This window comes from Aethalodelphis obliquidens, unplaced genomic scaffold (genome assembly GCF_003676395.1).
Source record: "Aethalodelphis obliquidens isolate GAN/ISIS:26980383/991018 unplaced genomic scaffold, ASM367639v1 scaffold8, whole genome shotgun sequence".
Taxonomy (NCBI): domain Eukaryota; kingdom Metazoa; phylum Chordata; class Mammalia; order Artiodactyla; family Delphinidae; genus Aethalodelphis; species Aethalodelphis obliquidens.
In genome coordinates, this window is record NW_020837952.1 from 34,903,959 (window position 1) to 34,976,047 (window position 72,089).

General features: G+C 38.7%; 1 long non-coding RNA gene across 1 annotated transcript; it reads left to right on the forward strand.

Moving 5' to 3' along the window:
* The first annotated feature begins 7,385 nt into the window (after positions 1–7,385).
* LOC113621321 (uncharacterized) lies at positions 7,386–48,034 on the forward strand. Its single transcript, XR_003433121.1, has 6 exons — positions 7,386–7,440; positions 16,243–16,418; positions 16,641–16,723; positions 20,289–20,463; positions 41,407–41,591; positions 47,914–48,034. It is a non-coding gene; the product is annotated as an uncharacterized LOC113621321 (long non-coding RNA).
* The last annotated feature ends 24,055 nt before the right edge of the window (positions 48,035–72,089 follow it).

Consider the following 72,089-nt stretch of genomic DNA (forward strand, 5'->3'; position numbering starts at 1 on the left):
TCTTATATAATGGATGAACTAGTTGTATCCTTATGTCAACACTTGCCCATCCAAGTACACAAGAGGCTTATTCCTGATATCACTGAGGTTAGAGGTCTGTAAGACACCTGACTTTCTTGTTTACATCAATCATTTCCTCTTCATAATGTATCACTTAAAACAACAACAATGATAATTCACGTGTTTGTATCATCTTTATGATATCTTACAGGTTTCAAAGCACTTTCACACTACTTATGATTTTGTCTCCACAAGCCTGTGAATTAGGCAGAGAAATAAGTAGATGAATTATAGATGGGCAAACAGAGGCTTACTGTGGTTAATGGAAATTAACCCAAGTTTCCTTAGAGATAGATTAATGAGGTCAGAGGAAAAAAATCAGCTCTGATTCCTAGTCTTCCTTCAGTCACAGTACCATTAGTGGATGATTATATAATCTTGGATTCTAGTATCTCCCTCTTTTTCACTTTTTCCCGTAAATCTTATTTCTTCAACTCTGCAGTATTCCTCAAAGAATGCATTCCAGATTTACATTTCTTCTGGCTGAATCTTCTAGTAAAGATGGCCCATGGGGCTGAATCTTCTAGTAGAGATGGCTCATGAGCAATGGTTTTTCCCATGTCAGTTACCTGGCATTTAGACCACATTCCCAGACTTACAGTGAAGATTAAGAAACAAGTGCTGCTTATTTAAGTGAGTGAACTCCCTTTTATAGCTGGATAAAATGGTGCCATGGTTCTATTTTCATAGCATTTAGATGAGGGATTAGAGCGTCATTTGGGTAATTGAACCACTATAGAAAGTCAGTCTGGTTATTTCAGACCTGTTGAATAGGTTTTCCTTTTGCTTGAGTTCTCCATACAGTTCTCTGTCCTGGTTAATTGTTGGGAAAGCTGCTGAGCTGGCTCTTTACTGCGTTTAGAGAAGGTGCTGCAGAGCGTGGACCTTTCATGCCCTACAAATCAAAAAATTCATACCCAAAGACAGACATGACTTTTTATTTTTCTGACTTTTTTTCTATAATCTAAGAGCAGTGTTGGAGTTAGTTTTCAAGTTTTGACATTTAGAGGCCTAGAGATACACAGAATTCATAACTTAGAAAAGTGTGCAGAAGTGTAACTTCTATGGATAGGAGTCTTCTAATGAACCTATCTCAACAGATGTACTTGTGGTTTACAAGTTGTTTCTGGTGGTTTTCCCTGTGGATCCTCTGCTGCTGCTCTGTCTATGCTTTTTCTCTTTAGAGGCACTGTTCAGAGGAAAAAGGAATACGTCTGTGACGCGTTTGTGATGTATCTATCTTATACCTAAAGACATTTGATCTCTCTCCCAAGGTCATGCCATCATGCTCTTATCCAATTGATCTACCTCACACACGCATGCGCACACACACACACACACACACACACACACACACAGACTGAATGAGATTCCCATGTAAACTATTAATAAAAAGAAAGGAATTGCTAAGACCTCTTCTAACTCCCATTGCTTCTACCTTGCCCTTTAATGGATACGCATGACAAAAGTCACAGCCTTTAGATAGGAACAAACTGCTTTCCTCCCATTCTATTTTCTCTTGGATTAACTCACTGTCCTTTCCTTGACTCCCCTCTTCCCTCTTCTTGTAAACTCAGCATCAACAAATGTGATCTGCATAAGATCCCATTCAAGTTAACCTCTTTTAATGCCTACCCAACAATTTGGTTTTTCTGAGTAGTTAATCTGAATGAGGAAATATCTACAAGGCCACTTGGCAAGACATGAGATTTTCCATTCTTTTTGAAAACTAATGAAAAGGCAATTATTGCCTCACACTATTCTGAGTATTCCACAAAGAACTGCTCTCCACTTCCTGAACAGAATCCCCAGCTACTGCCTTTTATCCTCAGCCACTCCCTCACTTCTTGGCTTGATGTTGTCTGACCAACACTGAGACAAACATATCTTTGGGTCTGGGGAAGTGAATGCATTTTTCAATTGGCAACAGTTATTGTAGAAGCAGAGAACACTTGTTGAGTGTGTACTATGTACCAGGAATGGAAGGATATGCAGGTAGATGAGACAATCATGCTCTTTGCAAAGAGCTCCCTGTCTAGTAGGCAAGACCACCACGTAAACAAATTTGCTAATTTCAATTTGTGAGATTCTCAAATCCAAAGAAGCTCATGCTATGTATAGAGATAGAGGAGAAGAATCTGTAACTAGCTTTGGCAGTGGTGGATAGGGAAGACTTTCTGGAAGAATTAAGCTCTGAGCTAGATTTTGAAAGATGAGTAGGAATTGTGAGATGGATAATAGGGAAAGTGGAGGTGGGGTGGTAGGGAAGGGCATGGAAAAAAATGAGATTAGTAAAGGTTAGTAAAGGTAAGGGTCAGTTCATTATAAGTATTTGGGGAACACGACCAGATTTGCAGTTAGAAACATCATTTTGACTCTACCTAGATGACGGATTTGAATGCAAGTGCTGGGAACAATTATGTATCTATTTAAACTTGGGGTTGCCAAACTACTGCCAGGCAATTCAGGCCTAGAAACTGTCTGTTTTTGTAAATAAAGTTTTACTGGAACACAGACACACCCATTTGTTTATGTATTGTCTATAGCTGCTTTCATACAAGGGCAGAGTTGAATAGTTGCTACACAGACTGTAGCACAGAGCCCAAACTGTCTACCATCTGGCTATTGACAGTAAAAGTTTGCTGATTTAAGTAGTGCCAGAGTTAAGGTAATAGAGGATAATGGGCTGAACTAAAGCTGGAGTAATGGGAATAGAAAGGAGTGGGTGGTACAAGAGTTCTTCAGGAGGAAGCGAGGATAGGATTCCATGAGTGACTGTACTGGAGGGAAGGGCAGAGACATGAGAGACAGAGGAGTCTGGGAAGATTCTGGGTCTCCATTTTGCACAGTTTTAGCAATGTGTCTTTCATAAAGATGCACAAGAAGCTGTCTTTTTCCTCAAGGAGCTGCAAATCCAGTAGAAGAGATAAGATGTGTACATAAAAATCTTTAATACAAAAGTGAAAGAAATGAGGCCATGGAATTTCAGAAGAGAGAGATGATGTTTAGATGAAAATTTAGTGAAGGCTTAAAAGAAGTGTAACAGTTTGAATTTTGAAAATGAGGGAGGATTTGGACATATGGATGAATAGGAGCAAGGGCCTCCTGGAGAAAGAGGATGCAGGAGCACAGGTAAGGATCTGGACACCAGGTTAGGAAAAGACAGCAAAGCCAATTTGAGGAGTGTGGACTTTATTGGATAGGCAATGAAAATCTGAGGGTTTTAAGCAGGAGAATAATATCAGAGCTGCACTTTGTTTTTTCTGGCAATGAGATTAGTTATTGAATAGGGAAAGACCCAAAAAAGGAAAGGAAACTAACATTTGTCTTTCAAAGCTGGAAGCTGGTCAGCTTTGCTGACCTCTCAGTAAATATTTGTCCTTCCTTCATGTTCCCATCACACCCCAGGACTCCTAGAATTAGAGCATTTAATATGCTATGTTGTAATTGTTTACTTGTCTATAGAACGTGAGAGGCCAGGCACTGCAACATTCTCAGAGAAAGTACATGTAGTGGTTAAGACTTGTCTGGGCTTGACTTTGACTTGACCTTACCCTCTCCATACCTTGATATCCTCATCTGAACATAATAATAACTGTAACTGCTTCTACAATTAATAATATTTGTAATGATTTCTTGTGATTATTAGATGAGTTAATATGTGAAAAGCACTAAGAACAGTGGCTGGCTAGTAGGGAGGGCTAATAAATGCTATTGATTATTAGTCCTAGTGCTCAGCTCAGTGTTTGGAAACTAATAAGGATTTTGTTCAATGAGCGAATGTAAGTGCCTACAATAAGCCAGATGCTTTGTACTGGTTGTTTGGGTTTATCCTCACCACACCCCTATGAGGAAGATATTATTTCTAATTTTAGGCCAGATGAAAGAGCTCTGATGGTAAATGACAGAGCCAGAATGCAGACAGACGTACCAAGCCCAATTTAATAGGGAGCTGGTAGGAAAGAGAGAATTTAAAGAGATGAGGGTAATGGATGGACTCAAGCCCTGGAGGAGGTGGGAGAGGAGCTGGGTCAAAAGCACAGGTAAAGGTCCTCGAGAGCTTTCCTGAGACAACACAGAGGAGATGCTCTGGATGGTAAGGGGAGGGAAGTAAAATCATTAGCTGAGAGTGGAGGTGGGCAGGGCTGGGAAGTCTGCTAAAGGGGGAATCAAAGAATATTCCACATTTTTTTTAACATCTTTATTGGGGTATAATTGCTTTACAATGGTGTGTTAGTTTCTGCTTTATAACAAAGTGAATCAGTTATACATATACATATGTTCCCATATCTCTTCCCTCTTGCATCTCCCTCCCTCCCACCCTCCCTATCCCACCCCTCCAGGTGGTCACAAAGCACCGAGCTGATCTCCCTGTGCTATGCGGCTGCTTCCCACTAGCTATCTGCCTTACGTTTGGTAGTGTATATATGTCCATGCCTCTCTCTCGCTTTGTCACAGCTCACCCTTCCCCCTCCCCATATCCTCAAGTCCGTTCTCCAGTAGGTCTGTGTCTTTATTCCTGTCTTACCCCTAGGTTCTTTATGACATTTTTTTTCTTAAATTCCATATATATGTGTTAGCATACGGTATTTGTCTTTCTCTTTCTGACTTACTTCACTCTGTATGACAGACTCTAGGTCTATCCACCTCATTACAAATAGCTCAATTTCATTTCTTTTTATGGTCGAGTAATATTCCATTGTATATATGTGCCACATCTTCTTTATTCCACATTCTTGAGCTTAGGTGACTAGAGGAATGATGTTGCCATTTGTAGAGATAGAAATACACAGATTTGTTTTTTGGGGTATGAATTTGAGGGTTTAGTTTAGATATAAAGAGCTTGATGCTCACACAACATTCAGCAATGAGTTGAAAACGTGGCCCCAGAGCTTGAGTGAGACGCAGGAACAGGAGAGAAACTTGCGGACGTCATCTGCCTGGAGGTGAGGGCTAAGTCATACGCATGGCATCTATGAGCATATTCACAGGGTAAGTCAGCTCCACAGGCTAGTTCTTGATTCAGCCTGGATTCCACACCCATCCCTGGTACATGTTCTGAAGCTGATTTGTGATACTGGGTGTCCTCATTGGCCGATAGAGACACAGCAAGTGACCAGTGTGCAAAGAGTCCTTTTTCAGGTTCTTCCTGCAGGAATGAGAAGCCATGGCTGGGAGACAGATAAACTCTCTAACCAGGAGAAGAGGAGATGGGAGGGGCGAAGGTGGGCCCTAAAGTGTCAGCTTCATCTTAGCCTTTGGTGCTGGCAACTGAGCCCAACCTCTCCTGATGTAATCAGGCACAAAGTTTCAGAAATGAATTGAATCTGCTTAAAACTATTTCCCCTCCCCAATCCAGTGCAAATGAACTTATGTGGCCAGAGAGGGTCATAAACACATCATAAAATCTGACCTTTCCAAGAGGGGATTATCTGTAAATAACTGTGGTTATCCCCCTGGGGTACTAGGCATAAGCCTCGTGGAGGGGCTGAGAGGAGAGCGATTTCCTCCTCTCCCTGGGCATCACACTGAGAGGCAAATGGCAGAAGGGCTTTGCAGAGGCTCAAGTATAAGCCCCTATAGTCCTACACCCAGTTCTCTCTGGCATGGCTGCTGCTGCTTTGACGGGGCTCCCTCTGCTTTGCTGAGCAATGGAATGTGGCTACCGGGAAAAGAATATTAAGATTTCTGTTTCTAAATATGTCACTGGTGAAGCTCCTTTTAAAATATTAATTGTGGCAACGTTGGAAATGCATAAAAGAACTGACAATGATGCTTGCTCAGACCACAGAAGGTTTAATTTCAAAATGCGGTTTTGAATTATTTTATTTCTGCCTGTAAGCAATGGATTCATCAAAATCCTTTCTTCTGAATAAAAGAAGAGTCCTTAATGGTACCCATTCAGTGTCATTAATGTGGAGGAGGTGAGTGATATGAGAGGGGTCTATATTATTTATGATAAGCCAATTTGTGAGCCAAATGATTTCAACAAGGCCTTCCAGCTGATAGTGAGGATATAAAAGATACAGGGAAGAGGCAGTGGAAACCCACTGGAGTGGTTGCTAACAGATCCAGTCCCTTTGATTTCCAAGATAAGAAAGCATGTATCCTGTTTGTTTAAAATTTGGGTGTAGTGATCACCACACAGTTATTCAGTTACCAATGCCAATGAAACCTTTTGTTGTTTGCTAAATTGGTAGTTCATTTCCTCTTAATAATTTCCATCTAGTAATCCTAAATATATTAAGAACCGGAATCCTGGGATCTTGTGGCTGGGAGTTTCGTAAACCTAATGGTGTGAGCAAGATTGTAATTTCATTGAGAGTAGGGACCATGTCCCATGGTTTTTTCCCTGTAATTGATTTCTAATCTCAGAGCTTTTTTTTTTTTTTTCCAACACCAATACTCATAGGGCCTGGAAAAGCTTTGGTGCCTATAACGATATAAAGAATGTGGTGTAGAACATTCATTCAACAGGAGGAATATCACACTCAACTGGGTGAAAATTAGTTTTTGTGGGTACCGGTGAAAATATCTTAGATATTAACAATCTAAACTCTCCAAGGCTCAGACCAATGTGACAAATTAGTATTTATTTCATGGGTGTGGGGGAAGCAATTAGGGGGAAAAATTGTCTAGAAAAGCTCTGTGGGGAAGGGAGATTTTCATCATAATTTTAAAAAGGTTGAGAAGCACTGGCGGCTGGAGAGGAAGGAGCCCTGTGTTTTGGAATCAGAAGCAGTTTTTTGGAGTCTCCACCCACTAACTACCAGCATAGCTCCTCATGTACCTAAGCCTCAAGTCTTCATCTGTGAAATTGTGATCAGGTACAAAGAAGGGACCAACCTGCTCACTTCGCTAACATATACCCTTCACCTAACAGTGACTAGCATGAAATAAGCTCTTAATAAGAATTTATTGAATGAATGCTAAAGGAATGAATGATTCTCCCCCAAAAGGTTGTTTGATGATTAACTGATTGAGATGATGACTGCAAAGCTCTTAACTTAGTACTGGGCACATTTTAGGTGCCTAGTCATTGCGAGTTGCCTCTCTTCATCCCCTCCTCCCCGACTGCCCTGCACACACAGATTTCACAGATACAGACATGAGACCTAGACAGGGCAAATAACTTTCCTGATGTCATAGAGCAAGTCTGTGATCCTGCTGAGAATTGAAGCTGCTTCTGTCAGCTCCAATTGAGTCTTATTTGATTAATTATTATTATAATTATTTTCCTAGGACATTCAATGAGTTCTCTATATTCTTGGAAAGACAGTTCTTGTACCACTGAAGTATAATCAAACCATATCTAAATTGATTTCAGTGGGGCACCATCTGGATGCACGAAGCACACATTTACAGGCCTGGAGCAATAATGTAAGTGCTTTGCCCTGCCAATAAGAGGGTCTTGAAAGGGCTTTGGGGAAGCATTGTGAGGGGCAGACTGACAATGGCACTCTCTCCAGTGTAACGTGCAGACAATTTGAGAGGAGGGCTGGTAGGTACAATGTAAGGGTTTGGAAAAGCTAGGCATTCAGGTGGCAAGGAGCTGGGTAAATGAAGATGCACCATCCATACTCCAAGTGCTGAGTTTATAAACCTTGCATCGTACAGCAACATATTCTTCGAACTACCATAAACTCACAACATTAGGGAAGGTGGAATCTCCTCTAAGAATTTTCGAGCCATCAACTTCAGCAACAATTCAAGTAGTAAGATGTGAGTGCTCCTTTACCCTCCTGAAGATCCTGCTTCCTTCTCATTCCATTTTAGTATTTAGTAGCGCTTTATGCTTTTACAATTTTTAGTAAAGCAATTTGAAGGGGAGAGGCTATAACTTAGGCCCTTCACATACTCACACTGTTTTCCTACATTGCATATAGAAGATCTTCAAAAATGCATGTTGAACCAATGAATGTATTTATGGTTAAAGGGAAAAGAGGGCAGGTCTAACACTGATCACCTGTTATGTTCTCGGCACTGTACGATGCACATTACAGGTGTTATTTCATTTAACCTTTACAACTAATAAGTAATTTGCCCAATGTCATAAAATTATTAAGTTGCTGATACTGGAGTCAACTAAGGTTATTTCAGACTCCAAGGACTATGCTCATTAAGAAAAAAGAAATCTTTCAGCAGCCATGAGAATGCCCCCTAAAAGACCTTCCACTACAGGGAGTGTAATAGACCAAAGAGCCCAGCAGCAGTGACCAAAGACCCAGCTGCTGTTGTCAGTTGTACTCTGACAACTATCTCCACTTTTACACAGAGGCCATGTTTCCCATCGGCTGCTCTCCAGCCAGTAGCTGTGGGCAGCAGGGATGATAATGCTGGCCGATTTGGCTTAAGGACAAAAATTCCTTAGACTGCATGGTTCCACCCAACCCACCACCCAGTCCATTTTTCTTCCACTGGGGTCACACTTGCATCGTGATCTGATGGTTCTTCCAGCCTCCTCCCACTACCTTCCGGTTTTCACCTCATAGGCATTTGCCTTAATAAAGTGCTTGCACATTTAATACATTCTTGATGACTGCTTTTTAGAGGACCTGATTAACACAGTTCTAAATACTTTCTCCATCCCAAGCTACAGAGTTTCATAGCTTTAGTTTTCTTTTTTCATTTCTTTTGCTTTTATTTTTTATTGATCTTTAGTATTGTTTTCTTTGTTTCTATTTCATTAATTTCTGCTCTGAGTTTTATGATTTCTTTCCTTCTACTAACTTTGGATTTTGTTTGTTCTTCTTTCTCTAGTTCCTTTAGGTGTAAGGTTAGATTGTTTGAGATTTTTCTTGTTTCTTGAGGTAGGATTGTATTGCTATAAACTTCCCTCTTAGAACTGCTTTTGCTGCATCCCATAGGTTTTGGATTGTCATGTTTTCCTTGTCATTTGTCTCTAGGTATTTTTTGATTTCCTGTTTGATTTCTTCAGTGATCTCTCGGTTATTTAGTAATGTATTGTTTAGCCTCCATGTGTTTGTGTTTTTTAAGTTTCTTTCCCTGTAATTGATTTCTAATCTCATAACATTGTGGTCAGAAAAGATGCTTGACATTATTTCAATTTTCTTAAATTTACTGAGGCTTGATTTGTGACCCAAGGTGTGATCTATCCTGGAGAATGTTCTATGTACACTTGAGAAGAAAGTGTAATCTGCTGTTTTTGGATGGAATGTTCTATAAATATCAATTAAATCTATCTGGTCTACTGTGTCATTTAAAGCTTTTGTTTCCTTATTAATTTTCTGTCTGGATGATCTGTCCATTGGTGTAATTGAGGTGTTAAAGTTCCCCACTATTACTGTGTTGCTGTCGATTTCCTCCTTTTTTTTTTAATTATTAATTTTTTATTTATTTGGCAATCAATGAATTTGGAGATTTTTCATGTGCTTCTTGATAATTTGTATTTCTTTTTTAAAATAACAGCTTTATTGAGATATAATTTGCATACAGTACAATTTAAAGTATATAATTCAATGATTTTAACTATCTTCATATGGTTGCACAATCATCACCACAATCAGTTTTAAAACATTTTCATCACTCCAAAAAGAAACCTCTGATTTCCTCTTTTATAGCTGTTAGTAGTTGCCTTATATATTGAGGTGCTCCTATGTTGGATGCATATATATTTATAATTGTTATATCTTCTTGGATTGATCCCTTGATCATTATGTAGTGTCCTTCCTTGTCTCTTGTAACATTCTTTATTTTAAAGTCTATTTTATCTGACATGAGTATTGCTACTCCAGCTTTCTTCTGATTTCCATTTGCGTGGAATATCTTTCTCCATCCCCTCAATTTCAGTCTGTATGTGTCCCTAGGTCTGAAGTGTGTCCCTTGTAGATAGCATATATATGGGCCTTGTTTTTGTATCCATTCAGTGAGCCTGTATTTTTTGGTTGGAGCATTTAATCCATTTACATTTTTTTGTAATTATTGATATGCATGTTCCTATTACCGTTTTCTTAACTGTTTTGGGTTTGTTATTGTAGGTCCTTTTCTTCTCGTGTGTTTCCCACTTAGAGAAGTTCCTTTAGCATTTGTTGTAAAGCTGGTTTGGTGGTGCTGAATTCTCTTAGCTTTTGCTTGTCTGTAAAGGTTTTAATTTCTCTGTCAAATATGAATGAGATCTTTGCTGGTTAGAGTAATCTTGGTTGTAGGTTCTTCCCTTTCATCACTGTAAATATGTCATGCCACTCCCTTCTGGCTTACAGAGTTTCTGCTGAGAAATTAGCTGTTAACCTTATGGGAGTTCCCTTGTATGTTATTTGTCGTTTTTCCCTTGCTGCTTTCAATAATTTTTCCTTGTCTTTAATTTTTGTCAATTTCATTACTATGTGTCTCAGCATGTTTCTCCTTGGGTTTATCCTGCCTGGGACTCTCTGTGCTTCCTGGACTTGGGTGGCTATTTTCTTTCCCATGTTAGGAAAGTTTTTGACTCCAATCTCTTCAAATATTTTCTCGGGTCCTTTCTCTCTCTCTTCTCCTTCTGGGACTCCTATAATGCGAATGTTGATGTGTTTAATGTTGTCCCAGAGGTCTCTTAGGCTGTCTTCATTTCTTTTCATTCTTTTTTCTTTATTCTGTTCCATGGCAGTGAATTCCACCACTCTGTCTTCCAGATCACTTATCCGTTCTTCTAACTCAGTTATTCTGAAGATTCCTAGTGATTCCTTCTAGTGTATTTTTCATTTCAGTTACTGTATTGATCATCTGTTTGTTTGTTCTTTAATTCTTCTAGGTCTTTGTTAAACATTTCTTGCATCTTCTTGATCTTTGCCTCCATTGTTTTTCCAAGGTCCTGGATCATCTTCACTATCATTATTCTGAGTTCTTTTTCTGGAAGGTTGCCTATCTTCACTCTATTTAGTTTGTTTTCCTGAGGTTTTATCTTGTTCCTCCTTCATCTGGTACAAAGTCCTCTGCCTTTTCATTTTGTCTATCTTTCTGTGAATGTGGTTTTTGTTCCACAGGCTGCAGGACTGTAGTTCTTCCTGCTTCTGCTCCATAGCTTAAGTTAGTTTTCATCAAACATTTCCCCAATACACTCCTAATTTAGAAGAGAATCAACATGTGATTTTCATCCCTGGTGGCTTGTGGGGCCTGCCACAAGTATGAGATTTATGGGAAGCTTATGCTTCATTCTGTAATTACTTGTCCAGTGTCTGTCTTCACTATAAGATAACAAGCCCTGTGAAGTCATGGTCTGCAGCGGTCCTGTTAACTGCTATACCTATTGCCTAGAATAGTGACTAATGCATAGCAGGTGCTCAATAAATAAAGCCTGAATAAATGGGAAAAACACGTGTTTATTTTTATACTCCATTATGTAATCATATTTGTTTGATTTTTTAAAAGGAAAACTTATCCTTAGCCAAACTAGGTTTAAATGACGTTTTAAATATAATATTTAGCCTTTACTCTTAGCACATTAGCACATATCCTGGGGGTAAAAAAATATCCCTGTTTGAAAGTTATGAGTGAACTAATTTGCCCAAAGGTCAACATTAGGAAGAGAACCCAGAGCCTTCTAACTACTAGTTCAAGGTGATTTCCTTTCTAGGCACAATGTTCTTTTGTATTTATACCTCGCTATTACATTCCAGTTTGAGAAGTTTTTCTCCCACTTTGCCATTGTAGGCATTCCTATTGTAATTAACTACCCAATTTGTTATTTTTCTTTGTATACATTCTGTTCCCTGCTAACTTTTTTTAAGCTATGCCTATTCTGATTCTTACTTTTTAGTTTGGAGTATCTGGAAATTTGGGCAGGGAGGATTAGTGCAATCCTTGACATCATTGGGCATTTTCTCTTGTTTGTCTCTGAATCACTGAGCATAGATCTTTCACTCTGTCTTTGCTGAGGATGGAGTTTTGTTCTCATTAAATTGTGGAGAAATGCCTCTTTGTGGTGCAAGTGGGTCACGCTGAACAGTGGTGTTTAATTACCCTCCCTCTTCCACACAGACCCTAACACGTAGAGATGCTCAAAATGTTCTTGTCCTGTTTTAGCTGAGGTGAGCTGGATAGTGCCAACTCTATCCTTCTAACTCTGGCTAAAATTCTCAGAGACATACCTGACTCCCTTCCTCTCATAACACTTATCCGATCTATCAATAACTCCTGTTGGTTCTATCTTGAAAATGTATCCAGAAACTGATCAGTTCTCACCACCTTCATGCTGCCTTCCTGGAACTAGACCCATCTCCAGCTCGCATTATTGCAGTAGCCTCCCAGCTGGTCCCCCTACTTTCATCCATGTCCCCTTATAGTCTGTTTTCAATACTTTCAGGATGGAAGGCAAGCATATCACTCTGTTGCAATCCTCCACTGGCTTCCTAAAGAATCCAGAGCAAAAGCCTGAGTCCTTAGAGTAACCTCCAAGGTGCTACTTGACTCTCAGATCTCACTTTACTCTTCTCCAGCCACACTGGCTTCCTTTATATTTCTAAAAAATGGCAGCCGTGTCCAGCCTCAGGGATTTTTTTCACATACAGTTCTCTGCTTGAAAGGCTCTTTCCCCAGATATGTGCATGGCTCATTCCTTTACTTCCTTCAGGGTTCTGTTCAGATGTCGTTATCTCAGGGAAGGTTTCTTTGGTCATGCTATTTAAACTAGTAACCTCTCCTACTCGTGACACTCTTGATACCTTCCCTTTGTTTTTCATAAGTGTAAGCCTTACAATCACCTGAAAAACCACATATTTTGCCTATTTATTATTATTTTTAAATTACTCTCCTCTCACTATAATAAAAGATATATGAGGGCAGAAGTTTTTGATTGACCACTGCTGTATCCCTAGCACCTGGCATGCAGTAGTCATTCAGTAAATATTTGTTGAATGAAAGAATGAATGTTCTGCCTCCCCATTTATCATTCCATTCTCACCTAGAATATGAAACTGTTACCTGCTCTGTGAAGCCTTCCCAGCAATCATGACCAACTGCTTGTCCCCTCCTTTTAAATGGAGCACTTTGGATACACATTTTATAGCACTGATCTATGCTATAAATGTCCATGGCATTATTTTTTGTCCTAAACTATTAGCAACTCAAAGGAAGGGATGGTAATTTATTAATCTCTGTGCCCCTAGCATTTAGAACAATACCTGGCACATAACAGTCATTCAAGAAATATCCGTTGGTTGAATAAATTAATGAATGGCTGGTCCAAGAGAAACACAGCTATCAGCAAACATGTTTACTATTTCAAAGTGGTAGCTGGTGCACAATTATCATCATTGTTAGTGATAACAGCAATGATGATACCAGAGTCTTCCTTGAGACTGAAATGGGACATCTGCAAAATTTTCTTGAAATAAAATCTCCTTGATTGGGTTTTAGTTTCTTGGCTTCCATCTCATTATGGCAAATGATTAGAGGGCTGAAAATCAGTTCCACTGTCTAAGACAGTTTCCCATTAAATTGGAGAGCATGTCCTGTGAGGCAAGACTAGGAACCTTGATAAAATAGTCAAGATAAATCAGCATTATCAAGATTGAGCAAACATAAAGGCATTAACCATATTCCTAAGATTACTCAGATCTCACAAGAAAGGCAATTAGGTTAGTATGATCAGATTATTCTAGCAAGATTTTTCTCTTTTTGTGATTTTATTTTAAAGAGAGGCACTTCTCTGAAGAAACAAAGCTTTGGAGAACTTTTTCTGGTATTTTTCTATTCATAAAACAAATCTATAGGACTAGAAAACATATGCAGTGACATATATATTTAATGAGTGTTCAGAGTTGCTACTGCATAATAAAGGCCGGGGAGATGGAGTGTCATGTCACGAAGTGTTATGATACCACCAAGAACCTTAGAATATTTGGTAGAGTTGCTACTGTCTATGTGGCAATGGAAATGTCACGTTTATCTGCCAAAGGTTGGCAAATGGCTGGTGCAGTATTTTAGCAGAAGTGAGTTTTTTGTCTTTTCACAGTACTGTACTGTATTTATTGATACCTCAAGTTTACATCATCTGTTTTCAAGATGAATCATCTAGCTATCAGTACAGAAGTGAGCTTTTTAAGAGAGGGTAACAAGTGCCATTTTGATTTTTGTGTTTCAACAGGATCACATATTTATTTGGCTTTTGCAACTCTGGTAGTTGCTAAATTTCCCCCAAGAGACACCAAAATCTTTTCCTTTGCAAAAGACGATTCCTATGATTGGGTGAGGAAACACCAGAGCCCAATCAGGAGAAGAATTCTGTATTTTTTAATAGTGCTCTACTTTTCCAATTTCTCTTTATTAAAAATTCAGCTTCTGTTGAGTACAGAAAGTAAAAACATGCCACCTCACTGATGTATGTAATGAAGTGGTTCTGAAAACAAAAGAATAAACTGTGATCTGAAAATATTCCACCAAGTTATGAAAGCAGATGAGTCCTTGACAAGGGAATCAGCTATAAATTCAAGAAAAAATGCTTTGCAGACTTCAGTGGAGGCATTAAATCTGTATTTTGCAAAGCACAATTTGTGGTGTGTGTGTATGTATGTGTGTTTATATATCTATATCTAGACTATATATAGATCTTTGCTTCTCATATTAAAAAAATAAAGCCAAAGCAATACAGTGACAGTAAAAATGCCACCACAGATGGTGTGTCCATTCATGTGGATAAGTGTCACTGAGAAGACTGAAGCACACCCTGTGCTCTGTGTCACCCCTGCTGAGTGCCCAGCCCTCGAATGACTCTCTGCTGTTCCTGGTTGTACCTCCTGCATGTGACACTGCCTGTTCACCTCATGGTCTTCAGGCTTCATTTGCTCCAAAGAGGCTGTTCTTTTTCTGCTTGCTGCAAACCAGGTTGGATGGTACGGCTGTCGCTTCTCAGCAGTGACGTCCTATACCTTGGGTAGCTGCACGCCCTTGTCACAGTTCCTCGGCCCCTTCTGCTTGCCATTTGGCCACCCTTTGACACTGGAGCGGGTTAGTTCCCTGACTAATGAGAAGTGTGGCACGTAGGGAGGCTAATGAAGTGGCTCAGTACGTTGCATGTGAATTCTGAATGAAATTCTGGCACCACAGTCACAAGCTGCACTAAGGGCTGGCTTCTCTAGAGAAATAAAACAAGAGATTCTTTTAAAAGCTTCTTTTCTGATCTCTCAGCCTTCATGCCCCTTCTCTATTCTCACCATTCCTTTCTGCCTACTATTGCTAATCTTGCTAAAAACTCAGTTAAAAGAATATAATCCTCTGTTAAAAACAAGCAAAACAAGGCAAAAAACTATCTATTGTGATTGGACACAATCTAACCCCCTAAACCTGGCATTCAAGGCTCTGTACTAATGTGAATTATACGAATAGATCCAGCAGCTTTTAATCTCTGTGTCAATAAATGATGACAATGAGAACAATACTAATATGTGGTTTTATTGGGCCCTATTTATTATAAAGATCATTCACTTTGATGGTAATAAGTTCATTATTCTCATCGATCACATGAGGAAACTAAGCTTTCAGATGCTTACAAACAGAGCACTTTGCCTGAACATTTCTGAGGAGCACCATTTTGACATTCATTTGCAACATTTAAGGATTTTGAATAGTAACCCAGAGACATGAATTATATTATACTAGGCCAAGTTTCTCTATTCTTTGTCCATTCTTGTTGAGTAGATAGGATACTCTCAACTGATTACTTGGGCTTGTCTCACTCCCACGGAAATGCAAACAGACTCCGGGATATCCTCTAAGGGATGTCCTCATGTAGACATCCGAAGAAGATCATATCTATTGCACACTGAGGTCCCTGGAGGCCGTGGCATGGCTCTTATGATTTGATGTTTATAGCCAAAAGTAATTGTTTCAATATAATCCCGACCAGGACGTGGTATTATTATTTTTATCATTATCTTGCTAGAGCCATAAAAGGAGAAAGAGATGCTATGGAAATGGATACAGATGCTGTTGTCACCTTTTCTTGAGAAGAAAACAAGCAGTGATACTATTCTTGAAACTATGGCGTAATTCTGAGCCCATCCTATGCACTCAATAATTATCTGGGGAAGCATGGGAACATTTTCTCTATGTATTTAATGGTGATGAGCAGGTATCACTGTTGTCTGGAAAGCCATTATCTTACCCCAGCAAGAATGTTCTCAGATTCAGAGGTTTGACACTTCCTGGATCCAGACCATGGGATAAGTTTGGGTATTCTCATTTTGTCAGTTTCCCTGAACTGCTCAGTGTCACATGAACAAAAGAGAATGAAATAACCTGGGGACAGCTGAAGTGCTGCCTTCATGACTTCAGAATTTCTATCCCAACTGAGCGGCAAATGGAATCATGTTACTGGCCATAAAGAGGTTACTTTCATTGAGCATCTTCTACATGGCAGGCAGAAGGTAAGCTTCTTACTTCTTTAGCCCTGATTCTCCCACAAACCCAACTGGGTAGGAATGATTATCCCCAATCTACAGACAAGAATACCAAGGTCCAGGGAGGTTAGGTAAATTATTCAAGTTTATAGAAATAGTAAGTGACAGAACAGGATTCTAATCAGCTCTTCCTGACTACAGCGCCTGTGAGTTCTCTAACACATCACTCTGTTTCACTCTGTTTTGTAGTACGGATGTGAAGAGGTGGAGATGAATTGAGTCATGTGCTACACACACTTGATCTTCTTGACTTCTTTCAACAGCTCTAAGAGGTTAGTGTTACTATACCCATTTATAGATGAATAAACTGAGGCTTAGAAATTATGAATAAGTTGTATCCTAACTTTCTATACTAAGGGTTTTACTTGGTAATAGTTTCTAAATAGCTGTAGATTTCCACAGCATCCTGCCTGTGTTTTCACAACTTGGTTTGTGTGCATACATGTGGATGTTTTTGATTCTTTGAATCCCACAGAAAGGCGATCTTCCCAGGGTGGATAAAGAGTTTATGAAATAGGAGAAAATATGTAATTGGAGGGTAGTTGGCAGGGCCCCTTCTAAAGTATTCCTTGGGGGCTCAAAATTTGAATGTGCATTACTGAATATAAATCAAGTAGTCCTTTATTTTTTGCTTACTTATTTTTAATATGCCTTAGGTCTTCTCTATGAGGGAAAAAATAGAATGAGACAATAAATGCATGCTTCTTTGGAAATAGATTGTCAGCATCTACGTTTGAGTAAAGAATAAGCTGGTTCCTGAAAGACTGTTTTCCATAGAATGGAGTCTACCCTCCTCAAATCGGTACTTGAAAAAGGGACCTTTTCATCTGAGAGGCTGGTTTGTACTGTTGTTGTCAAGCAGCTTTTTACAGATGCTTCCACCCAATAGGAACTTCACCCAGAGTCATTGAGTTAACAGCTTGGCGGTCACATTGTGATTTATCAGTGATGTTGCTCCTCTGAGTGCAGAGCATATAAAAGGATGCTGTTGCATAGCGGCAATGATCATGGATAAGACGGACACTTCAGAAACCAAGATTCTTAGTAAAATAATAACGCTTTCTCTTCTGTACATGCCATGATGCAGTCTCATGGATAGTGTGGCATAAACTGTTTGAATACAGTTTAGCCTTTGTAAACAGCAAATGTGTTAGTGGAAATCCTGAGAGATTATTTGGGATGTTGGATTTTGTTTTATAGCATCTCACGGTCCTTATGCTCTGCATGAATTACTAGGTTGGGGGTTTAGTTTGGGGTTTAAAAAGATCAGGCCTTTTCTCTTTGCAGTGACATTGGATTATAGGCTGACCTCTGAATGTGCCTGAATAAAAGCAACTCCAAATTTGGGAGGATGACTGGATTATGATAAAGCTTTCAGGATAACTCCAAGCACCTCTACAGCAGCCAAAGGATTTTCAGGGCCACACCAACACACAGTAACTGGCTCTAATTCTTTTTTCTCTGGCTTAAAGCCTCTGAAGAAACTTAATAATTAAAGAGCTAAACCATCAGAGAGTTTTTAAGGACTTGCACATAACTGCTTGTTTTGGCCCCATCTAAATACCTGACGGGTTCCAGACAGAATGAAAAGGAGCAATGATCTAAAACGATTTTAAGACTAGGGTGTATATAATAATATCCTGGTTGCTTGTTTGGAATGCAGGAATTAGACTACAGAGCTGTAGATGGATCCATTAGCATGTACTTGCTGGTCAAGATTGTGGCACACCCAATCCCTTGAAAGAGACCCACCCATTTTTAAGCCACCCACAAATAGTTTCCTTGGTTTATTCAGGACTTCTGCCTACATGTACATGTTTTTCTCTTACAGACCACACAGCATGTCTTGTGGGTCAGGAGAAATATGGAGGATGTAACAAACACACTTGCTTCCTACTGGAATGTGTGTCTTCTGTCCAGATTTCCTTCAGTTACCAAAGTCTGACCATTTCAATTTCTCAGATGTAGTAGAAAAGGTTTGCTTGAGATACAAGTCAGGTTTGTTATAACCACTTCCAAAGGATACCTTTAAGTCAGGTGGCATTTGAGTGTATAATAATTGCTTTAATATACATTTGCCAAATAGATTTATTATTGCCATATTGAGTAATTTTCCCTATTGTGGAGAGGGATACAATAGTCTGAATTAGCCCAATCCTATCAAACAGGAGATTTTTTTGGTCAACTCGTCTTATTTGGATTCCTTGCTTAAGTGTGCTAAGTAGCTTTCTAAGATGGTCCTCAATTATTCCCAAGTCCTGGTATGCATGTCCTTATGTAACCCCCTCTTCTCTAGCATGGGCTGGGCTTAATGACTGGCTTCTAACAACTAGAATATAGCAACAGTAATGGGATATCACTTCTGAGACTAGGTTATAAACCTGTGACTTCCGTCTAACTGCTGCTCTCTGGCTATCTCATTCACTCTGATGAAGCCAGCTGCCATGTTGTGAGCTGCCCCATGGAGAGGCCCATGTGGCAAGAAGGTAAGTGTGGGCAGCCTCTGGCCAATAGCCAACTAGTCATAGAGGCCCTTAGTCTAACAACCTGCAAGGAACCAATCCTGCCAACAACTATTGAGTAAGCTTGGAGGTAGATCCAGCCCCAGTTGAACCGTGATATGACTGATACTTTGACTGTAGTCTTGTGAGAGACTCTGAGCGGGAGGACTTAGCCATATCCAGATGTGTAACTCACGGAAACTGTGAGATAATAAATGTGTGTTGTTTTAAGCTGCCATTTTTGGGGTGATTTGGTGTATAGCTACAAAAAACTAATATATGAGGCAAAGAACCAACCTTTCCCCCTCTCTCTTCTTTTCTCCCCCCCACCCTACCTCTGCTTTTTCCAATGTTGATTAAGCATCTTCTATGTGCCAGGCACCACGGTAGGTGTTTTGAATGCAGTATTGGACACGACAAATGTGATGGCTGCATTCACGGGGCTCATCTCTTGTTGAGGAGATAAACCCTGAACAAATGATCTAGTGAGTGACTTGATAATAAAAGCAGAGTACTTTGGAAACATGGCAGGGGGACTTGAATTATTCTGGGAGAGACTGGTCATCAGTAAGACTTCTTAAGCCATGAAATATGAATGGGGTGATTTTAATTTGATTTCCCATGGAGTATGCTCACTGGAAGAGAATTCTCTTCTCAGAAGGCATCCAGCCACACAGACACACCTATATTTCCATAATGTGATAATGTGGCATTTGAGAATGGAAACACAGTTGGCCCTCAGTATCCACAAGGAATTGGTTCCAGGATCCCCCGCAGATACCAAAATTTGCGGATGCTCAAGCTCCTTATATAAAAAGGCATAGTATTTGCATATAAGCTACGCACATTCTCCTGTATACTTTAAATCATCTCTAGATTACTTATAATACATGATATAATGTAAATACTTGTCAATACAATGTAAATGCTATGTTAAAGTTTTGCTTTAGGGAACTGTCTGGAATTCTCTTTTTCTGAATATTTTTGATTTGTTGTTGGTTGGATCCATGGATGCGGAAGCCATGGATATGGAGGTCGACTGTATCAGCCGATATCGACTGTATCGGCCATCTGCCGATGCTCAAAAGTTTTTCTTGGTTAAATAATTCTTGTTTGCGTGTCATCTGACCTATTTTTTAAATTAAATTTATTGCTTGAGGGCTCGTCCCCTTGCACTGCCCTCACCACCTCCAGGTAGTGTGTCTCTGCATTTTAGTAGGAAATTTCTATAACTATTTGTTAAATTACAAATAGCTAGGAACTTGAGAGTGTTGCTTGAGAGTGTTACAAGAGCAGACATGATTGTTGATTATTTCTATGCTTTTTTTTTTTAAAGGAAAAAGAAATCCCCAAAGTTCAACTGATAGTGATTATGAAGGCCACTTCTATCAAAACACACAGTTGAATGATATGAGGATGGCAACTTGTATGTGTTTATTTTCGTCAAACTCAATCTGCAATATCCTTATCAGCTCTCCCAACATTCCTAGGCCCTGGAACTCCACAAAAAGGTCAGTGTAAAGGGACACCAAAATTTAACTTAAATTTGATAATCCTTAGAATTGTTATGATAAAAGGGCTTAGAGTAATGTAGATGGATGTGTCCAGTGCTATAGGTGATAAATGACTGTGATGAAGGTGATAAAAAAATGAAAAAGATGGGAGTTTATTCAACTGGGGGACAAAGGATGTTTTTTATAATGAGGGAAAAGGACAGAAATTAGTTGGTAATGTAGAAATCATTGCTGAAGACCAAGGCTGTGAGTGTTCAAAGTTGGATATAATAATAAAAGTTGCAATGCTTCCTCAAAGTGATCTGGGAGGCAAGCGTGGAGGAGACACTAGGGCTGGTTCTTACAGTCATCTCTGGGTTAAGCAAATAAAAAAACAAGATGGGATCCACAGTTTCAGATTAGGATGGTTTCCTTGGCAGACTTGTGTGCAGTGTTTCTGACAGTAGAGAAAAAGGGTGTGCAAGAGGAGAGGGAAAGTAGAATCAGTATAGATATAGATGCCAGTATAAGCAGACCTCCTCCCCACGTTTCTGCCTAGTAGCTGATAAGATCTCCTCTGAATGCTGGCAGGTTATTGCTCATAGAGAGGACTGAAATATGAATATAATTAGCCTATAACCATATGAGGACAATAGAAAGCAAGATGGTGTTTTTAGAATACCGAAAATTCTAAAGTTCCTTAATAAGCTTCTTAGTATAGTTCATTTTATTTGTTTCTGGAACCCAGGGAAGACAAGCAACAGTTTACGATTATGGGATTATATATGATACATACCGAATATATGATTTATATGAATCATAAAATGTACGATTTTTTATACTTAGCATGATTTAATTTAGTTGCTGCTTAATTCCTGAATTCTCTTAAGTTAAAAAACCCAAAAGTTATAATTAACTATTAATGTTAATGAATTTAAACCTTCCAGAAAGCACAAATCCAAAAGGAAGTGTCCAACAGATGATATGAGCCAGATATTTTATGGCCTTTCTTATTTTAGTTTCAAATAGTCTAAACATCAGTGGAAAAAAAATCTCTAGAGTTTTTCTGTTTTATCCTTCTAGAGCACAATTTTCTGGCCTGATACTGAGTATGGTCTTCCAACAGGTACACAATTATCTCACATTGGCAGTATTTGCCATCTGCCAGATGAGCTGGGCAAAGAATCCTCTATAAAAGGCAGGGAGAATTCAACAGATGAGGAAAGTACATAGTGAGATTTCTTTCTTTTTCTTTTTTTTAAAAGTAAATTTATTTATTTATTTTTGGCTGTGTTGGGTCTTTGTTGCTGCTTGTGGGCTTTCTCTAGCTGTGGCGAGCAGCGCCTACTCTTCGATGAAGTGCATGGGCTTCTCATTGCGGTGGCTTCTCTTTCTTGCCGAGTATAGGCTCTAGGTGTGTGGGCTTCAATAGGTGTGGTATGCGGGCTCAGCAGTTGTGGCTTGCGGGCTATAGAGTGCAGGCTCAGTAGTTGTGGCGCACTGGCTTATTTGCTCCATGGCATGTGGAATCTTCCTGGACCAGGGCTCGAACCTGTGTCCCCTGTATTGGCAGGCGGATTCTTAACCACTGCACCACCAGGGAAGTCCCCATAGTGCGATTTCATAATGCAGCATGGTGGCATGGTTATTGCTTAATTGTGGTCAAGGTTATGGATGTATCTTTTCATTGTAAATGACAGAGAACATGACTCAACAGCTAAGGTAACAAAGAATTACTGGCTTCTGGGACTGTAAAGGCACAAATATTGAATAGATAAGGCTGGATCTAGCAGTTCAACCATAGCTGGCTTCTCACAATGCCAGATGGCTGTCAGTGTTTCTGGAGGTCATAAGAGTCCTTATTTATATCCATCAAGAAAAGTGTGTCAGTGGATGAGCAAGGGATCTTTTTTTAGAGGCCTCCATCAAACGTCTCCTTACATGTTATTGATCTGCACTGAGTCACAGTCTCATGTCTAATCAATCAGTATGGACATGGGAATAGGACCTCTTGATTGGCTGAAGCCATTCTAGGCCTATCCCTGAAGCAAGGGAGGGATCAATTTCCTCTTGAAGTACATTGATTGAATGAGAGAGGATCTTACACTTGAACAAAACTCAGAATACCATTGTCAAATGGAAAGAAAATGGATGTAGGGCATCAAACCCCAGCAAAATTCTCTGAAATGGGCAAAAAGCTCTTTCACATTGGGATGGGAAGGTGTCTACAGTTCCCTCAGTTTATTATATTAGATGCAACTGGAATGAAATGTATGGCCTTTCGCTATAGGCTAATAAAGGAAATGGCTGTTTCTCCTGTGGAAATGCCAACAAGTTCAGTGTAGAAAGGGGGAGGCAGTGGGAGGCCATTGGAATGGTATTTAGGAAGGCTCTGGTTCCCAAACAAATACAACCACAAGTTGGATATGTGACTCTGAGTCTTTTAACTCTTCTGGGCCTCTGATGTCAGGTAGCTTGTGACTTTAAACACTGTGCCTTTCTCTGAGATGAGCGGGTGTACACAGCATAGTTATGGATTATCTATTTACAAGAATATGTAAGAACTTAGAATTTTTGTATCATTTTCTTAAGCTACGAATAACGCAATGGCTGGTAAAAGGACGCATAGGTTATTATTTCTTCCATGAATGATTGAGACAGGGCCATAATTAATCAACAGTCATACAAATGCCAAAAACTGGTAAAGTGGTTTAAATAGGAGGAAAGAAATCCTCCATACTAACCCACAGGTGACCTTCAACAGAGAAAATGGGTTTTATGCCATAAATAAACATAATAAGTTAATGAACAGGAAGTGGCTCATTGTTTAAAAAAAAAATATCATCTGATTATCTCTTGCTGATTATATAAATGCCAGAGAGCAATTTTAAGTTTTCTAAAGATAACTAGCATAATTTACAAATGCCTTTATACAGAGTAGCAAAGGAGTGTGCATGTGAAAAAAGTATGCTGACCTTGCCAAAAGACCTTTATAAATTAAGGTGTGAAAGAGAACACAGATTCTGTTATACCATTCTGTCACTGACCAACACTTTAAGCAAGAGTTGGTAGCTAATTCTTGATTTCTGAATAAAAAGATAAAGAATCCTTTCAGAGGAAACAGATGCAATTAAAACAGACAAATCTCAGCAGAGTATTAAAACCAGTCTTGGGTTTTTCACCAGAAGTTCAGACTCTGGAATTAGGGATTCTGAGATCAGATCCCAGTTCCAGGACTTGCAGCTTTGGCAAGTCACTGAATGTCTCTAAGCCATGGTTTAAACATCTATAAAATAGGGAGTGAACAGTACCTACTTGATAGACTTGTTGTGGGTATTAAATGAGGGAATGGACATAGAGCCCTGAGGATAATGCCTGCACATAATAAATGCTCAAAACCTGTCATCTCTTAGAGAGGGACTATATTCTCCTTCCTGGCTTCTGTGTAAGAAACTGCATGAATGTCATACTTCAGGGATCAATGTCATAGGTTAACCAGTTTTTCATGACTCACCTCCACCCACTCAATGAACAGAAACTCATATCATCCCAGGCCTATTCAGCCTGGTTTGGTTCACCATGATTTTGCATTGTCCAGCACAGTGCCTGACCTAGTAGCAGGCATGCAATGAATATACATTAGTGCTGTAGCCTGGGTAAGCAGGTAGCTGCTCCGGCCTGCTGGGTGGTGCTGATGAGGGAGCTGGTCCCACTCTGGCCAAGCGGGGGGGATGTGTTGTTTTAACTTGTTGCACATTTTCCTTTTCACTGTCCAGAGCACTGACCAGGCCTGCCTGTTCCCCTCAGTCTTCTCGCCTAAGCCAACCCCACCCATCTAACTCCCTTATCCATTAACACACTCTCTTACTGCTTTCAACATGATGTTTCAATACGGTCTCAGCATATCTGAAAACAAGTGTCCTTCTTCAACCATTGCTAGAAAATATTTTTATGACTATAGAAAAGATTTCCTGATCTTTCATTTCTTTCTCACTTTTCAAACCAGAGATCTTTACTTGCATGTGACAATATTGGACAACTACATTCTTTTGCCAGTTTCTGCAGCGAAGGAAAAAAGCTGACATTTCTGAGTACCAAAAATGAAGCAGCATTGTGCTAAGTGCTTTTACATAAATTACATAATTTAGTAACCTAATAACCTAAAAGATGTAGCAAGTGTTAATATTTTTATTATAATCCAGGAAACTGTGGCTCAGAGAGCCTAAATAAATGGTTCACAGACTAGCAAGAGCCAAAACTGGGATTTAAATAGAATTTAAAAGTCATGCTATTTCTATTTGATTCCCTGCCTCCTCTATATTATATGCTTTTGATCATTTTCATCACATACTCTAGTCATCTTAAAGCACAGGTCAAATGTTGCGTATTCTTTTATGCCCAACAATGACTTTGTTAAAAATGTTTCTCTTTTTTTTTTTGAGTGAAGATTTAACCAGTATTCTAGAAGTAAAATGAATCTCACAAGTCCTTAGAGAGAAACTGAAGCACAGAATGTAAGAGCATAGAATTTGGAATCAGATAGACATGATTCCTGGGAAACATAATTAATCATCTTTCTGAGCCTTAGTTTCTTCATCTGTAAAATGGGGATTTTAACACCTAACACAGAGGGGTTTTGAAATGAAGTGAGGTAATACCTATAAAGCACTTAGCACCAGACTTTAAACAGTATGCTCCCTTCAAGACCAATGGTTCTTTCCAAGAGGTACCCAACTAGGTTGTGAATTCTCTGAACCCACATGATCCTCATGTCTCAACTCTGAGAAATAAGAAAATAGGTATGGTAAGGTGTGAAAAGAGGAGAAAAAGTACTCATTTCCAAAAGGGTGGGTTTTGGCACCTAAGTTTTTCAGTAGCTTCTGGATTGCAGCTGCCTTCAAAAACTTGGACGTTGCAGTTGCGAATACACAAAGAATTAATACGAAGTGGAAACAAATGTCCGTAAACATTCTAGCAACCTATGAGGCCAACTAGTTTTTCCCAGTTCTAGTTTTCTTCATCTTCCAGGTTACCTACTACTGAATATGAGCTATAAACTAGCTTACCTACTTTAGTAAAAGATGTTTTGTATGTTTGACCTTTAAAATCACATATGTCAGAGAAAAATTTTTCCCCTTCCATAATAAACAGCAAAATGCTTCTATACCTCCAATTAAGAATACTGGGAATTGTTTTTGAACAAAGATAAATCAAGCAATCTCCTTTATTTAACAATTGTTTAGAGCAATATAAGAGAGAGAGAAAGAGAGCATGCACATTTTTGTTTTTTAACAGTCTGTCCAGTTGTCACATGGATTTCTTTCTCTTAGTCACTTATAGGTCACGAAGTTGGAGAAAGAGTGAGAGTTTAGGCAACCAACAAACAAGTTTTTACCACAAAGAAGAATATACTTTTGTTTATCTAAGTCTGGAAAATGATGAATCTCTTAGCAGGTGATACTCACAAACCCAATACGGGTAGTTCAGGCTTTAAGAAGCTTAAACTTCCTGCACAAATGAAACTGATTCCCTGGAATGTACCTCCCTTCTCAGCCACACATCCTGGCTTGGGAAACTCATACTCAGCTTTCAAAACAGCACTGAAATATCACCTCCTCTTTGGCTCTTCCCTGGAGGGTAACTGCTTAGTATGTCCATAGCACCAGGAGTGTGCCTCTAATGCAGCTCTTCTCACTCCCTGCCAGTGGTTTGTTTAGGTGAGTGTCACTGCCACTGGATGTGGGTACTTTGAAGGCAGGCATTCTATTCAGTCCTTTGTTCCCAGCCAGTATCCCAAGGATTGGGATATAGTTGTTTACTACACTTCACTGAATGAACAACTGTAATATTGACCGACTTTTTTACCTACTGTTTTAGCTTTTTATTTCTTTGTTTTAGTTATTGGTTATTTCAATTATTTGCTCATGATTCTGCTATTTGAGCAGGGCTTTGTGGGGCAGCTCTTTCTGTTTCACGTGATTTGGTTGGGATGGCTCTGCTGGGGCTGGAAGATCCCAGGTGGCTTTAGCTGAAGTAGAAGAAAAGGCTGAGGTCTAGATGGTCCTCTTTCCCTTACATCCTCCAGGGCCTCTCTCCATGAGGCCTCTCTCTGTGGGACAGTTGACTTCTTACTTGGTGGCTCAGGATTCAGGAGGGGGAAAGTGGAAGCTGTCAGGCTTCTTAACGCCAGAACTCTCACTTTTATCCCATTCTATTGTTCAGACAAGTCGCAACCCACCTCAGATTCAAAGAGAGGGGGAAATCAATGGAAGGAATGGAAGGAATTGTTGCTAGCCATCTTTGCAGACAATCTACCATGTTCTATGCTTGACACCTCAGACCTAAGAGCTCTGCTGAGGACTGGAAACTACTCTCTTGTCATAAATTATTTCCCTGTTATATACCGAGATTTTGTGGAAGATTTTAGAAATACTATTTTGCATTAGAGTTTTAAATTTTTTTTGTGGGGGGTGATTGTGGGTGGGTGTAATTGTGGTTATTTGACTTTTCTCTGAAAATTTTCTATGACAAGATTTCTGGGTTAAGCTTGTTTCCGAAAAGAGGAAATAATAACTGCCTTAATTTTATGACTATTCTCTTACATGTGTATCTTTGGACTTTGGGGAGTAGTCAAATTGAGAGAAGTCGTATGAAATAAAGTATCCTTTAAATTGAGGTCCAAAGAGAAGGTTCTCTTTAATAATAGATAACGGGGAGTACTTATAATACTAATTATAGGTATGGCATTATATTCACCTATATTTCATTTTTGCCATTATGTACAACTATCTCCCCTCCATCCAAAGTAGTTACAATAACCTTTTCTTTTAAAGAAAATCTGTTTTGTAGTTTTCTCTTCTTCTTCTTCTTTTTTTTAAACAAAATGAAAGCTACATAAAATTAAGATGAAAGATAGAAAACAATTGCACACTTACTCAAGTGCCTACTTAAGCTGTTTGCTCTCCAGAGCCTTTTAAAAATATGATTTTTTTTTAAAGTAGAAGAAGTACAGGATACATATAATATTGGAGTTGGGAGAGAGAGGCCCCTATTATCATCTTGCCCAACACCTCCATTCTGTAGATGAGAGTGACTCTGGAAGTTACATAATGCAATATATGAAAAGTCAAGAAAAACTATTACTTAGAGAGATGTGTTAAGAATGAAAAGTCACAGAAATTCATCTTTGAAATGTTATTTAACTTTGTATATAACCAGAACTCTGGAAAAAATGGGAAGAGATATATATGAAGGCAATTAAAATACTCATCGTTCAGTAAATACCTTTAGCAAGAGAGACTTAAAATTCTAGTTCTCTTTACCTTTGAATTATAGCTAGATAAGGATTCACTGTTTTAATTACAAATCCTAATTTGGAAATGTTCATAATTTGTAAAAGTTAGTCCATATTTGGAACCCAGAATGCCATGTATTGTCTTCAAATATACTGTTCACATACAGAATAGAACATGTATGCATGTGTAACCGGCCAGTCATTAGCTTCATACAGAACCTATTCTTTCATTCATTCATGAGACAAATACTTATTGAGCTCCACTGATGTACCAGGTAACATTCTAGTCACTGGTGACACAGTAATGAACAAAACAGACAATCCCTTTGCTTATAATGAGAGTTTACAATCTAATGGGAGACAGTATTTTTTTACTTTGGAATGAAGCCTAAGCGAATGCTAAACGTTCACTGATGTTGACATCTCTGAGTGCAGGGAAATGGGAAAATACTTCTCAACCACTCTGAATTTGTCTTACCCTTTCCTCATCAAACTGTAACACTTCCCACTTACTAGCACATTTTTTCCCCCAACAATAATAATACAAAAATAATGATACTAATAATACAAAAGTTTTGTTGGATTAATTCAAAATGTTGTTGTTATTATCATCAATATTTATCATTATTCCAGCAGAATTAATCTGAATATTAGCATGGTATAGAGAACTGTAATGTAATACCAGAAAGAACTTGCAAATTCATGATGGGCACCTCTGACCCCCTTTTTAAAATGTGTTCATCCCTCAGGGTTCCTTCAGTAGCTTACTTGTATTTTAGCAAAATGTTCATTCATTTAATTGTTGTCTGTATATTTGCAATCATCATTAGATAGTGGTCTCCTTGAAAGTGGGACTATACCCTATTCGTTCCTTTATATCTATAGCATCAACCTGATTCATTCAGCAAGTGTTTATGCAATCAGTACCTTATTTAAGACTTGATTGGATCCAGGATCATTGGACCTTGCAAATGCCTTGTGAGGCAGGTAGCACAGGTGTTATTTACATTTTATAGGGAAGAACCTGAAATCTCTGGAGGTTATTTATTTTATGCTCAAAGCCACAGTGCTTATGAAGACTGGACAAAGAATTTGAATTTACATCCTATGACTCCAGGTCCAGTGCTCTTTCTCTGAAACCTCAGCCCCTCCTTGCATTTATCTGTCTATCTCATTGTCAGGGGCATGTCTTCATCACCACTCTCTGTATTCCTGTTTTGTTTTGTTTTGTTTACATCTCTTCTACTTGCTTAACCTTGAACTGAACATTTAACTTTTACCCTGATTCAGTAGCCATAGGGGAAGGGAGGCTAGAACAAATAAACTGTTCTATTATTCTTTAAAAGATTAGTCACCACTTTTTCTTTGGCTCCCATACCTTTGATAAGTCTTAAGCAACAGAGTCACCTAAAAGAGTTCTAAGGCTATGAGTATCTTATTCTGACTTGAGCTTTGTAGTATTTTTCATTGTATAAAGATTGAGAAAATTTGAGTGAGGGGATGATACACTTAGAAGACCACAAGGCTGGCAACATGGAGGAAGAGAAAAACAGTTATAGAGAGATTAATTAGGGGACAATTATAAGAGAGTAACAAACACACACACAAGTTCTGACACGCTAGATTGCCTTACATTAAAAAGTGAAGAGGAAAAGATAATCCAGAAGGAAGGAGACTGAGAAAAAACAGTGCAGGGTGAGATAATGAGATCTTTAGTTTTCACATACTAAGATCAAAGTGTGGTCCTTAGACTATCTGAGCTTTTGGTTATCAAACCATAGTGGTACCCAAATATCTGACTTACTGATTCAGACTCTTGAAGTAAGGCCCAAGAATCTGCACCACAATAGCATCTTTAGGCAATTCTTATATACACACTAAAGTGTGAGAACCAATAGACAAAAGCAATGTTTTATGAAGTACTGTGTGCACATAAACCACCTAGGGTCTCGTTAATATACAGATTCTGATTCAATAGGTCTGAAGTGGGTTTTTAAACAAGAGTGTGTGTTTTTAAACAAGCTCCCAGGTGATGCCAATGCTGCTGGTGTGCCAATGCACTCTGAGTAGCAAGTTATTAGATACTGGGGTAGCTGCAGTGACGTGTGCTGTGGAAGATTAGATTGAAAAAGTAGATTTTAAGAAGCTTCACTGTGATTTATGACAGAATTCTTCTTTGGCAACTCATCAGGAAAATTTGCTAGAGATTTCAAATTACTTTGCAGTGTTTTTGTGGGTGGGACTCTCATTTGGACTGGCCAAGAGGCAGCTTGGCTCTATGCAATTTCAGTTGTAAAATACTGGATGGGAGACCAAAGGACTCCCTGTATTTCTGATGGGGGCTCCTGCCCTGCCTTTTCTAGTTTCAAATAGTTGGAAAAAAATGGATTCTTTGTGTAGCATATCACTCAGGCTAGTTTATTATTGCTCATCTGTTTTATTCCTGCCAATTAAGAGCAACAGCTGTCTTGCAGGGATGGTGGTCGTTAGGAAGTGACACAGCTGTGGGATTTAGATGAGATAACAGTTGTACAGCTAAGACAAGGCATCACTGGAATGCAAAATGCCATAAGCCTGATTTATAGCACATATCCAAGGGGGAAAAACTTAAACCAAAATCAACTAAAATAACAACTCACCCTATAGGGAAAACAAAACAAAATATCAACTCAGAGATGTTTAGCCCCAAAGTCAAGTTTTCTCAGACTATTTTAAAAACAAGATTTGGACTAAAAATTGACCTAGAGAGATTCCAATTACCTCAGTTGCCTACAGTGCCCAGAGTTATGAATTTGTGTCTGAGATTTAAATATTTATGCAAAATTCATCCTCTTCTTGCTCAATACAATTTGACATTTCCACATCCCTAGGCCTTAGTGTGTGACAAAGAGGGTGGACTTGCTGAACACAAAAACAATGATCAGTGACTAATATTTAGAAAGTGGTATTATCAAAGTAAAAATATCTCTTCACCAATGGAGTGACTCACAACCCAGTGGACTCTAGATAAATAATTATTTTCTTCTTTTTAAAAGTAAGGGGACTTCCCTGGTGGCGCAGTGGTTAAGAATCCGCCTGCCAATGCAGGGGACACGGGTTTGAGCCCTGGTCCGGGAAGATCCCACATACTGCTGAGCAACTAAGTCTGTGCACCACAACTACTGAGCCTGCGCTCTAGAGCCCGCAAGCCACAAGTACTGTGCCCACGTGTCACGACTACTGAAGCCTGCGCATCTACAGCCCATGCTCTGCACCAAGAGAAGCCACCACAATGAGAAGCCCGCACACCACAACGAACAGTAGCCCCCGCTCTAGAGAAACGCCGCAACTAGAGAAAGTCCGCGCAGCAACAAAGACCTAACACAGCCAAAAATAAATAAATAAATAAATTTATTTATTTATTTTTAAAAAGTGAGAATAGAACCATCATTATAATTGCATATTTCAAAAGAAATGTAGCATGAATAATACAATTAGTTATTACAATTAAATTCTGCTACCTAATGTTCCTTACATACATCCCAAGGTTTTTCAGACATCCACATCTTTGTCTTCCTGTTGGAATACATCCTTTTTCTCATCCCTGAACACCAAAATCTTACTCATCTTTCAGAAACCATATCATATACAAATCCTCTGTAAAGTCTTCTGGGATCCTCTCAACTGAAATTAATATATTCCTACCTTGAATTTCCATCACTATTTAGCTGTCCATGTCTTATGTCACCTATACCTTTCTCCTTGGAATTACAGTTACCTAAGCATTAGCTTTATCATCTTTAATCTTTAAGTCATTTGAAGTCAAGATTTGTGTCTGATTCACGTTGGGAGCTATATTGCTCTATTGAGTAAGTGCTGAATTAAAAAAGAAATGTTGGTTGAACAAGCTCCCTTCAAGGTTCTGGGAAGGGAGCACACTTATTAATTCAGCTTTGGTCAAGGAAGAGTGACTAGAATTTGAGAGATGAACAGGGAGGGGACAGAGGATGGGAAAGCTTGCCCAGTCAGGAAGATCAGATAAATTAACCCAGACAATGAATGGGCTGGCTGTTGTAACCTGGTCATATGCTTGGATTGAATGTTAAGGTTATTACTTCAGAGTTGCTTAAGTTTCTTAAGGAAGGGCATCAGGAGAAAGATTTCCACAAAATACGGGGTTCATATATGGAGGCACAGTATTTGTATTGTTACTGTTCCTGTGCCACTGCATAGTACCATATTCCTAGTGTCCAATTTTGCCAGGTTTGTTTGTGCTGAACCTGAAATATTTCAGCACAGATCCTTAGTAGGAACAGAAGTCATCTAGCTAGAATTGATTTGTTGCCATTCATCACATTTAACACAGGGATAGTAATGATAATATATAATTTGCTAAGGGACATGAGGAATTGGTACGTGATTTCAGAGAACAAAAGAGTACTTTCTTGGCTGTGATGGTCAAAGAGGGCTTCGTTCATTCATTCATTCAATTAGTAGATAGTACTTGAGTGCCTGTTTTTCAAGTCCTTGTCCTTATGGAGTTTATGGTCTTGTTGGAGAGCTATATTGTCAATACAATCACACAAACAACTGTAAAATCACATCTATGATAATAGTTAATGAGATAATTGGTGTATAGTGTTTGACGTATTTCCTTGGACCTATTAAGCAAATGTTTAATAAATACTAGCTATTCTAGTGATTAGTTATTAATCTAAAAGAAATGGTGTTATAAAAGGTGTTTGAGCAAGGAAATGAAAATGATCAGAGATGTGTTTTCTGTGTAATTTAGGGTTATTTGTCAGAGAACTTCAAGAGGAAAGCAACTAGAATTGGGGACTCTTGTCCTCTTTCAAATTTATATTACATGTGTCATGAAATAGGGCATCTGTAGTGGGAAGAGAGAGGTGGAAACATATTAGAAAGATATGGAGAATTGACATAGAATAACTAATTTGAATGACAGCAGGTAGATGCAGAGATTTGGATCATGGGTGACCACAAAGGTGGGGGTGATATTGAAAGAACTTGGGGGACATAGTATTAGGAACAGACTCATGAGGGGGATAATGAATTACAATTGGACTCATGATGAGATTCAAGGATGGAGGATTTCAGAGAGTGGGTAGGGCTAGAGATTTAGATTTGGGAGTCACTCACATGGACTTATTGTTAAAACTGCTGGGATATATAAAATTAATTTTGAAGGATCACGGAAGAATAAGGAAAATTTAGGAACCCCCTAAATTTGGGGGGTTGAGAGGAAAAAATTTCTGAGAAAGAGAAGGGAGGCCAGGAAGACAGAAGAACCATGATTGTGCAGGGTTAATGCAGCTGTGGAGGGCAGGGATTCTATACGACAGGAGCTTCCAATTCCTGGGAAAGCTTGAAGTAAATGGCAGCTGAAAAGGGCTGCTGGGTTTGGCCATAGGAGATCACTGATGATCACCCAAGGACCAATTCAGAAAAGCTGTATGGGGCGGCCAGGTTTTTTGAGGAACACTCAGGAACTGAAAGCTGTGAACACAGACTGCTTTGAAGAGAAGTTGGGTGGCAAAATTAAAGAGCAAGGTAATAAAATCATTTAGGCTGTGGGAGTAGCAAAGGTGAAGAAAATTTTCTTAGACTTTTCATAGACCTGAGCCAGGATCTATATTTGAAATATGCAGGTATTTTCCATCCTATGGTCTATAGCTGGCTAGATCAAACAATCTGGGTGAGCTAATGAGATGAAACTGGAGCAGATGCATTCTAATCTGCACCGAACCTGGCACTATTCTGATTTGTTATAGAAAAATGATGTAATTCCATTTCTAAATTATTGAAACTGGCTATGGAATGGCAGACTAGACCTCCATTCTACCTGCTAGAGGTAGTGCACCTTGGTCAGACAGATAATGTTCATGCTAGGCTCTTGGTAGTGGTAATGAACAGGATAATAAACAATTTTAATGTTACACTGGTTTACTAGAGTGTCAATCTGATCATAGCACTATGAATGGAACCACAGCTACATGCATTTCTAATTTTGATTTAATGACATGAGAATTACTGAGTCCCATTTCTGGTTAGAGCTGGAGGCAATATTCTACAAGGCTGGTAGAGTGTGTATTACATATGAGTGCATGTATATGTGTGTGTGTATATGTATATATATATATATTATATATATACATATATACACACATATAATAACTACAAGTTATTGAATGCTACTAGATTGAAGGAATGATGAATGATGGATTAGAAATACTAACTATAATCATTCCTACCCTACAAGATAGAGAATATTATCCTGCTTTTTAAAATGAAGAAACTGGAATTGTAGAAGTTGTCCAAGGTCACACAGCTAGCAGAGAATTGCAGTTAGAATATATGAACCCAGCTTTTCCTTTCAAACTCTTTCTCCTTTTTGGATGTATAAACAGGGGAGAAACATAGGGATGAGGCATATTTTATAAGGGATAGGAGGAAACTATTATTGGAACTTGTGTCTTGAATTGCATTGAATTCATGAAGTGACCTAGTTTTTCTTCATCTTTTATGGAACTTGTTGTTGTAGAAATTTGGAGTCACAAGAGACCTTAGGCAACCTCATTTTTGGAAACTGAGGCTAGAGATTTTCTTAGCATCATCCAGACTCTTCATGGCTGAGCCAGGACCACAACCAGACCTTCTGCCTCCAAGTCCTCAGTCTACTCATCTAGGTCTTAAAATATATGAAGAAAGGTGAATGTATGGATTTCTCAGTGACTTGCTTCTATCATTTAAAGGCTTTTCAGTATTCTGGGCAGACTCTCCTTGTAAACCTTGGGTGCCTTGAACTCATGTGGATATTGTTATGTTAAAAACTTTTCTCAGTAGAGTTCTGTCTATTATGTTTTGACTGATATTTAATTTTTCTTTTACAAGTTGAATGATATAACGGCTCTAAGGTGTATGGCGTAAAATTTGTTGTTAAAATAAGGAATAATGGCATGTCAAAGCGATTTATATTGACAATTTAATTGGAAATGCTGCCATTAGCATAAAACATTCCGCTTGGTATGGGTTTTACATTCCTATTAAATAAGAAAAAGTGAACCTCTACACATTATTATCAGCATTATACAAATGATGATTGATACTGCAACTTTTTATGCTGTGATATTTCATTAAAGTAGCATGAGTGTGATGATTCTTAAGGTCGTTTATGTTTATCCAGAATAAAGCTTCAAAACTTCTTAAAGAAGTTTTGGCTTATTTGAAAAAATGGCATTGGTCTATTATATAAGGCACTATTGCTCCTTTCATTGTGGCTAAACTTCAGAAATAGATGCTACAGAGATAAAATACCACCTGGGATATTTCCCCTTAAAGCAGGACAGTAATTGTAACAGGCTTGGTGCTTTGAGGGTTTATTTTAAACATTCCTAAAAAAGTAGAGTTTGTAATTTTCCTTCAGATTACAAGCTGACATTTTGAAAAAAAAAAAAAAAGAGTAGCAGGGAATGCAGCACTTCTGTGTGGTGGCAGCTGATAATTACCATAGTGTGAGTGGGGCTAGATATAACCCAGGAGTTTTAAGAAGCATGGCGGATCACAGTGCTTTAAGAGTAACTCAATTCGGGAATTTTGCTTTGTTAGGCAAATTGAACTGTCTTGCTTCATGGATCTCATCTCACTTTCTTCTTTTGCTTTCCAACCAAGAACTACCTTTCTGTCTTCAATTCCAAGGTTGTTGCCAGGAAGAGCTACATGCAAAACTCAAAATGAAATGTAGAAAATCTTCTAAAGGGAACAGTATGAAAACAGTTCTCACCACATGTAACGGCTCTGGAAAGGTCCACCGGGCAGTAGCATTTTGCATCATTTAAGATGTTTACACTTTTTTTTTTCAGAGAAAGTAAAGAAATTGTTTTATCGCTAATGTCAAAATAAGGAAATGTCACACGGGCTAGGCTTTGATATGTGCCCACCTGGGGAACTTACAGGGAATTGTTAATCCAATTGTATGAGAGAAGGATGGCTCCCCGTGAAAGGAAAATGGAAAGACTTCAAACATATATTTTCAACTGCAGTTATTAGACATACACAATTTACTTTTAAAATTAATTATGCAGTATAGTTGCCCAAATTGGGTTGCTGACACAAAAACAAATGTGTGTATGGTGTGTGTGTATGTGAGAGAGAGAGTGAGAGTGAGACAGAGACAGCCAGAGACAGAGATACAGAGAGACAGACTAGTACATGACCAGGACATTTCTGAGTATCTGTGATCTAAAAGTCAGTTGAAGGTTCAAATTCCCAAGAATGCAGATTGTAGTAACTGCTATTGCAATGAAATCCTATTACTCAAGAGTCACATTCTATATAATACGAGTTATTATTTGTTCTAAGTAAATACCCATTTCTAAGCATTTAACCCAGGAAACACCCCAAATGTCTCCCTCTGAAAATGCTGAAAGTATTTGCAATCAGGAACAGATCCAGATTATGTGGAGTCCAAGATCCTCTTAAAGAAAATAATACAAAGTTGTGAATATGAAATTAGATTCATGGCCCTGGAAAGAGCCTTGAGGGGCACTGAAGTTGAACTTCATTAATACCGTGGTAATTCCATTTGTATTTGGGAAATGGTCTAGTTTATATATAACAAAGGTGGAAACCTATCCACATTTGGTGATCCAGTGTTCCTTCAGGGAACACTGTGGTATTTAAGTCAGAGCTAACTTTGCCCTTATTGGTCACTTTCTTCCAACACTCATCTTTTATCCTACCATGTCTGCCTTCATTGATTTCTATTCTCTCTCCTACCTAAATCATGCAGATATGACTCTGCTTTGTACCTCTATCACTGCTTCTCCAAGCTTACATCTTCAATAAATACTTTATATCATCTTGTGTTAATACAGCATCATGTTAGTGTTATGAGCTGAATTGTGTCCCTCCCGGCTCCACAATTCATATGTTGAAGCCCTAACACCCAGTACCTCAGAATGTGACTGTATTTGGAGACAGGGCTTTAAAAGGGGTGATTACATTAAAATGAGGCTATTAAGGTGGGCCCTAATCCAATTTGACTGGTAAACTTATAAGAAGAGGAAATTTGGACACATAAAAGAGACACGAGGGATACACATGTACACAGGGATGACCACTGAAGAGGCAGCAAGAGCGTGGCCATTTGCAGGCCAAAAAGAGAGGCCTCAGAGGAAACCAACCCTGCTGGCACCTTGATCTTGGACTTCCAGCTTCCAGAGCTATGAGACAAAAATGTTCTGTTTGTTTAAGCTACCGTGTCTGTGGTATTTTGTTATGATAGCCCTAGCAAACTAATACAGTTGGCTAGAATTTATCAAATAAACTGTCATTAACCAACATTCGCCTCACCTCAGTATGCTTAATAATATAACAGAAGCTAACTAAGTGTCCATAGGCCATCAAATATAGTGGCTGAATGAAAGAATAAATGTTTGCATGCATGCATGCATGTATACAATTAGGATAGATTTCAACAGGAATTTATAATGAAAAAAAAACATTCTATTTTTTTCCCCCTAGGACAATGTCAACTTCAAGGGAAGACTGTAGTAAAATCCATGTTTTAACAGGTCTTACTGATGATCAAATATATATTCACTGAGTCCTTGTACGGTGGAAATTTAGGAAAATAAGAGTTGACTAAAGTTCCCTAAATGTATCAGGACACTGAATTATGACAGACATTCTTTTTCTGATGGAAGTTGTGTCCACAAGGTACAAATTACATTTTTTTATGATATTGTACGGTGGGCTGGCTATTTACCTTAGGGCTTACAGGTTGCTGCCTGAAACTGTGAAATTTCCTTGAGTGTAAAAACCTACATGCTCAGCTTTCTGAAGAAACCTTAGGAAGACCTGTTCACACAACCTATGACTCATGGGATGTGGAACTAATCTATGTCAGAAAGCCAATTTATTAACTTGTAATCAGTTATAAATTACTATCCCTTTGAGCATGGTAATTCAGGAGAACTAATTACAGTCTACATGGTTCCTTGGTGAAAGCATATTAAGAGCAAAGGGAAATATTTGTTCTTAAAGGAGAGTTTCACCTCGCTAGAAGTGCCTTCTGACAAATTGGTCTTCTGTTTTCTGGGGATATTTTATTTGGACTTGGAAGACTGTTTCTTCATCTACTATTCTATTGAATTATTTTATAAACATTATTTATTAAGCCTCTACAATGGGCCAAACATTGTGCTAGGCATTAGAAATACAATAATGTACAATACTGACATTATCTCTGTCTGCATGGAACTTATATTTTAATTGTCATAGCTTAGCTAGTAAATTGCATTTACTTTTCCCATTGATTAACAACATTTCTTTTTACTTTAGCTCAGGAGTGCTGCTATTTACATTCTGTAATGTTTATTTCCATAAATGTTTATCAAAATATTGTATATATCTAATAAAATCCTTTTTCAAAGAATGGTTCAAGTTTTCCATAGAGGCTTAAGGCATCCAAATTCAAGGCCTCCCGTGGGCCAATACTTTAAAGCCCTAGGCATCGTAACACAAGTCGAAGTGACAGGAAAATGAATCTTCAAATAAACACTTTTATTTCATAGTTGTTCAAGGCAAGGTTAAATATTTCGATCTATGTATTTTCCGCCCTGTGTTGGAAGGACTCTACTGGGCTAATTCTCTAAAAGCAGAAAAAATTTCTAGGGGTTTATAGGTCAATACTTGATTTTATGCTTTCTCTTTCTGTTGACAACAAATCAAGTGAAATTTTGACTTTCCTGGATTTTCTGCGTGCATGTCAGTACCACTTGTTCCTCTTCTTATGACTTTCTTGCCTACCTAGCAACTCCGATTACATTGTCTGACCTTGATGAGCCATGTCATAGTTCTTGATGTTCGCACACATATAAAATCATTTTCCGGTTTATGATGTTAGAAGAAAAGAGAAGAAGAAAACATCTAATTTCAAGGCATTTTATATTTTCTGAGTTGCTTCTGTAGATTTTTATCCAAGGAGTGAGCTTGTAAAAGAACTGCCTGAGGTGGAAATGTAGGAAGGCAAAGATCTACAGAAGCGGCCGTTTATCTAACCACGTCACCTTTCCGAAGCCATGATCCCCGTGAATCGGATAAAGTGAGCTGACTGGCACAACAGCCTGAAGGGTACAAAAACTAGACATCTGAAGAGACTTTCTTGTTTCAAGGATATACCTAACCTACTTTAAAAATATTCCTTTAATGGGGAGTTGAAAGGAAGTTCCTTCCTATTATGAGGTCGATGACTCCCTAGTTAGATTTTCCCTTTGTCATTTTGGGTGACTTTAAGTGGAATATTGTGATATTGTCTCTAAAGAGACGCTTTTTCCTTTGGCTTGCAAATAAATTAGATATTTCAAGAAGACCAATTCTCTGCTTTTAAACACTACTTATTTATAATTTCTTATTAGAGCCTCAACTAACATTTAAAAAATGTTACCATGATGCACATAAATACTACTGGCAAAGCTTTTATGGCTACTGATGACACTATAAAAATATGCCTTCATTTTAAGAACTCTAGAGGATTTGTACATCTGCATAGCTCTAGAGTCCCCTGCTTTGTGGGGGAAGAACTGATGGGGAAGATGAGATCATTACCCACTCCTATCCTGTTTTCAATTTGTGAGAAGCCTGAATAAAAAGTACTTTCCCTCACTGTAGGTCTGCTATACTTAGTTTTATTACCCTCATATGTTTATTAGACACATAAGTGTCCTTATAAAGGAATTTTAAAATTAGTCCTTGTTCAATCATATATATGTGGTGCAATGTTCCTATCTTCACATACTTATGGGGATAAACATTTTGTTTTGGTTTTAAATCTTTCCATGCTAGTTTAGTATAGACTGAAGACATGCTCAAATAGAATCGTTGCAAGGGCCTTTGGTCTCTTGATTTTTAAAGTTTTTTAATCATGCAGTTGGAAGAGCCTGGCCCAGGGAGGTGGGGGCCTTGGTCCTACACCTCACTCCAGCCACTTGCTGGCTATGCCCTCTGATTATGACCAAGACACTGGACCTCTCAGAACCTTAGTCTTCTTGTCTGCAAAGCGATAGTATTGCACTTATCTCTATGCTCTTTAAAGTTTTTCCAACTCTACAAGTCTATGGGTTTCTTTGAGAGGTTACCAAGACTACGAGAATTACAGTCTTGGTAGTTACTACTACCAAGAATACAATTACATACTGTATGTGTGATTTTATTTGTCCTTCAGCACAATTAAGCACCTCCTGGACAGTGACTTCACTGTATTCTTTTCTGATGATTCTTAGTATTTTCAAAGGGTATAACCAGAGTTTCATATGGTTCCATCCACCTTTGCTGAAAGAGATCAGACTCAAGAGAACATAGTCTTTGGCTCACCATCATTTACTGAATTAGTTTAATGAAATGTAAATGAATGAGCTTCCACTCAGGTACAGTTCTGTGTGAAGCTACCTATAGAGGGACAGAAATTCATTCAACATTTGGTCAGACTTACTCTCAATCAACGTCAAGACTTAACCTTAATCTATCTCTTGAGGGTGGAAAAGGGAGCAGGACTGTTTGGTCTTAATACAGCTATTTACTTCTACCTGTCTTTATAAACAAAATTCAACATGCTATTTATGAGAGGATTTGAATACTGCACTTAAGATGATTATTTCCCTCTATTTGTTTATGTGTTTTGTTTTCTGCTATTTCTAGGCACTAAAATATACCAAAAACAAAAACAAAACAACCATATACAACAAAGATCATTTCCTTGGAGCTTATATTCTGGTAAGGAAGTAGGGGAGGCTGACAATTAACAATAGACATAATAATTAAATAATGAAGTGTGCAACTCTGTATCATATATGATATAGTATGGGTTGAATACAATGGGAGAAAGAAAAAAGCAGAAGAGAGTTAAGGGGATTAGGATGCTGGGGGAGGTGGTCTGTAATTGTAAATAGGCTTTTAGGTTTATTGCATATGGAGAAGGTGGCATTTGAGCCTGAAGTAAGTGAGGGGATGAGCTGTGTAGATAATAGAGAAAAAGTGTTCCAAGAGAGGGAAGAGCAAATACAAAAACTCTATAAAGTTGCACAGTGCCTGGAGTGTCGAGATATATCAAGGCAGCTAGAATGACTGCAGCAGGAGGGACAAAGAAGAGGCAAGGGGCAGATCACATAGAGCATTAGCTGAACATTTGCCACTTGTTTCTTCAGATCCATTCTTTTCTCTTTTACACACTGTTCTGTGCCCTGAAAGGCAGACATGTATGGACTATAGCAACAAACTCCTTGGCCTATCACCTCCCAGTGGGGTTTAGCCAATGTGAGTTACAAATAGAAGATGTGAAGGCTGGAGAATACTGAGGTGAGGAAATTACTCCCCTGGCTTCTTCCCTGCTGGGTTGCTGCTTAGTGACTACCCTTTTACCAAAGGCCACAGCTCCTGTCAGGCAGCCCTCTCCATGAAGCTACTCTCCTGGGCTCATGTAATTGGTAACTGCTTTCTCCTCTTGCCCCATTAGGACTACAGATGGTTATAGCTCTCCACTGCTCCTAGCCTCAGGGTAGTGCACCATCTATAACTGATCTTTTTAAACCTCACCCTCACCTTTGTAAGTAGCCCCTTTATTAAACTCCCTTCAATCACCAGTTTAATTTTGCTACCTATTTTCCTTACAGGTCCCTGACTGACAAAGGTGTTAGAAACTATTATAAGGATATTGGCATTTATTCTGAGAGAGATGGGGAGAGATGCAAAAGAGTGACTTATATTCTAAAAGATCTGCCCAGCTGCTGTGTTGAAAATTTTAACAGGGCAAGGTGGAAGAAAGGAGAACAGTTGGGAGGCTACAGCTGTAATCCAGGTGAGACACATTTCATTTGTATCCAGCTATAGAGACCAGTTATTTTGAGTCAATACCCAGTCAATCTCAAATGCATCTCACAAGCCCTGATACAAAACCATAAACTTTTACCACAGCCTAAAGTCCTAGATGGCTTGTAAGAAGCATTTCTCTGTGGCAGTTCTGGTACTATTGAGACAAATTCTGTGTATTACTAGTAGGGTAATTAGTGATTATAAATAGAATTTTAAAAATCGAATTAAGTGCTCATCACTTATTAAATATCATTCCATTTTTCTTCATAGGTCATTTGCTCTCTGTTTCAAGAATGAGATGTATTTTTAAGCACATTTTTATTGTTGTTTTTAAAATTTTTTATTTTATTGTGGTAAAAACACTTAATATGGGACCTATACTTTTAACAAAATTTTAAGTGTAAAATACATTATTATTGAATATAGGTACAATGTTGTACAGCAGATCTCTATAGAGTTTATTCTAATCTTGCTAACTGAAACTTTATGCCTGTTGATTAGTAACTCTCCATTTCCTTTTCTCCAAGCCCCTGGCAACCACCATTCCACTCTTAGATCTATGAATTTGACTATTTTAGATGACTTATATGAGTGGAATCAAGTAGTATTTGTCTTTCTGACTAGTTTGTTTCACTTAGCATAATGTCCTCAAGTTTCATCCATGTTGCTGCATATTACAGACTTTCCTTTTTTTAAAAAAAGGCTGAATAGTATTCCATTGCATGTATATACCACATTTTCTTCATCCATTCATCTGTTTCTAGATATTTAGTTTTTTGTTTCTACTTCTTGACTATTGTGAATACTGCTGCAATAAACATGGGAGTGCTAATTCATTTTTCCAACGTATATTTTTGAATGCTTACTATATTTTTTCCCAGCAAATGTTTCAAAGTTAAGAAGGGTGGGATGGCAGTTGGGGGGACATATATGAATCGAATATATACATACCAAATTTCAAACCAACAAGAGCTGTGCTAGAAAGATACAGGAGTGTTGAGAGGCTGTAACAAGGTGAGCTGACCTAGCTTGGGGGAGGTCCATGGAAGACTTCTCTTGCAAAGAAATATTTGAGTTTTATAATAAATAGAACTGTGTTCTACTTACAGTAGTAACAGACAATTTCACCAAGAATAGGAGTTCCCTCATACTTGGTAAAACCAGAATTCCTTTAGTAATTCTTCAACTTGGTTTATTTGAACCCAGATGGAGGCTATTTACTAGTTTGATCAAAGCAACTGAGGTAGAATATCGTCTACTTGCTCATGGTTGGGTTGTGGCCATGAGGTTAGACTAATGTTGGGGCTCCTCTTAGGGACTCTGTGTGTGATTAGTTATGTGCGTGACTTGTTTCCCCTAAGTAAGGAGCAGATTTTCTGTGTGCTGAGTAAAACTCTGTCCCAGGCACCGTTCCAGGGATTTAAGTGCATTTACTCTTCCCTTTTCCTCACAGTCCACATCTAATCTAGTCTGTCAGCACTACCATGAAAAATATATCTCCAATATGACAACCTCTACTGTTTCCACCTTAGTTTAACCTACCATCATCTCAAATTTAGGCTTGTATGATATTCTCATTGGACTTCCTGTTTCTACTCATTTGTCTCCATAATCAGTTCTCCACAGAGAGGCCAGAATAAGGTTAAAAAGTTAATCAGAGTATGACACCTCCACCCCAACTCAAAGTTCTCCAGTGGTTTTCCTTTCCCTGGCTATGAAAATGGGAACTTTGTACACTGCTGCCAAAGTCCTGGATAATCTGTCCTTTGACTTCCCACCCATCTGCTAATGCTCTCAGTCTCGCTCATTGTGATCTGGCCCATTGCCATTCCTGGTACCCTCGAAATATGTGCCTGCCTTGGAGTCTTTGCACTCACTGTTGCTTCTGCCAAGCCATACATACTCTTCACACAGATGATCACATAACTAATTTCTTCTCTTTATCCAGGTTTCTTCTCCAATTCTCAGAGAGGCTTTATTGATCGGTTAATTCAAAATGTCAAGTTTTCCCCTCAGTCGCTCACCTTGCCCTCGGCCCCTTGCTCAACTTGATTTTTCTTCATAGCCCTTACCACCTTCAATACAATATGTGTTTACTTGCATATTTTCCAGAATATAAATTCCAGGAGAACTGAGACACTTTCTTTTTTTAAAGATCACTCCATATGCTCAGAATCAAGCATGGTGCCTGGTACAAAACAGTATTCTGCAAATATTTCCAGAATATTCAGATTGGCTGAATGATCTCATTCAAAACTCTTTGCCTATAATGATCTTCAAAGGCAAGTACCAGAGGTCCAGAACCACCCCATAGTACTGTTTTGTTCCTTTTAGTGCCTTGAACATAGTAGAAATTTAGCAAATGTTTCTTGAATAATAAATGAATATAATCATGAACATTAAACTCTGCAAATTGCTGCTAAGAGGCAATACAATTTTATAAGTAAGTGCATGGTCTTTGTGGTTAAACTGGGCTGTTTGAATTTTATATCTGCCACTTGCTTTGTCAGATTGAGCAAGCCACTTAACCTCTCTGAGCCTGGGTTTCCCGACCTGAAAAATTAGTTTAGTAGTAGGACTAGCCTCATGGGGAGGGTTGTTATGAGGATTAAATAAAGTGAGGAATGTACACCGCACTGGGTTTGCATGTGTTATTAATAAAGTAATCCTCCAGCTTGGGTTAAGTGACCTCCTCGGCTCCTTGTGTTTTTTCTGTGGCAGAGCAGTTATCTCGGATAATATTTTCTGTTTGCCTGTTCCCCTACTAGGTTTTAAGCCTTTGGAGGGCAAGGACTGAATTTTATTAATCTTTAAATTCCCAGAACCAGTACACTGAAGGTCCTCAGTGAATCTGTTTTGAATTGAATAGGACTGAATTAGAAGTGACAGCCCTCATTCCAGAAAAAGAAGGGCACTGAGATATTGATCAGTGTCAATTTCAATGAGTCCTTAATAAGCATTGATAAGGCACAGGCACCTACCTATAGGCATGTTTGCAAAAAGCTAGTGGCAATATCCATCAACAAGCTGTAGACATGGGGTCTTAGTTGTGGTGGCGCAGGAGAAAGAACGAGGAGGAGAAGAGCAGTGCCCGCTGGAGGAGAAATTCCCTTGGTGACGACTTTGTCCCCTTCCCTGCCACTACTGCCTTTTGCCAAAGCTGGCTTTCTAAAGGCTCCAATTGGATCTCTCTTATCAGTTGCTAGGTAGAGCCAGTTGTGTCAGCTGAAGTAGTGGAAATTTCTATTCAACTTATAAATAGTTGAAGAGCCTGTCTTGGCGAAACATGAACTGAGCAAGTATTCCATTTTCTCCTGGGAGGGGGATCAGGATTCAGTGTATGATGCGGTCACGTCTGCCCTGTGAGGGCCTCTGCTCCTGAGCCCACACAGCTATAAGTTATTCATGGGAACACAACAAAGACTTTGCGCTAGTGAATAATGAGCATTCTTCTCCTGAAGCTTGCTCTCCAGCGAGAAGCCGAGGCGTGCAGGATCACCCTGTCAGAAAGAGAAATGGACCTCACATCCTTTTAGGGTTGGCATACTTTGCAAATATACACAGTGATGCCCTGAGCAACTCAAGGAAGCTCCAGGGACCTTTGTGCTCTCCCTGGGGACATGGGGATGGGGATTATTCTTCCTTTTTCAGGGGAAGCAGAGAAGATACTTTCAGTGGTGATCAAGTTTCTATCCTGGCTGCATATCAGGTGTTTTTGTTGTTGTTTCTTCTTTTGCTTATATTTTCAGGTCTTTATTCTCTGATGCTTGTAATTAAAAGATCTGAAATTTCTCAGAGTGATATTTAGTTCTTTTATGTACAACTATTATTTTTCTTTAAAGAGGATATCATATCACAGGATGAATATGGGTTCGTGGGAAGGAACCCTTTCTCTTTTTGGGTCTTCGGCTTGTAGAATCTCTGGGGGGCTTCATAATGGATAGTGAGAAAAAAAGGTATTGGTTTTGAAATCAGATAGATTTCAAATTCTAGGTCTTTCCATAGGTTACCTAACTTTTCGGAACTCTATAATGGGGGAAATTAAACCTTGAAAAGTTCTTACTGAATGACAAATCAATGTCCAAAGCATCAGGCTCCTTCATACATTAGGTGTTCAACAAATGTTAATTCCCTTTCTCCTCTAAGTTTTCTCAGAAACAACACTTTCTTCCTCATTAATGACTTATTTGAATGTTGTTATCTAAGTTTTCTGATTACCCTTCAGGTTATACCCACTACTCTTAGGATAAAGTTTAAACTCTTTAGTATGGCCCTTCTTTGGTCTCTTGTACCCTGCTATATCCCTCACTCACTGGCCACGGTTATTTCCTTTTGGTACTATCTTCTTCTTTCTACCTACCTAACTCATTCTTCAAAATGTACCTAAGCTGTCACTTATCCGTGTGCCTTTCCTGATCCCCACGTTGGACTTCTGTGCTCCAGTGGCACCTGTCACCTCCTCTGTTGTAGCTCTTACTACACTGTGTTGGATTTTTTCTGTATCTCCCACTAGACTGTAAGCTTTGGGCACCCACCACAGTGACTAGCACATGTGAGGGATCAATGAATACGTGTTTAATGAACAGATAAATGAACGACTAAATGTGAATGAGGGATCCCTTGATTTATAAAGAGTTAAAAATGGAGAAATTTTGACAGTGCCTAAGGTATGTCTGAATCAATCACTGAAGTTTTACTTCTTGTTTGGTGAAGAAAGTTGACAGTTTATGTGTAATTCTGTGATGTTATAAGTAAGAATATAGACTCTGGAACGTGAGTGTCTAGATTCAAATCCCAGCTCTGTCACTGACTGCTGTGTGATCTTGGGTTAGTTACTCAATCTCTCTGAGGCTCAGTATTCTCACCTGTAAAGTTAGAATAATATAATTCCTATTTCAGGGGTTGTTACGAAAATTAATGAGTTCTTGCCTTTAATGAGCTTATAACACCTATAATGAGCAGCACATGGCAGCACATGGCATATTGTAAACATTAAAAATTTAAAAATCAAAAAAACAACCTTACAATTAAGTGCAAAGGACCAGGTATGGACTCAGAATGGGGCAGGGTGCCCACGGCTAAGAGGCATAAGATTGAAAGCATCTTATTACCCTTCAAAAGCTGACAAAACTGAAGAATTAATGTCTCTATAAAAAGTAATATCACTGCAACTTGTCCTTCTTCTTCCCCTCCTATGTAGAGTGGGTGAGTTTAGTGACAGACTGTTTTGGAAGGAGCTAGAAATATCAGTTTAAAAAATGCTTGGCAACCACTTTAGAATGATTATCTGACTTTGGGAGAAAGGGAGAATACTGAGGTATTCCTCTTACCCAAATTTAGAAATGTCACAGAGGCATAATGAATCATTTCTCAGAGGCTTTAAAAATATTTTTCCCATACTAAGTGTTGCCTATTGCCTATACTGCTGGCAGTTCTGAACTTCAAGATAACCCACCAAACCCCAAGGAACCTACAGAAGTTTTGGGAATGACAGGATCTTCCTCGGGTCTAATTCCTTTGCTGCACCTGGGTGCCTATGGCCTCTGGCTCCCTACCCTCTCTTCTACCCTAAGGATTAGGCTAAGTCATTCAAGGTAACCCTATTCCTCCTATCAGGCCTGAGTTCGAACATGAGCCAATACAATACTAGGAAAGGGATTTTGGAGAAAGAACCCAGCCTTTCTCTCCTGCTGGATGTGAAAAAAGAAGCGTGTTGCTCTGACTGCTGCTGGCAGTCATTTTCTAGCAAGGCCACCAGCCTTAGGATGAACCAATGCTGTGACTGGCACCTTGAGAGAGATGGGAGGAAGTGCATCCCGGACGACACAGTTGAACCTCTGCAGCCTGCCCGAACTCTGTATTTTGTCTTTTGCATTACACCAAATTTCCTTCTCGTTAAGCTGGTTTAATTTAGCTTTCTGTTATTTGCAGTCAAAAACCGTTCTAACGAAATGCACTCACGACTCTTCCTCCACTCTGCCTTGTAAGGCAGTTATTCATGTCAGTGTGGATGTCCCGATTAGGTTGTACATTACTTGAGGGCAGTTGCCATGTCCCACTCATTTTTACTTCTTTCAGAACTTTTAACATAGTGTCCTACAAATAGTCACAAATTCACTACTTGTTGATATATAACAATGTTGAAAGCAATACACACTGACAGACTTTGGTCCCGGTTAACAGCAGTGAAAGCCCCTATTAAAGAAAAGAGTTTGCTTTTTTGATTCACAATCATAAAAGCCAATGCTTGGTAAAAGTGAACAAAAACATGGTCGTTCAGTTTTTTTTTTCTGTTTCTTGTGCAATAGTTGGATGTAAATATTATTACAAATTAAACCACTGGGAGACCTTCAAGATGGCGGAGGAGTAAGACGTGGAGATCACCTTCCTCCCCACAAATACATCAGAAATATATCTACATGTGGAACAACTCCTACAGAACACCTACTGAACGCTGGCAGAAGACCTTAGACTTCCCAAAAGGCAAGAAACTCCCCACGTACCTGAGTAGGGCAAAAGAATAAACAGAGACAGAAGAATAGGGAAGGGACGTGCACCTCTGGGAAGGAGCTGTGAAGGAGGAAAAGTTTCCACACACTAGGAAGCCCCTTCACTGGTGGAGACAGGGAGGGGGGGTGGCGGGAGAGAAGCTTCAGAGCCATGGAGGAGAGAGCAGCAACAGGGGTGCAGAGGGCAAAGCGGAGAGATTCCCGCACAGAGGATTGGTGCCGACCAGCAGTCATCAGCCTGAGAGGCTTGTCTGCTCACCCGCTGGGGCAGGCGGGGGCTGGGAGCTCAGGCTCAGGCTTCGGAGGTCAGACCCCAGGGAGAGGACAGGGGTTGGCTGCATGAACACAGCCTGAAGGGGGCTAGTATGCCACAGCTAGCCGGGAGGGAGCCCTGGAAAAAGTCTGGAGCTGCCTAAGAGGCAAGAGACCATTGTTTAGGGGTGCGCAAGGAGAGGGGATTCAGAACACTGCCGAAACGAGCTCCAGAGATGGGCGCGAGCCGTGGCTATCAGAGGTGACACCAGAGACGGGCATGAAATGCTAAGGCTGCTGCTGCAGCCACCAAGAAGCCTGTGTGCAAGCACAGGTGACTATTCACACCTCCCTTCCTGGGAGACTGTGCAGCCAGCCACTGCCATTCCTGTGATCCAGGGACAACTTCCCCAGGAGAACACATGGTGCGCCTCAGGCTGTTAAAACATTACGCCGGCCTCTGAAACCACAGGCTTGCTCTGCATTCCGTACCCCTCCCTTCCCCGGCCTCAGTGAGCCAGAGCCACCTAATCAGCTGCTCCTTTAACCACGTCCTGTCTGGGCGAAGAACAGATGCTCTCAGGCGACCTACATGCAGAGGGGGGTCAAATCCAAAGCTGAACCCCAGGAGCTGTGCTAACAAAGAAGAGAAAGGGAAATTTCTCCCAGCAGCCTCAGGAGCAGCGGATTAAATCTCCACAATCAACTTGATGTACCCTGCATTGGTAGAATACATGAATGGACAACAAGTCACCCCAAAATTGAGGTGGTGGACTTTGGGAGCAACTGTAGACTTGGGGTTTGCTTTCTGCATCTAATTTGTTTCTGGTTTTACGTTTATCTTAGTCTAGTTTTTAGTGCTTGTTATCACTGGTGGATTTGTTTATTGATTTGGTTGCTCTCTTCCTCCTTGTTTTTAAATATATGGAGATATATATATATATATATTTTTCCTTTATCTCTTTTTGTTAGTGTGTATGTGTATGCTTCTTTGTGTGATTTTGTCTGTATAGCTTTGCTTTTACCATTTATCCTAGGGTTCTGTCTGTCTGTTTTTTTTGGTATAGGTTTTAGTGCTTGCTCTCATTGGTGGATTTATTTTTTGGTTTGGTTGCTCTCTCTTTCTTTTTTTAAATTACTTTTTTCTTTCTTTCCTTCTTTTTTTCTCCTTTTTCTTCTGAGCCATGTGGCTGACAATGTCTTGGTACTCCGGCCATGAGTCAGGACTGTGCCTCTGAGGTGGGCGAGCTGAGTTCAGGAAATTGGCCAACCAGAGACCTCCCAGCTCCATGTAACATCAAACAGCGAATGCTCTCCCAGATATCTCCATCTCAACGCTAAGACCCAGCTCCACTCAATGACCAGCAAGCTACAGTGCTGGACACCCTATGCCAAACAACTAGCAAGGCAGGAACACAACGCCACCCATTAGCAGAGAGGCTGTCTAAAATCATAAGGTCACAGACACCCCAAAACACACCACCTGACGTGGTCCTGCCCATCCGAAAGACAAGATCTAGCCTCATCCACGAGAACACAGGCACCAGTCCCCTCCACCAGGAAGCCAACACAACCCACTGAACCAACCATGCCCACTGGGGGCAGACACTTAAAACAATAGGAACTATAAACCTGCAGCCTGCCAAAAGGAGACCCCAAACACAGTAAGTTAAGCAAAAGGAGAAGACAGAGAAATACACAGCAGATGAAGGAGCAAGGTAAAAACCACCAGACCAAACTAATGAAGAGGCAATGGGCAGCTACCTGAAAAAGAATTCAGAGTAATGACAGTAACGATGATCCAAAATCTTGAAAATAGAATGGAGAAAATACAAGAAATGTTCAACAAGTACCTAGAAGAACTAAAGAGCAAACAAACAATGATGAACAACACAATAAATGAAATGAAAAATTCTCTACAAGGAATCAATAGCAGAATAACTAAGGCAGAAGAACAGATAAGTGACCTGGAAGATAAAATAGTGGAAATAACTACTGCAGAGCAGAATAAAGAAAAAAGAATGAAAAGAATTGAGGACAGTCTCAGAGACCTCTGGGACAACATTAAATGCACCAACATTCAAATTATAGGGGTCGCAGGAGAAGAAGAGAAAAAGAAAGTGAGAAAATATCTGAAGAAATTATACCTGAAAACTTCCCTAATATGGGAAAGGAGACAGTCAATCAAGTCCAGGAATCGCAGAGAATCCCATACAGGATAAATCCAAGGAGAAACATGCCAAGACACATATTAATCAAACTATCAAAAATTAAATACAATGAAAAAATATTAAAAGCAGCAAGGGAAAAACAATAAATAACATACAAGGGAATCCCCATAAGGTTAACAGCTGATCTTTCAGCAGAAATTCTGCAAGCCAGAAGGGAGTGGCATGACGTATTTAAAGTGATGAAAGGGAAGGACCTACAACCATCATTGCTCTCCCCAGGAAGAATCTCATTAAGATTCGATGGAGAAATTAAAACTTTTACAGACAAGCAAAAGCTAAGAGAATTCAGCACCACCAAACCAGCTTAACAACAAATGCTAAAGAAACTTCTCTAGGCAGGAAACACAAGAGAGAAAAGACCTACAATAACAAACCCAAAACAATTAAGAAAATGGTAATAGGAACATACATATCAATAATTATCTTAAATGTAAATGGATTAAATGCTCCAACCAAAAGACATAGACTGGCTGAATGGATACACAAACAAGACCCAATATATGCTGACTACAAAGACCCATTTCAGAACTAGGGACACATACAGACTGAAAGTGGGGGATGGAAAAACATATTCCATGCAAATACAAATCAAAAGAAAGCTGGAGTAGCAATTCTCATATCAGACAAAATAGACTTTAAAATAAAGACTATTAAAAGAGACAAATAAGGACACTACATAATGAACAAGGGATCAATCTAAAAAGAAGATATAAAAATTGTAGGGCTTCCCTGGTGGCGCAGTGGTTGAGAGTCCGCCTGCCGATGCAGGGGACATGGGTTCGTGCCCCGGTCCGGTAAGATCCCACATGCCGCGTAGCGGCTGGGCCCGTGAGCCATGGCTGCTGAGCCTGTGTGTCCGGAGCCTGTGCTCCACAACGGGAGAGGCCACAACAGTGAGAGGCCCGCGTACCACAAAAAAAAAAAAAAAAAAAATTGTAAATATTTATGCACCCAACATAGGAGCACCTCAATATATAAGGCAAAAGCTAACAGCCATAAAAGGGGAAAAGGACAGCAACACAATCATAGTACTGGACTTTAACACCCCACTTTCACCAATGGACAGATCATCCAAAATTAAAAATAAGTAAAAAAAGGTTTAAATGATACATTAAACAAGATTGACTTAATTGATATTTATAAGACATTCCACTCTAAAATAACAGAATACACTTTCTTCTCAAGTCCTCATGGAACATTCTCCAGGATAGATCATATCCTGGGTCACAAGTCAAGCCTCAGTAAATTCAAGAAAACTGAAATCGTATCAAGTATCTTTTCTGACTACAACACTATGAGAATAGATATCAGTTACAGGAAAAAAATCTGTAAAAAATACAAACACATGGAGACTAAACAATACGCTACTAAATAACCAAGAGATCACTGATGAAATCAAAGAGGAAATTAAAAAATACCTAGAAACAAATGACAATGAAAACATGACAACCCAAAACCTATGAGATGCAGCAAAAGCAGTTCTAAGATGGAAGTTTATAGCAATACAATCCTACCTCAAGAAACAAGAAACATCTCCAATCAACAACCTAACCTTATACCTAATGCAATTAGAGAAACAAGAACAAAAAACCTCCAAAGTTAGCAGAAGGAAAGAAATCATAAAGATCAGATCAGAAGTAAATGAAAAAGAAATGAAGGAAACGATAGCAAAGATCAATAAAACTAAAAGCTTGTTCTTTTAGAAGATAAGCAAAATTGATAAACCATTAGCCAGACTCATGAAGGAAAAAAGGGAGAAGACTCAAATCAATAGAATTAGAAATGAAAAAGGAGAAGTAAGAACTGACACTGCCGGAATACAAAGGATCCTGAGAAATTACTACAGTCAATTGTATGCCAATGAAATGGACAACCTGGAAGAAATGGACAAATTCTTAGAAAAGCAGTCTTCTGAGACTGAACCAGGAAGAAACAGAAAATATAAACAGACTGATTACAAGCACTGAAATTGACACTGTGATTAAAAATCTTCCAACAAACAAAAGCCCAGGACCAGATGGATTCACAGGTGAATTCTTTCAAACATTTAGAGAAGAGCTAACACATATCCTTCTCAAACTCTTCCAAAATATTGCAGAGGGAGGAACACTCCTAAACTAATTCTACGTGGCCACCATTACCCTGATACCAAAACCAGACAAAGACGTCACAATAAAAGAAAACTTCAGGCCAGTATCACTGATGAACATAGATGCAATAATCCTCAACAAAATACTAGCAAACAGAATCCAACAGCACATTAAAAGGATCATTCACCAATGATCAAGTGGGGTTTATCCCAGGAATGCAAGGATTCTTCAATATATGCAAATCAATCAATGTGATACACCATATTAACAAACTGAAGGATAAAAACCATATGAAAATCTCAATAGATGCAGAAAAAGTTTCTGACAAAATTCAACACCCATTTATGATAAAAACTCTACAGAAAGTGGGCATAGAGGGAACCTACCTCAACATAATAAAGGCTATATATGACAAACCCACAGCCAGCATCATCCTTAATGGTGAAAAATTGAAACCATTTCCTCTAAGATCAGGAACAAGACAAGGTTGTCCACTCTCACCACTATTATTCAACATAGTTTTGGAAATTTTAGCCATGGCAATCAGAGAAGAAAAAGAAATAAAAGGAATCCAAATCGGAAAAGAAGAAGTAAAACTGTCACTGTTTGCAGATGACATGATACTGTACATAGAGTATCCTAAAAATGCTACCAGAAGACTACTAGAGCTAATCAATAAATTTGGTAGAGTAGCAGGATACAAAATTAATGCACAGAAATCTCTTGCATTCCTATACACTAATGATGAAAAATCTGAACGAGAAATTAAGGAAACACACCCATTTACCATTGCAAGAAAAAGAATAAAATACCTAGGAATAAACCTACCTAAGGAGACAAAAGACCTGTAGGCAGAAAACTATAAGACACTGGTGAAAGAAATTAAAGATGACACAAACAGATGGAGAGATATACCATGTTCTTGGGTTGGAAGAATCAACATTGTGAAAATGACTATTCTACCCAAAGCAATCTAGGGATTCAATGCAATCCCTATCAAACTACCAATGTCATTTTTCACAGAAGTAGAACAAAAAATTTCACAATTTGTATGGAAACACAAAAGACCCCAAATAGTCAAGGCAATCTTGAGAAAGAAAGACAGAGTTGGAGGAACCAGGCTTCTGGACTTCAGACTATACTACAAAGCTACAGTAATCAAGACAGTATGGTAATGGCAAAAAGCAGAAATATAGATCAGTGGAAGAGGATAGAAAGCCCAGAGATAAACCCACGCACTTATGGTCACCTTATTTTTGATAAAGGAGGCAAGAATATACAAAGGAGAAAAGACAGCGTCTTCAATAAGTGGTGCTGGGAAAACTGGACAGCTACATGGAAAAGAATGAAGTTACAACACTCCCTAACACCATACACAAAAATAAACTCAAAATGGATTAAAGACCTAAATGTAAGGCCAGACACCATCAAACTCTTAGAGGAAAACATAGGCAGAACACTCTATGACATAAATCCCAGCAAGATCCTTTTTGACCCACCTCCTAGAGAAATGGAAATAAAAATAAAAATAAACAATGGGACCTAATGAAACTTAAAAGCTTTTGCCAAGCAAAGGAAACCATAAACAAGATGAAAAGAACCCTCAGAATGGGAGAAAATATTTGCAAATGAAGAAACTGAAAAAGGATTAATCTCCAAAATTTACAAACAGCTCATGTAGCTCAATATCAAAAAAACAAACAACCCAATACAAAAATTGGCAGAAGGCCTAAATAGACATTTCTCCAAAGAAGATATACAGATTACCAACAAACACATGAAAGAATGCTCAACGTCACTAATCATTAGAAAAATGCAAATCAAAACTACATTGAGGTATCACCTCACACCAGTCAGAATGGTCATCATCAAAAAATCTACAAATAATAAATGCTGGAGAGGGTGTGGAGAAAAGGGAACCCTCTTGCACTGCTGGTGGGAATGTAAATTGATACAGCCCCTATGGAGAACAGTAGGGAGGTTCCTTAAAAACCTAAAAAGGGAACTACCATACGACCCAGCAATCCCACTACTGGGCATATACCCTTAGAAAACCATAATTCACAAAGAGTCATGAACCACAATGTTCATTGCAGCTCTATTTACAATTGCCAGGACATGGAAGCAACCTAAGTGTCTATTGACAGATCAGTGGATAAAGAAGATGTGGCACATATATACAATGGAATATTACTCAGCCATAAAAGAAACGAAATTGAGTTATAGTGAGGTGGATGGACCTAGAGTCTGTCCTACAGAGTGAAGTAAGTCAGAAAGAGAAAAACAAATACCCTATGCTAACACATATATATGGAATCTTAAAAAAAAAAAAAAGGTTCTGAAGAACCTAGGTGCAGGACAGGAATAAAGATGTAGAGAATGGACTTGAGGACATGGGGAGGGGGAAAGGTAAGCTGGGACGAAGTGAGAGAGTGGCATGGAGTTATATATACTACCAATGTAAAACAGATAGCTAGTGGGAAGCAGCCACATAGCACAGGGAGATCAGCTCGGTGCTTTGTGACCACCTAGAGGGGTGGGATATGGAGGGTGGGAGAGAGATGCAAGAGGGAGGAGATATGGCGATATATGTATATGTATACCTGATTCACTTTGTTATAAAGCAGAAACTAACACACCATTGTAAAGCAATTATACTCCAATAAAAATGTAGAAAAAGAAACAAAAACAAATTTAACCACTGAATCATATTTTCATAACATGCAACCAAATATACTCCCCCTAGATTTCCCTCTATCAGGACTAATTTCAGGCAGTCTGTTTATAGAGTGAAGGTGAATTTTTTTGGTGACAAATGCACTCCTGCATTAACAAATTAAGTACACTCTCAAAGGAGAAAAAAGAGAAAATTGGGTTGTCTGTTTTTGAAGTCAAAAAAAGGACTTCTGTCCTCAGGGGATATTCAGCATTTTTGTAATCACATGGAAAGGAAAACATGTGCCTCTGGGGTATAACATTAAAATAAATTCATTTTGCTGCCTTATTCATAATGGCTAATGGCAAACTGGGAGCATTTATTTCTTGACTCCTCTTGTTCATAAAACTATGTTTTTCTATGACCTTCATTTCACTAAAGATGAACAGCTGTGTCAACTTATAGCCGATGAAGAATGCAGTCTCTGTTTCTCTATTTTTGGTATTTTATTAATAGATGAGTGGTCATGGGGCATAACAGGACCCTCAAACATTAGGATCTTGACTTCATGTCACTAGAATATTATGTTTTGCCTTTTTCTCTGTTCTTCTTGGGATGTACGATGTCTTCTATTCCTTGGAAATACGCTGCCTTATGATCAGACCCTGCTAACAGCTATTATCATTCTCCTCTGTTCAGCCCAAATTATGGTTAGTTTTTCCCCTGTTTTCTTATAACACACACCAGATTTTCCTTCATCTGTTCTTCCACAATTAGCCTCTGTCTGTATACCCATTCTCCTGAAATACTAGATAATTTATTCAGTCATGTATATTTCTTTGACATTCTCCAAGTCTAGTGTGGAGAAGAAACAATTCATTGCAGATATAGGTTACTATACACGATAGCTTCTAGTAAGATGAGATTCCCGTTATTTTTTTTTTACTGCAGAGTATTATAATTTTAAATGCTTGACTTTATGATGTTCAACGTGTTGGCGAGGTATGAATGAGGTCTGCAATTGACACAGGAGCCACTGAAAGATTCAGAAAAACAGCAGACCTTCCAGGAGTTTCCCCAGCTGACAATGTTGTAGTCATTAATGGGAACCCTAATATTTTCTCGGAAAATAGATAAGCTTTTGTAAATCAATAGTTGTCATGTCATCACAAGTAGATTTGCAGGGACTTCCCTGGTTGCACAATGGTTAAGACTCTTCACTCCCAATGCAGGGGCCCTGGGTTCGATCCCTGGTCAGGAAACTAGATCCCACATGCATGCTGCAACTAAGAGTTTGCATGTTGCAACTAAGGAACCCATGAGCCACAACTAAGGAGCACATGTGCTGCAACCAAGGAGCAGATGAGCCAAAACTAAGGAGCCCGCCAGCCGCAACTAAGACCTGGGGTGACTAAATAAATAGATAAAATATTAAAAAAATCAACAACAACAAAAACAAGTAGATTCACACAAGTCTGGGAATACTTTGAGGGTCCATAAATGTGACCATTAGTTTTGTGCCCTCTTTGACTTTTTTTTTTCCTAAAGTTATTAACAGTGATGACATTTAGCTAAAAAGCAATACTATCCAAGCCTGTTTTATAAATAGCTACATGCCCACTTACTCAGGGTAAATAAATCTTCCTAATAGGTTGATTGCAGAATACACATTTATTTTTTAAAGTACTTAATTTCATTGGACTTATTTGAAGGAATAGTTCTTATTCGCAAGGCAGAGTTAAGCCTGGGCAAAACCAGTATAATTACCCTTTACTGGAGAGACTGGGAACAAAATGCTAAGCTGAGCTTCCTCTTGGAAATGAATCTCCCTAATTTCTTGTCAGCTAGAAATTGGCTGAGCTGCAGCACAAATGTTGGATTCTTTTGCCTTGTCCTACCAAGGGGCAGAGGTAAGTGGCCAAATATGGGAGATGAGAAGCATAGGGAAGAGACTGCTATCTGCAGGGATACCCAAGCAAGTGTAGGGGGATGTGTCATCTAATCCCAAAGAATTCTTCATGTTAGAAGAGAACCTATTCTTCGGTAAAAATGCTAACATGTTTCTTGGAGCCATTTTTCTGACCTTCAGATTACGTTTTAAGTCAAGATTAAGAGGAAGTTGTTTTTTCACAATATATTTCTGGCCTCTAACCTGTTACTGTTAGTTTTAAACATGATTAACCATTTGACATGACTACTCAAATGATAGACTGTTTGTATTAAACACATATTACAATTTATTTTCCCATATAGAATTAGGAATAATAATTGCTGCCAGAACGTAAAATGACACATCAACGATAAGTAGGGATAATAGCAGCTACATGCAAGAAAAGGCGTACAAAACACCTGAAGCTTATAACGACCTCTCTCCCCACCTCATGTGTTTGCATCATGATGCATCTTAGGTAGCATAGACCTTAGGTAGTCATTAAAATCACGTGAATATTCTACTGGGATTACTGCAAATAAAATATCCCATGGGTACATGGATATTTAATATTAAAAAAGGTTAATAATTTGGAGTGCATTTTACCAAAACAAGATTTCTTTTCAGGAAGCTTGAACTTATACACTTAACAGGGTACCCACTCTGTGCTAGTCACTTTGAAGGATACACAGAACAAAGAGACACTGACTCTCTTCAAGAAACTTATGATCCGCCCCACCCCCCAAGTGTGGAGCAAGACAGAACAGATGAAGCAAGAAGAAATAATATCATACCCATTGATTTTTTCTTAGTTGTATAGTCTGGAGGGCATAAGTGTTGTAGGAATTTTGAGAGAGATCAGGAGAGATGTGCAGAGGATGTAGTTGGAGCTAAATTTTGATGGTGAAGAACATTTATATAGATGTAGACAAAGTTAGGTGTCAGAGATGTTGTCCACGATTCACAGGTGTTTCCTGACTTAGTCTTTTTGTTTTAAATTTTATTTATTTATGTATTTATTTATTTTTGGCTGTGTTGGGTCTTCGTTGCTGCATGTGGGCTTTCTCTAGTTGCAGTGAGCGGGGGCTACTCTTCGTTGCAGTGTGTGGGCTTCTCATTGCAGAGCACCAGCTCTAGGTGCATGGGCTTCAGGAGTTGCAGCACATGGGCTCAGTAGTTGTGGCACGCGGGATCTAGAGTGCAAGCTCAGTAGTTGTGGAGCATGGGCTTAGCTGCTCCACGGTATGTGGGATCTTCCCGGACCAGGGCTTGAACCCGTGTTCCCTGCAGTGGCAGGTGGATTCTTAACCACTGCGCCACCGGGGAAGTCCCCTGACTTAATCTTAATTAGATTCTCTTCCTATTATCTGAGCTTTATTACATTCTTTCATTTAACCAGCATTATCTAACATACACAGATAACTGCATTTAGTTTGAGAGAGACAGATTCCAAAGCAATGAGAGACTCCCCAATCTGATCTGAGCAACAAAATACAGATTCATCAAGCTACTAGACAACAAATACAAATTAAAGGTCTTTGGTTTTATCTATGTTTTAACTCCATGGGTATGTGAACCATATGGCTCTAATGTTCCTAACATTTTCTCTATTCATAAGTCAGGAAGTCCTGCACAGTAGGCCAAACAAGTTTTGGACAACCCAAAAACGTTCACTACTTTCATTCTGGGGCAGTTTGGCAGGTATGTTTGTCAGAGTTTTGCTTTCATTTGACTTGTTGAAAGTGAAACTTAAACAACATATAACAAGAGTGGTTTAAATAAGACCTGATAAAGCCATAGTTGACTCACTTAAAATGTTCTATAGGTTATGTTTTAATCTATGTAAAGACAGAGATTTTTACAAAGATCTGTGAAAATTACATTTTATATTTGATATTAAATATTATTTTGTTCTTCTTGGCTGATTATATACTTTTATCTGCAAAACACAGATTTGGCATTTTAAGTCAATGACTTCACTGAATTATTTATGCAAAATATCTTAATCCAATCTTGCCTAACATTATAGCTAAAGGCAGGCTTAATTTTAGCAACTTAAAATGCTTTATAACTGATGTATGCTGACTTGTGTAAGAATAACAAACTCCCTGGAGAGGTTCGATTAGAAAACTGTGACCCTGATTTTATCTTTAAGCTATCTGTGGTCTTAACGGTCTTTTTCAGGCTTTTAACAAAAAGTTGCCTCCAAAGTCCCTGCTCATCCAGATGTTAGAGAGTAGTAATGCCTAAGAAAAGTAGACCCCGCAGTTCAGGGTAGACATAATTGTTTCTGTGAGAGCAGCAAATGCAGGCGTATCCTCTTTTTTAACCTGGTAGAGCTATGATATAAGCCTACTTGTGATTTTGTAAGGGGACAATCTGAGAGCAGCACACAATATAATCTCTTGGAGACGCCTGTCACAGGATCATCTTTGTGCATTGGTACGAATGTTTTCATGGTTCCCATGACTTCAGAACCACAGCTTATGTCATCCAGATGTACCATGAGAATCAAATAAAAAACATGTATTTTATTTTAGGCTCCTGTGTAATTGCATCACTTAGACCTGTTGGGATAGCTTGGTATCACTACTCACTCATATAAATACTCTTGTAGGAAATAACATAATGTTGAAATAATTAATTAGATTAACATTGATTCAACTCAGCAAGTAACATAATGCTTACTGCTAAGATATTAAGTATTATGAGCAATATGCAGATGATAAAAGAAAATCCTAACCTCAAAAAGAATTTAAAATTTGGTAGGAGATATTAGGACAATTACTTACCAAGTGCTAATTAAAAAGAGGAAAGCTAAGTGCTTTGAAGTTATGATAAGGTCCATGAAGGAGGTAGAATTATAGAAGAGAGATACTGAAAAGAAGGAGAGAGAAAGAGATCATTCTGAGTTGGAAACATCAGAAAAGGCTTCACAATGGAGGCAGAACCAGAAATAAAACAGAAAGGGTGAGCAAAGCAAATGATGTGATCTTATGATTTTGCATTCAACTTTTCATTCTTCTTCTTCCTCTTCTTCTTCTCCTCCCTCTCCCTCTCCTTCTTCTTTCTATAAAGCTCCATTCCTGGAAATGGTTTGAAAAACCAGTCCTAGAGGCCCATAACTTAATGACTGTGCTGTGTAGTAATAGCATCCACTATTTTGCAGATCACTAAGCACAAAAACATGATACAGATTTTAATACTATGAATATCTGGCTACCCCTGACACTGCCTACACCTTAAGAGAGAAATAAAGGGATGTGTGTGTATATTGCTCATTTGGTTTATAATTATAGTTACAACTTATTATATTGGTTATTGTCACTGAATCTTTTCATGAGAGAGCTGTGCTGCTGTTGATGCCCTTTCCACAGAATGACAGCACTGCAAGTCTTGAACAGGTCTTAGAAGTCATCTTGTACACCCTCTTCTCTTTTATTGCAGATGTTCAAACTAAAGCCCAAAGAGAGGCAAGGTCTCATCTTCAGTAGCAGAACTCAGATGCTAATTCAATTTTGTAGAGTTCCGTTTCCTAGAACTCATTTCACTGGACATAAAATAAGATACTTCCTTTACTTTATTTAGCTTAATTGAGCATCTCTCAGCTACACAAATGTATAGTATCTGCAGTAACTGCAGTAATTTAATAACTTTCTATTTTGACTAATTTGTTCTTCATAAAAGCACTACAAACCCACAAATACATTTCTAAAATAAAAATGTCTGTGTCATTTTGACACTGGTCTTCCTGTTAATGGGTTAGACATATATGGAAATAGTTTTGCATAGTGCAGTTAAGATTAAATACAGTCTGAAAAGTTCTAGAAAAGCCTAGTGTTGACACAAAAGGCTACATTTCAAATTTCTAAGAAGCCTATATATTTGAAGACACACACATATATACAGACAAAGAACGTATCAGTACTTTCCCTGGTTATTCAGGTCTAATATGTAAGACACCCCAAATAGCCAAAGCAATCTTGAGAAACAAAAAAAACGGAGCTGGAGGAATCAGGCTCCCTGACTTCAGACTATAATACAAAGTTACAGTAATCAAGACAGTATGGTACTGGCACAGAAACAGAAATATAGATCAATGCAACAGGATAGAAAGCTCAGAGATAAACCCACGCACCTATGGTCAACTAATCTATGACAAAAGAGGCAAGAATATACAATGGAGGAAGACAGTCTCTTCAGTAAGTGCTGCTGGGAAAACTGGACAGCTATGTGTAAAAGAATGAAATTAGAACACTCCCTAACACCATACACAAAAATAAACTCAAAATGGATTAAATACCTAAACATAAGACCAGACACTATAAAACTCCTAGAGGAAAACATAGGAAGAACACACTTTGACATAAATCACAGCAAGATCTTTTTTGACCCACCTTCTAGAGTAATGGAAATAAAAACAAAAATAAACAAATGGGACCTAATGAAAACTAAAAGCTTCTGGATAGCAAAGGAAACCATACAGAAGATGAAAAGACAACCCTCAGAATAGGAAAAAAATAATTGCAAATGAATCAACAGACAAAGGATTAACCTCCAAAATATATAAACAACTCATGCAGCTCAATATCAAAAAAACAAATAACCGAATCAAAAAATGGGCAGAAAACCTAAATAGACATTTCTCCAAAGAAGACATACAGATGGCCAAGAAGCACATGAAAAGATGCTCAACATCACTAATTATTAGAGAAATGCAAATCAAAACTTCAATGAGGTATCACCTCACACTGGTCATAATGGCCATCATCACAAAATCTACAAACAACAAATGCTGGAGAGGGTGCACTGTTGGCGGGAATGTAAATTGATACAGCCACTATGGAGAACAGTATGGAGGTTCCTTAAAAAACTAAAAATAGAATTACCATATGACCCAGCAATTCCACTACTGGGCATATACCCAGAGAAAACCATAACTCAAAAAGATACATGCACCCCAATGTTCAGTGCAGTACTATTTACAATAGTCAGATCATGGAAGCAACCTAGATGCCCATCAGCAGACGAATGGATAAAGAAGATGTGGTACATATATACAATGGAATATTACTCATCCATAAAAAGGAACGAAATCGAGTCATTTGTAGAGACGTGGATGGACCTAGAGACTGTCATACAGAGTAAAGTAAGTCAGAAAGAGAAAAACAAATATCGTATATTAACACATATATGTGGAATCTAGAAAAACGATACAGATTAACCTGTTTGCAAGGCAGAAATAGAGACACAGATGTACAGAACAAATGTATGGACACCAAGGCGGGGGAAGGGGGGATGGGATGAATTATGAGAGTGGGATTGACATATATACACTAACTAATATGTATAAAATAGATAACTAATGAGAACCTGCTAGCCCAGGGAACTCTACTTCACTTTGCTGTACAGTAGGAACTAACACAACATTGTAAAACAACTATACCCCAATTAAAAAAATATATATATACATGCAAAATAAAGTACTACAGTGATACAAGTTAAATAGAACAAATTATAGAAGTAATCTCATTTTATAATTTTACTATCTATTTTAAGGTATACTTATTCTCATTTAGTGTTTTACCTACATGAAAGGACACATGTAAAACTTGTCTTACTTTGCAGTTTGACTCATATTATGTGGCAATAAGTTAATTTGAACTGTGAAACTGTTAGAAAAAATGATTGTAGATAGCATGGGTTACTGGGTTTAAACCCATTCAACTTCTGAGGCTGTTTTATAATATATTGTGTAAACAGAAAAAAAAGTAGAAGGTCACTTTCTTGTAAAAAAAAAAAAGTAATGCCTTCTTTTATAAAAACTTTTTTTTTATTGCAGTTATCTTAACTTCATAAAAAAGCTCAGAGGCAGTATTACAGGGCACTGAGTTTAGCAAGGGAAGGCACAGGGATAACCTCTGTATCTTGTGGAGACACATTAATTGGAGCCAATTCTACCCTTTGACTCAATAATCAAAAACTTGGTCTTTGATCACAAATAAGTAATCTAATAAAGAAAACATATGTATGCAAAGTTATTCATTATGTCATAATCCATAGCCAGGCATCATTAGAAAAACCACTGGTTTAGTTTAGTAACTTATAGCATACCCCTTAGCCACATAAGATGGTGAAGCTAACAGTGACTCTAAATTTTTTTATTAAATATTGCTATTATACTATTTCAACAAGAAATGTGACAAAATGTAAAAATAATAAAGTAATCTGCAAAATACACATGCCTTTTTTGAACAGTATTATTAATTGTGATATTCTACATTACAGCCGACTTTAAATGTTTGACTCTGAAATCAAAATGAATAAATAAGTGCATTATTTTGATTATAAAACTAAACAAAATAAAGAAATTTAAGCACTATCTTTTTCAAGATATGTCCAAATAGCACCATTGTAATAATGGTATTATATAAAGTTAAGCCATATCGTAAGCCTAGATTACAATATTTACATAATGTTGCAAAATGCAGTATCTTTAAAATGCTAACTGATGCTTCTTTCATTTCTAGTAATTCCTAGTTATGGTTCAAGGCCCCCCCCGTCCATTGAAACAGTGGCATTTGTTTCTTCCGAAGGAAGGCTGACACAACTACTGGGGACAAAGTTGTCCTCACTTGGCTCCAGATTTTCTCTTTTTTGAAGTCCATAGCAGACAGAATACTCTAAAAGCCACAATACCTTTATGAGCCACTTTGGAGAAAAAAGATTTCATTGAAATTCAAAAATTTGACTTGGTAAACTAAGAGCAAAACCTAGCGATGGAGAAGTTGAGTTTATACCCTGAATCAGTGGAGGAATCATAATGCCTTAGGGGCAGCTTTCCTTCCCCACTTGGACATGGAGGACCTTTGGATCTTTCTTAGTCTTAATGAAGGGAGGAACTTAGGGAGGATTTTCAAGAAAGAACATGAGTGTGGATGTTGGTTATCTCATTATATTGTGAGGTAAGAGGGTCTTGCTCTTGTCTCCCTGCAGTGAAAGCCTGGAGTAAGAGACTGAGACCCCTAGATGGCTGAAGTTTCTGAAAGGAGGAGGGGCTGGTGTTTCACTTCCTATCTGGAATTCTGGAAGGGACACCCCTCAGGCTCCATATCTGTGTGTGGGCTGCCTTAGTAGATAGAGATGGTAGTATAATGCTTCAAACAGAGAATGTCTGAGTCACCCCCTTCCACTGCCCCACCTTCAAATCCCCTCCTCCTTGGGTGCATTTAAGAATTCCAAAACATTGTCCGTGTTTGCGGGAATATAAAATGTAGTTGAGAACTGTGAACGTTCTGTTTGATGGGGTCAGCACGGTGTTAATAGGGTGGGCCCCATAGTAGAGGCTCAGGTGAGAGAGCTTCAGAGAATCAACAGCTGTAGCAAGTGCTGAGGGGGCAGCAAGACAGCAGAGCCCCCTGAACAGAGCTCAACAGATGCTTGATCTGGAGACAGAGCCCCATCACCATCTGGAAACACCAATGCTGGATGTGGCAGAAAGAGGTTAAAACCTAAGACAGTAAGATGAGGTATACAGACTAGGACAGAGAAGGGCTCTCAGACCAGAAGACCCTGCCCTACAAGCCAGGATCATATCAATACATAAGCCCTGAGAACTTCCATCTCTCCTAGAAGAGGAGAACTGGGGATGAGGGCAGGGAGAAATTGCTAAGAGACTAAGTTTGAAAATAGAAGAATGCCTTTTCCACCATTAGCATAAATGAAGGCTTAAGGCCTAGGTTACTTTTAACTATAAGAAATAAAGAAGTTTCTATTTCTGCACACCTGTGTTTTTGTGCCTCAAGAAATATTCAATAAATACTTGTAAAAGTTTGTGTGTGTGTGCATATATAAATCTTAAAGAGAGTAAGATTTTGTTAGGGATCCCTGACCTCAGGAAACACACTGAGACCTAAGTTACAGTGGATCAAATCTGGACAGACCAGTGGTAAAGATGCAGCAGGAGAAGATGCAGAGGCTGGAGAGAGAGCTTTGTAGGATGAATAAGACATGGCCAGTAATGTCAGATTCATTTTTCACCTGGATGAGGTTGTAGCTCTGGAAACCAGGAAATTGCTGGAAATTTGTCTAATCTGAAGTAAATCACGGTTAGTTTGGTGTGGAGGAGAAACCAACCTGTTTTGATAGTTTTGGGCTAGGATCTAGGAATTCAGAAGATTAAAGAAAGATCACGCACCATGGTATTTGAGGCATATTGCCTTATGGATTATTTTTATGTTTACTTCCTACAGAAGCCAGGAACACAATTGGTTGGTCCCTGGGTATATGGAGGGAAATTTTGCACCTGGTTAAGAGCAAAAAAAAAAAAAAAAAATTGGCTACAATATGCTCTGCAATTGGATGGGGAGGCTAGAGGCGAAGTACAGGTGGCAGTAGAGTCTTGCATCTGGAAAATTTGGAGATGAATGCATCTAGGTTTAAATCCTGGGAATTCTGTTTACTTACACTGTTATGACCTTGGGTGAGTCAGTTTCTTCATCTGCAAAATGGAGACAATCACATTTCCATTGCATAGGTTTTTGGAAGTGTTGGAAGGATGATGTACATAAAGCATGTAACTCCTTTTCTGGCACCTATCTGGTGGTGCTTAGGGAATGGTACATATCAATAGGAAGAGATATAGTTGGCGCTCTGTATTCGTGGGTTCTGCATCCATGGATTCAACCAACCACGGATCAAAAATATTAGGAAAATAATTCCAGAAAGTTCCAAAAAGCAGAAATTGAAATTTCTGTGCACCAGCAACTATCTTAATAGCATTTACATTGCACTTACAACTATTTACATAGTGTTTATATTGTATTAGGTATTATAAGTAACCTAGAGATGATTTAAAGCATATGGGAGGATATAGGCAGGTTACATTCAAATACTACACCATTTTGTATAGGGACTTGAGTATCTATGGATTTTGGTATCTGTGGCGTGGTCCTGGAACCAAACCCCTGTGGATACCAATGGAGGACTATATTCATTTTGGGGGGAACTTTTTTTTTTATCACATCTCTTTTTGTTTCCTATGTTTTCACTCATTGTATAGGTACCTGTGACTGCTGTAACAAATTACCACAAATTTGGTGGCTTAAAAAATCAAATTTATTCTCTCACAATTCTAAAATCAAGATGTAGGCTCCCTGGAGGCTCTAGGGGGAGAATCCATTCCTTACCTTTTTCAGTTTCTGGTGGCTGTTGGCATTTCTTGGTTTTCGGCTGCATTTCTCTCTGCTCCATCTTCATATAACCTTCTCCAGTGTCTAATCTCCCTCTGCTTCTCTTTTATAAGGGTCCATGTGATCGAATTTGTGGCTAACCCAGATAATCATGGATAAACTCCTCCTCTGAAGATCCTTAATTTAATCACATCTATTGCCATATAAGGTAATGTTAACAGGTTCCCAGGATTAGGAAGTGAATACATATTTATGGAGCTATTTTTTTCTGCCAACCACACCTACCTGTCTAAATCTTGTGCTATTGTCTGAATGTCTGTATCTCTGTTGAAATTCTAATGCCTAGAGTGTTGGCATTGGGAGGTGGGGCCTTTGGGAGGTGCTTAGGTCATGAGGGTGGAGCTGTCATGGATGGCATTAGTGTTCTTATAAAAGAGACCCCATTGAGATCCCTCTCATCTTCTGCAATGTGCAGATACGAGAAGTCTGTGACCTGGAAGACTGCCTTCACCTGACCATCCTAGCACTCTGATCTAAAACTTCCAGACTCCAGAAATGTGAGAAATAAATTTCTCTTGTTTCTAAGCCACCCAGTCTATGGTATTTTGCTATAGCAACTGGTTTGGACTAATACATCTTGTAAGAAATTTTTATGAAAGCTAAAGCTTAACAACTGTGACTTCAGAAATAATTTTGACTTTGCTTTAAAGTGGGCTGAAGGAAGAGTATGAATGGGAACAGGGGACCTAGTTGCCATAATTAGATAGAAAACCCCAAAGATGAGTGAGTACCTGAAATAAAACACCACTATTTAGAAAAGTGAGAAGATTTGGAATAAAGATAATATCTTAAAAAATGCAATATCACTTACTTTCTAAGTTATTCCAACACATTTAGCTCTAAAGTAAATCCCTAGAAATCAAATCCTATTTTGCTACTGATTTCTGCTATATAATTGGAACTACGCATCTGTGGAAAAATCTCTGTCATCTGAACTGAAACTTTTTTCAAAGAAATTTACAGCCATGCCCATTCTCATAGCATTGTGTCTGTTTATATGCTGGCATTCTAAAGTTGCAGTGCTTTCCTTACTCTCTGCCTCTAAAATTTCCCCTGAATTATGAGTATTTCTTGACTGGGGAATCGCTAAACTGTGTATTTGTAGCTTCTTTGATGATCATCTATATCTAATATTTAAATATGACCTTGGAACTTAAGTGACTTAAAAATATATATCCCCCCTGTTTATTATTCTGTTTCATAATTCTGTATTTAAAGCTATATTTAAAGTGAAGGACATTGATGCAACTAGTATCAAACTAGTATCAAAATAAAACTAATATTTTATTTTGTGCGTTGTCAGATTTTTGCCTGTAAAGAAATACAGGCATACTTTGGAGGTATCGCAGGTTTGGTTCCAGATCATCGCAAATAAGTGAATGCCATAATAAAACGAGTCACATGAATTTGGGGGGATAAAAACAAAGTACTTACCTAATTAAAAAATACTTTGTTGCTAAAAAATGCTAACCTTCATCTGAGCCTTCAGTGAGCTGCAGTAGTAACATCAAAGATCACTGATCACAGATCACCATAACAAATATAATAATAATGCAAAAGCTTGAAGTATTGCAAGAATTACCAAAATGTGACACAGAGACACAGAGAGCAAATGCTTCTGGAAAAATAGTGCCGATAGACTTAATGCTGAGTTGCCACAAACCTTCAATTTATAAAAAAAAAAAATAAGTGCAATATCTGCAAAAAGCAATAAAGTGAAGCACAATAAACCAGGTATGTTTGTAATCTTACACATATTCTTTAATTAGAGATTTATTTCTTTCTGGTCTTGGTATTAGCAATACTTGTGCTTTTCCATAGCACTAATTTTTTTTTTAATCTCATGGACACCATGGATTGTGTAAATAATCAGATTTCCCTTTTTATGTTGATAATTAAGTTTACTGCCTATCTATAAGAGTAGAAGAAAATTTTGATATATTTTTTGCAATAATTTTCTTTGGCTTCATATTATATCACTACCCTCATTTTTCGTTTGTGTTTGTCTGCTGTAGGCTGAATTAAGTCCCCTCAAAAGATATGTTAAAGTCCCAATCCTGATACCTATGAACATGACCTTATTTAGAAATAGGGTCTTTGCAGATATAATCAAGCTAAGAAGAAGTCATGTTGGATTCGGGTGGGCCCTAATCCAATGACTAGTATCCTTATAAGTAAAGGAAAATTTGGACATACAGACATAAATGCAGACAGAATGCCACGTGTTGATGGAACCAGAGATGGGAGTGCTATGTTTACAAGACAGGGAACCCATGGAGAGTGGGACAGCCATTCTGGAGGGCCCAAAGGATAGAGCACTGAGCCATAGAGGGTCATTCCCAAGCCTTGAAAACCTAATGGAATTTGCCCTGCTGTGTTTGGAACTTGTTTTAGACCAGAAATCCCTTTATTCCTTCCATTTTTTCCCCTCTCAGAATGAGAATATCTATCCAATACCTGTCCTATCATTGTATTTTTTTAAACAAATATTTATGTATTTATTTGGCTGCGTCAGGTCTTAGTTGCAGCATGCACGATCTTCGTTGCGGCCCGCAGGCTTCTCTCTAGTTGTGGCACGCAGGCTCTAGAGCGCATGGGCTTAGTTGTCCCATGGCATGTGGGATCTCAGAACCCACGTCCCCTGCATTGGAAAGCGGGTTCTGAACCACTGGACAACAAGGGAAGTTCCCTATCATTGTATTTTGGAAGCAGATAACTTCTTTTCTAGTTTCATGGGTTTGTGGGCAGAGAGAGACTTTGCCCCAGGATGGACCATACCCAGAGTCTCACCCATACCTGATTTAGATAAAGAGATTTGAAACTTCTGACTTGGTGGCATTTAGATGATATTTTGGGATTTAGAGTTAATGTGAGAATGGACTTAAGACTTTGGGGGATGTTGGGATGGACTGAATCTATTTTGCACACGGAAAAGACATGAATTTTGAGGGAAAGAGGCAGACTGTACTGGTGTGAATAGCGTCTCTCAAAACTTCATGTCCACTTGTAACCTGTGATCTTATTTAGAAACCAGCTCTTTGCAGATATAATCAAGTTAAGATAAGCTTATACTGGATTAGAGTAAGCCCTAAATTCAATATGACTGGTGTTCTTATAAGAGGAAAGGACAGATAGACACAGAGACACATGGAGGAAAGACCACCGTGTGAAGATGGAGGCAGAGATTGTAGTGATGCATCTATATGCCAAAGAATGCCAAAGATTGCAGTCAACTATCAGAAGGTAGGAAGGATCAAGGAAGGATTATTTCCTAGCGTCTTCAGAGGAATCATGACTCTAAGACAGTTTGATTTTGAACTTCCAACTTCTCATATCTGTGAGAGAATAAATGTTGTTTTTTTTTAAGCCACCTGGTCTGTAGTATGTTGCTACTGCAACCCTATGAAATTAATAGTTTCCATGTATTTGAGTGTGTGTCTGTGTGTAAAACGTGAATGTATGTGTGGTTAAACATGTGAGAGAAGTCATTTACTTCAGGTGAGATCGGGCACATTCAGGGTGGTATGGCCATAGACTGTCATTTACTTCAAATACTTCAAATTCCTGATATCTAATTAAATTTTTAAACTGAAATTACTGAATAAATAAATATTCATCTCATTTACTAAGTTTATACCTCCTTGTTCAAGGTAGTTATTAGAATATATCCTCTTTGGATAGAAATGTAAGTTGTTTTATTGCTTCTACGAAAATGACCCAGAATAGATTTTCTTAACCTGTGCATTTTCCTGACTCTGCTAACAGTAAACTTGATGGCATTTTGCAGGAAACTGCCTCAAAATTCCCAAGAAGACAACATGATTAGGGAGCAAGAAAGTTCTGGACTTGAAAAACCCAAGATTCCCTTTGTGTGGGTGTTTCATTAAGGTGAAATGTACCTGGAATTTGCTAAGAGATGGGTCGAGCTAGCACACATCCAGGTTTGTCCCTCTACGGCATCTGCCCTATTTAATGTGGTCACATAAAGACTTTGGGTAAGAGAGCAAGCAGAAGCACTGTAGATACTTCCTAAGACAGAAACAGAGGTGTGGCAAAGGCACTGCCCTTCTCATTTCCGTTTTATGCATTTCAGGGTTTGGCGGGGTGAGGCTCTGTATTCATGTGGATGATAAAGCAATGTCGTAAAGGCATCGAATCAAGCAAGATTCTCTCTGAGCTGTTGACTGGCTTCCTGTTATTTGCTTGAATGTTTTCTTTTACCTTTGAAAATAGACAACAGTGAAGCTTAAAAGCAGGGAAGCAGCTTTTAAGCTTGCTATCTTCTTCAGATTAATTTGGAACCAAGTCCCACTTCCCATCTCTCTAATTTTGATGTACATTCTCCACTGGCCACTGGCCAGAGCAGAATTCAGGAAATGATAAATACTTATTCCCAGACTCAGCAGTTTCTGCTGAGATAGGAGAGATTTACAGTCATTAAACCTATTGTATTTTATTGTGTGTGTGTGTGTGTGTGTGTGTGTGTGTGTGTGTGTGTGTGTGTCTATTAATATCAGCTGGGGTTAATCTTGGTGTCATCTGCATTAGGGATGGTTAACTTCTGCTATCTTTGGAAACAGGTTTGTCATTCTTAGTGGCTTTCCTGCTCAATAGTTCACACTTGCTTTCTTCAACCTTCAGCAATAATTTATAATATGAATGTCAAATTAAGTTTAACTCATGTGGTTTAACACCAAATGGCCAGGTATTACACAGCTGAGATATCAGGGAAACCTAGCGAATACTAAAGAAAATAACTTTGGAAAAGGAGAAAACCTTGTTTGTTCTAATGCTCAGGGAAGAAGTGTCTCTGATTCTTAAAATTCTGAATGTCTTTTGACAAACAGGTCCATTAAATAGCACAGTGCTATTTTTTCCTTTCTTTTTTTTTTTTTTTTTTTTTTTTTTGCGGTACGCGGGCCTCTCACCGCTGTGGCCTCTCCTGTTGTGGACAGGCTCCGGACGCGCCGGCTCAGCAGCCATGGCTCACGGGCCCAGCCGCTCCGCGGCATGTGGGATCCTCCCAGACCGGGGCACGAACCCGTGTCCCCTGCATCAGCAGGCAGACTCTCAACCATGTGCCACCAGGGAAGTCCTATTTTTTCCTTTTTTAAAAATAGGTAATGACAACTCAAAATTTCTTTCTTAGCCTATCACTGGACAATTGAGTTGGCCATCAAATTGAAGTTGGTGGAAGAAATATAAACCTCAGAGTTCTCAATGTCTATGTTTTGGTACATCTGATACTCTGAACTGGCCTCAACCAGATATCACATAGCTGAGAAACACATTCTTGTATTTGACAAGCACCGAGAGCATCCGAGGCAGTGAGTTGGCACAAATACAGCATGCCTAGGCAAAAGCATGGCCAGACTAGATATGGTGTCCACATGTACAGCACCTGCCCCTGAAATCAGGCCCACCACTCTTCAAAGGACAGCTCCTCCCCCACAAATATGTCCTTTTATTTGTTAGTTTTTAAATTGACGACTGACTAAAGAAAAGAGAAAGTGCAATTACTTTGGTTTGAACAAACATGCAGCCACGCAATTTAACTTGAAATTA